At 38.9% G+C, this 52,652-nt stretch overlaps 4 protein-coding genes and 1 pseudogene across 6 annotated transcripts; 3 read left to right on the top strand and 2 right to left on the bottom strand.

Annotated features, from left to right (window-relative positions):
• The first annotated feature begins 1,378 nt into the window (after positions 1-1,378).
• LOC103456167 (UPF0481 protein At3g47200-like) lies at positions 1,379-8,748 on the top strand. 3 transcript variants are annotated; one of them, XM_070814849.1, is made up of 3 exons: positions 1,379-1,503; positions 2,402-2,503; positions 6,998-8,748. In XM_070814849.1, exons 2-3 carry the CDS (start codon positions 2,426-2,428, stop codon positions 8,333-8,335), a joined length of 1,416 nt encoding a protein of 471 aa, XP_070670950.1. In that variant the 5' UTR covers positions 1,379-1,503; positions 2,402-2,425; the 3' UTR covers positions 8,336-8,748. The 3 variants fall into 3 exon arrangements, with proteins under 3 accessions (XP_070670950.1, XP_070670949.1, XP_070670951.1); XM_070814848.1 differs by lacking the exon at positions 1,379-1,503 and adding an exon at positions 1,847-1,967; XM_070814850.1 differs by lacking the exons at positions 1,379-1,503; positions 2,402-2,503 and adding an exon at positions 4,192-4,274 and having other exon boundaries at positions 6,998-8,617.
• Positions 8,749-14,516: 5,768 nt separating this feature from the next.
• Positions 14,517-16,973, bottom strand: LOC103456166 (uncharacterized). The gene is made up of 3 exons (XM_008395820.4): positions 16,710-16,973; positions 15,238-15,360; positions 14,517-14,941 (listed from the first exon to the last, which is right to left on the bottom strand). Exons 1-3 carry the CDS (start codon positions 16,861-16,863, stop codon positions 14,730-14,732), a joined length of 489 nt encoding a protein of 162 aa, XP_008394042.1. The 5' UTR covers positions 16,864-16,973; the 3' UTR covers positions 14,517-14,729.
• A 1,157-nt stretch (positions 16,974-18,130) lies between these two features.
• Positions 18,131-19,939, top strand: LOC103456164 (uncharacterized). Its single transcript, XM_008395818.4, has 3 exons — positions 18,131-18,514; positions 18,657-18,961; positions 19,057-19,939. The coding sequence occupies exons 1-3, from the start codon at positions 18,269-18,271 to the stop codon at positions 19,766-19,768; spliced, it is 1,263 nt and encodes a 420-aa protein (XP_008394040.2). The 5' UTR covers positions 18,131-18,268; the 3' UTR covers positions 19,769-19,939.
• A 15-nt stretch (positions 19,940-19,954) lies between these two features.
• On the bottom strand, positions 19,955-21,826 carry LOC103456165 (V-type proton ATPase subunit c''2-like). The gene is made up of 4 exons (XM_008395819.4): positions 21,534-21,826; positions 21,358-21,435; positions 20,465-20,635; positions 19,955-20,371 (listed from the first exon to the last, which is right to left on the bottom strand). Exons 1-4 carry the CDS (start codon positions 21,662-21,664, stop codon positions 20,206-20,208), a joined length of 546 nt encoding a protein of 181 aa, XP_008394041.1. The 5' UTR covers positions 21,665-21,826; the 3' UTR covers positions 19,955-20,205.
• Positions 21,827-21,956: 130 nt separating this feature from the next.
• Positions 21,957-23,885, top strand: LOC103400240 (protein ECERIFERUM 26-like; annotated as a pseudogene).
• The last annotated feature ends 28,767 nt before the right edge of the window (positions 23,886-52,652 follow it).

The raw sequence follows: 52,652 nt of genomic DNA, 5'->3' as shown, positions 1-52,652 counted from the left end.
TGAATTTTCATGTTTACACCACAATATACTCAATTTAATTCATCGTTGTAAATTGGGAAAGGAAAAATCTAGAACGATCCTATTAGTCTGCCGTATTGGGTGACCGATATGATGGAAAGCAAAACCTCAAGTCTAGAGGATCTGACATGGGCAACAAGTTGGTTAGGCTTAAAAGAATGAAAGTGCGCTCTCCGATAAGAGGAGACCGATCGGCTCTATCGAGCTGCCGGTCGGATTCGTCTGCACGTATTTATGTTTATTCACATTCAAGTTCTGATATTCTATACAATATCAACATGACAAAAGTCTAGAAACTATTTAGTTTCTAAACATACGTGTATATATCTGTCTCTCTCTTTTTGTGTTTGGTTTAACTTTGATAGTTTCAGATTTTATTGTATCCAAAAAACTTATTTGCACTTGCACATTGTGCACAAATATGGGGCAAATAAAGTCTAAAAACAAATAGTTTCCATGTACGTTGAAGCATTCTTTCTTCCTCCTGAAGCATTTCAACTTTCGTACCTAAGCCAGTAAGCCTTAACCCACAAACTAAATATTCAACAACTCACTGATGGTGCAGTATACTGTATGCCTCTGTTCTACAATTATTGGCCTCATGGCCCCCAATTATTTATGTCCGTTAAATGAAAGTTCATCCATTTCCACGTGAAGAGACCATTATTACCGGATGACGTAACCTTGGTGATGTCACTCTGTTATTGATTGTAGTCACGACTCACCAGCCAAAGGTTAAGAAGGAAGGATTTTTCAGTGTGTCCGTCATACGAGATCGTACATCACGTGTTCCTATATAAATAGTGGAATATGTGTGTTAAAAGGTTAATAACTTAAAAATTAAAAAATTTCACCATTTAGATAAAAACACGTAATGTATCATCCGTATTCCTGTCACAACTGAAAATTTCTCGTTAAGAAGACTCATGTTTATAGATTGTTATACCCCAAACCAAAAATCTTCCAACACGTATAATTTTCCAGCCACTCAAAAAACTTCACGGATTGATTGCTTGAATGAATATCACATTCCATCAATTTGTGGACAACTTAGATATACTGATTTATTCAAACTGGTTGATTGTTTTTATTAAAATAATCTAACAGTGCTACGCTAAAAATTATTGGAAAATTAGCTATAAGAAAATTAATTTCTATGATTTAAATATTTTCAATTTATTCAATCTGACGATTATAAATTGAGAAGAACGTGTGATAGATAAAAAAATGTGTAAATAGCACCAGCGCTTCATTATTTAGTTGCTGAAATAGAAAGAAAGATATGAATGATTGAATGAAAGAGGCGGATGATATAAAATACCTAAAGTACCCTTGCTTAATTATATAGTTGTCTTTGCAAGTCAAATTGAGGTTGGTCATTCATTCCACTTCAAGCATTGTCTGGGGAAAATTCTTTCTGATTGGATTTTCTCTCATCGCCCAGGCCAGTAACCCACCTCACGGCAATTATTATTGCGCTTTTAAGTGAGTGAATTTTTTATTTTATTTTTTTTTATACTTTTAGTCGTTTAAACATTTCTCTCGTGAACATTATAAGTTATGAGGAAGTTAAAGTAATCAAGCACTGTGAGATAAATCTGACTAGAACAATATCGAGACTTTTCCAAATCCACGTTCTATGAGACTGTCACTGCTACATTAGTTTGAGAATTAGTATCAACCATTTATGTTTTTAGTCGAGGAAAGATAAAGGGTAGGTAGATACACGAGTGTCGACATTAATTTAATATGGCCAATTAAACACGTTCTGCAAAAGCATATTGAAGAAGAAATGGTTATATATATAGCCAGCCTATCATTGTGCTATTGTTAAAAAAATATTTATTTTTCATCTACCAGAGGAGAGCAAGTAATATGTATTGAGTTTTCTTAGTCATCTACAAGAGGCAACTTGACCGTACAAAATTGCTTGTTTTCCTGTACACAAAGTAGGTGCAAACTCACCTCAATTTTTTTTCTTCCCATTTTCGATGAAAAGTATTGTCATTGATACTTTAAAAAATTATCATGCACTCATTCTAAAAATAATAAATTTCACTTCAAAACGTGGTAGACGACTTATTTAACCAATAACAACTCACTTTTCAATTTATAATCTTAATTTCATCTGGCTTGTTTCTTCTTCATTGCTATGTTTGCACAGATCCACAGTTTTGAAGCTTTTCGTTTCATATTTACCAGTTAAGGGAATGTTGCAGCTTTCTTCTTAATGTCTTTTAGTTGAATAGTTTGGCTGTTTTAATATGTTTCAGTTTTATAAGTGTCCATTATTAAGTACAAGTACGCACCAATATTGTCTTCAGTTAAACACTTAGGCCTAATATATGGATGGTATGAAGCTTATGCTGTATTGTTGTTGCAGGCTTCGGACCCCGTGGAGGAGCCAATGGATATGGAACAAATAGTGATGCCAGCCAAAAGTGAGGCTGAACTTAAAAGTGAAGAAGATGGTGAAAAAGATGATGTAAGTGATTCTCCTCTCCTAGACGGTAAAAGTAGTTGGGTTTGGCATCACTTCAATTCAATCCCTATAAGGTTAAGATCCTAGCAAGCGTCATGAGAAAGAGAAATCTTTGTACACTATAAAATATGTAAATGCTGTGGGTTTTAAAATGGTATAAAATATGTAGAAATTTCTAGATATATATACGGTAGGAACTATTTGCATACATGTAGAAATTATTTACAACTCTATTTACAATAAAGAACAAAATAGCTGTCCAAGAGCGGGGTTCATAACGTTTTGCATAGGTGAGACGTTTCATGGATAGCCCTGTCTAGGCGAAAGCCTTGAGGCGTGAGGTAAAGCCTCACGGGACCTAAATTTTTTTAATATATGTAAAAAATACAAAAAAATTCATTTTAATCCTTGGCAAAGATGACTTTTAGATTAAAACCATGAGTAAGATCAAAATCTAATTTTAGTCCCTTGATACATTAATAACGTCATTTATTAATTATTTCTCTTTTTCTTCCTAATTTTTAATGTATTAATTTTATTTCATTATAATTTTCATTTTCATTTCATTTATTGTAATATATTTTGTTGTAAACATTTAGATAAACTAATTTTTGTTATACAATATATTTCGATGTACTTTGTCTTCTTCATTTAGGTACATTAAATTCATTATAATACATTTCGGTGCATACATTTAGGTACACACATTTCGGTATATACATTTCGATACAAACATTTGGGTACATTAATTCAATATAATACATTTCGGTACTAACATTTCGGTGCATACATTTCGGTACACACATTTAGGTACATTAATTTAATATAATACATTTTGGTGCATATATTTTGGTACATACATTTCGGTACTAACATTTAAATACATTAGTTCAATATAATAAATTTCGGTACACATATTTCGGTACTAACATTTAGGTACATTAATTGAGTTTTTCAAGTTTGAAGAATGTTAAATAAAATTAATAAATTAAAAAACTCTTTTTTGGTCAAAAGTTAAATTAAATTTGTATATTAATAAATTTAAATATTTAATGGGAGACATTAAATAAAATGCTCATTAATTATTTTGAATTAAGGACACATCAAGGGATTATAATCAATATGTAATATAACACCATAATTATTTTAAATTACAATCTTCTTGAAGGATTAAAGTTAAAAAAAAAAAACCCTAAAAATATATAATGCTTTGTAAAACAAATTAATCAGCAATAAAACAAGCAATCAAAATGACCAGACCAAATTGAGATTAGAGTACTAAAAAGCTTACATGATTCTGAAACAAATTATGGTGGTGGGAAAAATTTTGAAACAAATTGAGGTATGAGATTGAGATTGAGAATTTAAGGTTTGAGGAATTAGGGATTGGGTGAAATATAGCAGAGAGAATCATGTGTTGGGTACGGAAGAAGGAGGGGAACTGCTATGATTATAAATAAAATAAAATAAAAAATAAAAAGACTTGGCCAAAACGACATCGTCTTGGGTCAAGTCATTTAAAAAAAAAGAAAGATTTGGAGCTGTCATTTTGGGCCAAGTCTTTATAAATAAATAAATTAATTAAAAAACCCTTCTTTATCTTCGCGCGGTCGTCTTCTTGCGAAGACGCTTCTGCAAACAGAACCAGAGAAGACGTTTCCCAGAAAATTTCAAATTTCAAGCAAGATTTTGGATCACTGAAGGGTCCTGAGAACGCCCAGTCAAATGCCTCAAGCACTCCTCGGCCGCTTAGGCGTGCCCTAACGAAGCCTAGGTGAGTTTCCGCATACTCCCACAAAACAAAGGCAAAACTGTTGCCGCCCCGCCTCTAAGGCCGCCCAGGCATGCCTTGTGGGAATACAATTAATTTCTATCATTTAATCATTTTCAATTCATTAATTCAACGGTTAAAAATTCAGAAGAATGCGTGATAGATTAAAAAATATGTGTGAATAGCACCACCCTTTCATTATTTGGTTGCTAAAATAGAAAGAGAGATATGAACAATTGAATGATAGAGGCGGAGGATAGAAAATGTCTAAAATACCTTGCTTAATTATATAGTTGTCTTTGCAAGCCAAATTGCTCGTTCATCCCACCACAAACATTGTCTAGTGCAAATTCTTTTGACTGGATTTTCTCTCATCGCTCTCATCTCCACACGCCAGTAAGTGCATCTCATAGCAATTATTATTGCACTATAAGTGAGAGAAAATTTTCTCTTGTATAGTTTGGGTCGTTTAAACGTTTCTCTCATTAACATTATAAATAATCAAAAGCACAATAAGCGAGGTAAATCTTGCTAGCACAATATCTGAGCCTTTTCCAAATCCACCTTCTGTCAGATTGTCACTACATTAATTTGAGAATTAGATCATCTCTAATGTCAAATCTTAAGTGGAAAATCATGTAATCAAATTTGAAGTCAGGGGTAACCTTCAACAGATATGTCAATCCTATATGGATTGACATATGAGAAAATGTGATGTCAAATAATTTTTAATTTTTTATTGTATGGATCTCATTTATGCACCAATTATAGAACTTAAAAGTTTATTTTAATTGATTTATTTTTAAAATAGGTCCAACAAATATCATTTATAACAAAAAAAATATATCGATTGGAAAAAGAGAAAAACTGACATTGCCATGTTACCATCAAATTAACATTTGACATTTATTTTTTGACATCTCTATTGGAGATGCTCTTAGACCATCTCCAAAGAAGATGTCAAATATGCCAAATAGGATTAAAAGACATTAAAGTGTTCTCCAAGGGATATGTCATATATGATGTGGCATGTGAGTCATTTGACTTCTTAGAGCAGCTCCAAAGAAGATGTCAATTATGTCAAATAGGATTAAAATGCATTCAAGTGTTCTCCGAGAGATATGCCATATATGATGTGGCATGTGAGTCATTTGACTTCTTAGAGCATCTCCAAAGGAGATGTCAAATATAATATGTCAAAATTTTATTTTATGGCTAATGTGGCAAATTGAATACAAGTGCTAAATCCTCTTCTTCTTTTTTTCCAATGAATATGTCAAATATTTATTTTATTATTTTATTGGGCTTAGAGTTACATTAACTATTAAAAAATAATCAAAATTAGTTTTAGTTTTTATTCTATTAGTTGTTAATGAGACCCATGCATTAAAAAAAAAAATTAAATATATTTGACTTTTTCTTTGTTTGCTGTCAAAAAAGGCAGTTAGACCATCTCCAAAGGAGATGTCAAATCTTAGGTGGAATTCCATGTAATCAAATTTAAAGGTAGGAGTGAGTTCCAACCGATATATGTCAATCCTATGAGAAAAGGTGATGTCAATTTTTTATTTTATTTTATTGTGTGGGTTCTATTAATGCACAAATTATAGATATTGAAAAATATATTATAATTGATTTCTTTTTAAAATGGGTCATACAAATATCATTTATAACAAAAAAACATATCGATTGGAAAAAGAGAAAATCTAATATTGCCATATCAGCCATCAAATTAACATTTGACATTTATCTTTTAACATCTCATTTGGAGATGCTTTTATAAAGTAAGGAGTCAAATGACTCACATGTCACATCATATATGGCATATCCATTGGAAAACACTTGAATGTCTTTTTTTTTTATTTGACATATTTGACATCTCTTTTAGAGATGGTCTTACTTTCTAGCTGTTTTTTTTTAAAGCAAATAAAGGAGTTAAATAATTTAATATAATTTTTTTAATGCATGGGTTCCATTAACAACCAATAGAATAAAAACTAAAACTAATTTTGATTATTTTTTAATAGTTAATGTAACACTAGGCCTAATAAAATAATAAAATAAATATTTGACACATCTATTGGAAAAGAAGATGTTTTAGCACTTGTATTCAATTTGCCACATCAGTCATCAAATAAAATTTTGACATATTATATTTAGCATCTCCTTTAGATATGCTCTTGGTATCAACTAGTTATCTTGCATTTAAAGAAAGACGAGGGTAGGTAGCTACTTGAATCACGGCATTACTTTAATATGGCCCATTAAACACATTCTGCAAAAAAACATATTGAAGAAGAAATGCTTATATATAGCCAGCCTATCATTGTGATATTGTTAAAAAAAAAAAATTTAATTTTCATCTACCAAACGAGCAAGTAATATGTACTGAGTTTTCTTAGTCATCTACAAGAGGCAAATTCACCATACAAACTTGCTTGTTTCCGGTATAGAAAGCAAGTGCGAATTCACTTTATTTTATTTTTTTCATTTTTCGACGTGAAGTACCGTTATTGAACTTTAAAAAATTAACAGCACTCATTTTCCCTTTCCTACTTTTCCATGGCTCGTCAGGGTTCATATGAATATTTAGTGGCAACATCCAACAATAACTCCGAAGGCATCTGGCTGGTTTTATTTTTATTTTTATTTTTGGTTCCTTACAAAAGTTTGCTCCAAGTATCTTAGTGGAATGTGTGCCTAATGAAATATTTGAATCGATGCAGATGATGAACTCACGCCGTAAAACGGAAGGGATCGATGAAGCTCCAAATGACATAGAAAACCCCTACGATCCATTACTCGAGGACTTGCGTAACTTGTTTACCCTGTCCCCCTACGATCCATTACAGGAGGAGTTGGACTTGCTTACCCTGTCCCCTTACCTGTGTATCTACAGAGTTCCTGAGCGACTACGGCAGGGAAATGAGAAAGCATATACACCTCAAGTAGTCTCTATAGGCCCACTTCACCATGGCGAGGAACACTTAAAAGGCATGGAGGAGCACAAAAAAAGGTACCTGCTAGATTTTCTAAGTCGAACCAGGGTAAGCTTCTACGATTGTATAAAAATGATAAAGATGCAAGAGGGAAAGTTGCGAGGTTGTTATGCAGAACCCATTGAGCTTGGCAGTGATGAATTTGTAAGAATTGTTTTACTGGATGCCGCCTTCGTCATTGAGTTCTTATTGAGATACTATTCCGTAAATTTTCTTGGCCAAGCTGATGACACCGTGACCAAGCCAATGATGATGTGGGATGTGCGTCCAGACTTCTTGTTGCTTGAAAATCAGCTGCCATTCTTCATTCTTCAGGTTCTTTTCAACACACTTTTTTCTTCTGCAGATCAGCAGCCTTCGTTACTTGAAATTTCCTACTTTTCGTTACAAAGGGAAATCGATAGTAAGCGAAAAGAAGAGATTTTTGGCGAAATATGTTCTTCTGGAGAAGAAGTACAACATTTTGTTGATCTGATAAGAATTCTATACCGACCGTTGAAATCAAAAACTGGAGGGGAGCTTAAAGGCACAGCAGTACCCAACGTGACAGAGCTAGTCCAGGCTGGAGTCGAGTTTAAGGTAGGAAAAGGCAGCAGCTTATTTGACATAAACTTCTCGTGTGGGACCCTCAAAATTCCAAAGTTAACAGTATGCGATACCACAGATCTGAAACTCAAAAATCTCCTTGCTTTTGAACTATGCCGTCACAGAGAAACAAATTACCTAACTAATTATGTCTTCCTCATGAAGCGTCTCGCGAAAACCCCAAAGGATGTGGAATTGCTTGTTGAGTATGGAATTATTGATAATTGGCTAGGTGATGCCAAGAAGATATCTACTTTGCTTCTTGACTTTGACACTGGGGTCGTGGGTAATGACTACTATTATGCTAGTCTTTGTAAGGACCTGAACGACTACTGCAGATCTCGCAGGCACAAATGGATGACAAATTTGAGACGAAATTATTTTAACACGCCTTGGAGGATTATTTCTATTGTTGCAGCTGTTATTCTCCTCATACTCACTTCCATACAAACTGTGTGCTCTATTATATCTATTGCTTAAGCATCAACGACCACAAGTCTCTCCTTCTCCGGAGGATCCGCATGTCTCTCCTTCTCCAGAAGATCCGCATGTCTGCAAATCCTCCATTTCTGTAGAAGTCTAGCCTAGTCATTGAGACAGTAACTTGTAATGACTTTCATTAAGCGTGTGTAGTAAATAAAGGAAAGTGATTTCCGCAAACCCTTTTCTCCTCTGCACTTCAATATTTTCTAGCCTAAGATTCAATAAATTGTGCGGAAATCATTTTCCTAAATTAACACGTACGTAGCTTCTATTATGTCATACCAATTTGATGTTCACGGACCTATGCCCATGTCTTTGTATGTTTAAAGAACAAGAACAGTAATTGTATCATGTTTGTTGTTTTTTTGCCACAAGAAGTGAAGATTTCAATTAAAATGTTGTTTTAAGCATCACTTGCAAGGATATGGAATTGCTTGTTCAAAAATTTAATTGTTCAAACTCAAAGCTTTGACAGGGACGAGGTTAACAATCCTTATTAATCCGAGGAAGTAATTGTTCCGAAGAAATCTCTTCACTGATCTTAGTAAAGGCATCAATGCATAACGCAGAAGTGGAAAGCAATGTTGAAACAATACTCTTTCAATCTCCATGCTCTCTACTTTTTATTGTTGTGGTCGCTGCAGACCTCGTAATCACTTCCATTCATCTAATCTCTTTCTTTCGGTTAATGGATTGTACTTTGTTCATGACCAAGGAAACTGATGACCATGAAAGTGATAGCGGTTCTGTTCGGGCGAGATTTCGACCCTGGCACAGCTCCCCAGGTTGGCACTTTGGGTGAATGTGTTGGTGTCTACTGACTTGTTGTTGCTTGGTGTGCTACAAGAGAAATATAAAGTTAGCTTTGAGAGGTGCCTTTGTGGGGCCTTAGGTGTAGGCCTTAAGGCTCACAATCAAAACTAACAAAGAGCTCGGTGTGCCACTGTTATCTCAATATAACAGATATTGAAATAGATGTGTTTTGAGTTGATTACTTGCGCCCCAAGTTACTCAAATTTCTTGTTATCAAAGGATTGTCACAAATGGGTTAAGTCTGCATTAAGCTCTTTTTCTTGCCTTGTAAACAAGGACTTTCAATTCATAATCTTGTATGTTCGAATGAAGGGAGTTCAGAGCCCTTTAAACCATTCTCTTGATTCCATGTTGTTCTTAAGGAAAACATGTTTATTAAGTTAACCAGATTCGGATGCACATGGGACTCTTAAGTAGGAAATAACTAGAAATAACTTGAATACATGCTGAAAAGTACATTTAGATGACAAATCTACTAGCTTAAAGGACAAACAAAGAGATCTAGGCAAGATTTCACCTTGTCGGGCAAGGTTGAACTTCTTGCAGCCACTTTTCTTTGAGTTTACAGCGGTTGTATGCTGAAGAATGGATGAACGGTAAATGGGTTTTACAAGAGGGAATCAATATTACAACACTAGGGAATGTAGCAAAGTTTTTACACTAGACGAATGATGGCTTTTCTAAGGAAATTATTGTTAAAAAGACTTAATCTAGGTTGATTCCAGCTTGTCTAGGTACGAACTAACTTGAGAGCAGAGTTTGTATGTTTGTTTGTTTGATTGGTTGAGTGTCCTTATCTCAGATGCTTGCTTCCCCTTTTATAGGCAATTTGGCCCGACTTCTTTTAACTCTGCTCTTGCCTGAAAGCTTTTGAAGGGTAGTGAGTCATCATCTTTTTACTTGTAGTGCCACTAGAAAGTGTTTTTAGCTGATTATGAGTTGGTCTCCATCACTTGTCATCTCAGTCATAGTCAAGTGACCTATGCATTAATGGAGAGGCGGTACTTTTGCTTCAAGCCTCTCGACTGGACTTCGGGCAACTTTCTCTTTGCTTTGGTGCCTTTGGGCTCTTTTTTACATAAAGCTTGTTGATGCAAAACTGGAGGGGTCTTGGAACAACGTAAATCCGACCGTGAATCTGCAAGAAAGTAAATAACACAAGATGTATCGTGGTTCACCCCAATGTTTGGGCTATGTCCACACTGATATTGTATTTCTCTGAGAGGATTGTGAGGATGAGAGGGTGAGAGCCTCTGAGGGTGAGAGTGAGGCTTCTCATGGCCTCAGAATTGGCCTCATGAAAAATATTTAGGGAACTTAGACCATTATTTATATATTAAGAAGCGAGCCCTTATTCTATAAAAGGAACTCCCTCACTTTCATTAGAGAGCACCCATTATTCATGTATTAAGGAGCGAACCCTTATTTTATAAAAGGGACTCCTTCACCATCATTAGAGAGCATCGCCGCCTGTTGAGCAACTGCCTCGCCGCGAGCATCACTCCTAACCCATTATTCATGTACTGAGGAACGAGCCCTTATTTTATAAAAGGGACTCCCTCACCTTCATTAGAGAGCATTTCCGCCTGCTGAGCAACCGCCTCGCCGCGAGCATCACTCCTAACCCATCACTTATGTATTAAGGAGCGAACCCTTATTCTATAAAAGGGAGTCCCTCACCATCATTAGAGAACATCGCTGCCTGCTGAGCAACCACCTCGCCGCGAGCATCGACTCTAGCCCATCATTTATGTATTGAGGAGCGAGCCCTTATTCTATAAAAGGGACTCCCTCACCTTCAACGCCACAAGTCGAGCCAACCAAGGCAACATAAGCCACAAGCAGAGCAACCTCGCAACATGTGCTACTTCTAGTTGAGCATCATTTCAGATTGGGCACCGCCTCATATCGAGTATCAGTTCTAGACGACATCTAGTTACTTCGGCCCACACATGGACTGAATTTTAAGTCTCCAGCCAAAAGACTCTCTTGACTGAAGACTTGGGGGACTACTGTTTGTACCATACTTAGGGTCTCTGTATTTAGATCTCGTGTAAATACTCGGGGGACTCAAATGTAATTATGTAATAAATGAAGAGGCAAATATGTAATAAGTGAGGAGCCATTATTCTATAAAAGGACTCCTCACTCTCCTCATTAGGGGAGGCCAATTCTGAGGCCATGAGAAGCCTTTCTCTCACCCTCAGAGGCTCTCACCCTCTCATCCTCACAATCCTCTCAGATAAATACAATATCAGTGTGGACGTAGCCCAAACATTGGGGTGAACCACAATACATCTTGTGTTATTTACTTTCTTGCAGATTCACCGTCGGATTTACGTTGTTCCAACACCCCTCTGTTTTTGTGCATCAACAAAACCCAATGTTTAAATATCAACTCAAACAGGTTCATCATTTCAGCTATTTACAGCACTTGACATTCGCAGATGACCAATTTCACATATTCAAGAAATCATCAGTCTGTTGTCGAGTGATGTTAAGAACTCGTGGAACTTATTGAGTTAAACTCATCGTAGTTGCTGCAACAACTTCTCCAAATCTTGCTAGTTCTACTTATCCACACAGCAGCCCCGACTTGGATAAATTCTTCACTGATCAATGAATTACATAAATAGCCTCTGAGATTTGAGCTCACATTGTAAGACAATCGTTGCTTAAACATGAAACCCGTGTACAAAAAATGAGTTTCCTGTATATGTAACCACTCTGGCCTCAGCCCCTACACACCATATATGGGCTTGCAGTTGCAAAGCTCTTTTCACCCCTGCTGTTTCCCATACAAACTTGAAAAGCCCAAGAGCCCTGTCCAACTGCCTCATCCTACTCCAAACCACATCCTCCACGTCCGAAGTCACAATCCTTTCCATGCACAAGCAGGAATCATTCTCACTACCACAGCTATAAACCCCACCGCGTACATCCAATTCAATATATCTAACATGCCCATAGAGGTAATATAACAAAAGTGTGAACAATTGGGTTCTACCTTCTGACAATGCCGCCACATTATTCTTCAGCGCTCTGCGTACCAACGGAGCTCCAATAAAGACCCTGGAAGGTGACTTGAAAGTATGCATTCTGTGTTCAACACGGTTGTCAATGATAATCGAACCATCACTGATATTAACAAGCCTTCCATCAGTCAAATCGATATGTTTCAACAATTGGGTTAATTTCGTCAACTCAGGAATGCCTTCTGATGCCACTTTGACTCTGGTGGGAAAGGCTGTTCATGAAACTCCTCCGAGGAATGATACAGCTGCGCATTCAAATGCAAAGCTCCATTTCGCTTAGCCATTAGATGCTTTGCACCGTAGATAACCTTGCCCATATGTCTACAGGCCATTGTTCGCTGGAAAAACAAAAAAAAGAAAGAAAAAAAAAACCTCCAAATTACCCTTCAATTCGGCACTCCCAAACTAAAATTGCAACAGTAAGAGGACCGCAACCGGATTGAGACAATACATAAAACAGATGGCGTGCAAGTTTATTGTTTTCACGTAGGACTCGAACAATCAACCATTCGAGGTTGCTTAATCGGGAGTAACAAAGGTAAGAAACAATACAACACCATTAAAACCATTAAACATGGGGAAACGTTTTGTTGGTTTCTAAAGAAAACATGTTATTCTATAGAAGAATGACGTCCAAGTACAACATAAGCGATACTTCTTCCGGTTATATAACACGAAAAATACATCTAAGACTCCTCATGCAGCGGTGTCTTCAGCTGAATTTGAATAAGGCTCAACGTGGTGTCCTACCAGACTCGTTCCAATTTGTCCTCCCTGTTTTCCCTTCAAAACAAGTAAAAAATAAAAAATAAAGAATCATGAAACTGATGGCAAATGAAAAGAGTGTTATTCACCATGAACTAATGTTTTGGTGGTTCATGGACTTCCTTTTCACTGGTCTTGAAGAAGAAGAACACAGATATCAGAATCAAGAGAGATATTTGAGGAATTAGAGATGATTACAAGTAGAACAAGAGGATAGCGGGAGTAGTAAACTCAGGATCGATCCATGGCGAGTGATAATATACTCGCATATTCTGCAGAAATGAAGAATGAATCGAAGCATAGGTACAAGATCAGAGGAGAGAGAGAGAGAGAGAGAGAGAGAGAGAGAGAGAGAAGTTGTTTCTTGTGTCCCAAATGAGGGTTATATACTTACATATAGTGCAGCACTTACACTCTTTCACACGACGACTAGTTCACAGTATGGCGATGATTTACACCTAGCATGGGGTTGTGGCTACGGAGCAAGGGACATGCCAAACTTTACTCATCGCTTACGAAGTTTTCCCCTTCAACTAATTTCAATATAATATCGCATGCTAAAATATACTCATCACTTGACCTAAAGCAATAAATATTGATTGACATCACTTTTTCTAGTTTAAAATTTAAACTCTAGATCAACATTTACAAAATATAGTTTAAATATATAGTCCTTCCAACATTTCTCGCCGCATAAATGAGTTTATGAAAAATTATTGACGTGTTGGGATGGTTGAGTATTTAAGGTTTAGGGTGGGAGGGAGAGCCAGAACTTTTACCATATATAACAAAGGAAACTACACAGCTAATTAATTAAAGAGGGTGCATGGTCCATTTGGTTGATGCATATGGGAAGGTAGGAATGGGCGATGCTAGATGCATAGAAAGAAAAAGAAAAAAGTAATGTCCAAGCAACAAATTGGATTGGTTAATGCACCCACATGTCATGATTAGCTAGTCAAGGAATTAGGTACGTAGTGAGATCTTCTGAATATGATATGAAAGAACTCATAAGGAAAATATGTCAAAATAATAATATATGATGGTTTTTTAGCCAAGAAAAAAAAGAGAGTAGTAAGCATATGTGGTTTAAAGGAGTATTTAGTGGGATGTTGGGACGAGTTCACTGAGAATTTTAGGTTTAGGTTTTGAGAGGGAGGGAGGATTCAAACTTCACGTCTCGGCTGTAAGTGAAAATGCTCTTAACTGCAAACAAAACAATAGACCAAAAGCTAATTTGTGAAAGGTATGACAAACGTCATGGCTTGTTTTATTTTGGTGGTGCTCTTCACACACCAATTTTTACTTCTCGTACACCTTTCTCAATTGTCGGCCATCAGATAAAATAACGGACAAATATTAACAAGGGTGTGCGAATCGCACTACCTTTTTGTTACACTCTTTAAAGGTTTGTCGTGTTTTCACACAAGTCACATTAGTTTTCCTAGATTACAAGAATAATCTCTAAAGTTTCAAATTTATTTAATTAAATTGTCCACTTTTCCAAAATTCAACCATTTCTCCTCATTTTTGCTGAAGTGCCAAAAACCCTTGGTCCTGATAAATTAGAAAACTTTCAAATGATCATAAGCTAATCCGATCAACAAACGACAATCATTTCTCCAGAAATACAGCAGATGAACAGTCACATAACTTAGCTTCCGAACAAATTTTAGCAAGTTTATAACTCTAACAACCAGACAGCATCTAGCATAATTTAGAAATAAAAAATGTCAAAATTTAATGCAACAACTTCCCCATTTGATAGCTTTGACGTGTTATTTCTTTGACTGAGCAATATACTTGGTAAGAACGTAGCAGTCTGGAGGGGTGATGTTTGTGTAATAATTCTGGATGGTTTCCGTGATTTCGAACCCAAATTTCTTGTAGAAGTTTATGGCGTCCTCATTGTTTGTCTGAACATGCAAGTATATTTCTGAAATATTTTGCTTGGCGCACAGATCAAGAGAATGGTTCAACAGTTTTTTACCTGCAAAAATCCCAGAACTTAGATAAGAAAACTACGCGGTTGTAAATATCCAGGTTAAGCAAATATTTACCGTAAGACAGTACCACCAAAAAGTATGAGGACTTTTTCTTGACACCTTAATCTTAATTCTACCAGACATTTAAAGAACAATTCACTGTATATATAACAATAAGCATTAAGCATGACTTGGTGGTTTCAACCACGGTTGTAACCAATAAGCATGACTTGGTGGTTTCTCAAACAGAAACCCCCCGGGCCATACCGAAGTTATAATACGAAGAACATTGCTTGCTTACCAATGCCTAGCCCACGGTATGGTGCTAGAACTCCCAATGTCATGATGTACACGCGGACAGCTCCATTTTCCTTTTTCTCAAGCCGGCATGCAATTGCACCAACACATATATCACTGAAATATGCTGTACAAAAATAATAGCAGGAATCAAACTTTCATCTTTCATAATGTTTGTCAATTTGGCATGTAGTCAACTTCAACAGAGACATGAGAGACATGAGTGCTAAGGGAAATAAAAAATCCCAAGAATGATAAATTAAGGGTATACCTACACAGAAAAGGTTTGCAATTTTGTTTACATGTACCAGGTATAACTGTCAATCTAGCTTTCTAGACCATATATGCACCTTCAACGAGATACTGTAAGAAATGGACTCTCAGTGAACAAGCTTGTTAAACTTAGACAATAGTCTCACATTGGTCCTCACACAGTAGCATACGGCACATACAATTCATAACAGGTTACATTTGAAAATGCTCAAGCTACTGTCCGACCAACTTCTTCATTCTTAATGACCCTCTTTGCACGTCTAATAAGACATACAACATCAGTCCTCCCAAAATCATGCCCACATATTAAAAGAACTAGCACTACAAAATTTTACTGGGGAAGTAGATTATAAAAATAAACATAACTCATCAAAGAAGACATCTAATTTTGTTCAGGTAGTGCTATCCACACACCCATTTTTACCTCTCACACACCCTACTCAATTTCCGGCCATTCGATCATTACGAATTGAAGAAGATCAATGGACTAAAATTAACAAGGAGATGTGGGAGGTAAAAAGGGGTGTGTGAATAGCACTACCCTTTTGTTATTGAGGAACTGATAAAGATTCAGGGGATAGCTGATCACTCAACTACCTCACTAATGCTGCACCAGAACCTTGTCATTTATCTTCAAAAATATGTAGTTCCTCACGGTTTTTTTAGAACACCAACAAGCAGAAACAATTGACTTAAGACACATAACTATCAAACCAAGCATTACTACCATGACCAAAACTACCCAAATCCCTGACATAACAATAACTTTCCATCCCCAATTTACTTGAAGGTCCAATGAGCTAACATCCAATATTTCTAAGCGCAAGCCATAAACAAGTTCCATTTTCGGATAACCAGAAGCAAACAAACAACAACGAAGATTACGAAATACCCAGAACGAACAAAACCACAAAATATTCACAGAACAGTAATTAGAAGTAGAACATAATTACAAGCTCAAATGACTATAACCCATCAAATGTTTTACAAAATAACCAATAGCCAGATGAGATTTCAGGGCATTTGAATAAAGAACCTACATTTGCACAAAATAAGCAAACCCCACAAAACAATATGCATAATTAAGCAAAACCCAGAAAATATTAAGCAAAAATAAACAAAACCCAGAAATATTATGCAAAATTAAACAAAACCCAGAAAATATAATTAAAAAATAATAAAGACTCAGAATCGAAGCTCAACCTAGCTTGGTGAAATCGCCGGAAGCGAGGGCATCGGCGTAGTACTTGTCGTTGTAGCGGACTGGGAAGAGGGCAGTGTTGAGTTTCTTCAGCTGCATCACGTTCTTGTCCCGCAGTCCGTCCAGCGAGCTTTGGACCTCGCGCCCAGCCCCCATTTCTCCACGGAGAGTTTTGCTTGACAGAGAAGACGAGCAGAGAGAGAGAAGGGGAAGGGGGACGGTTTGGAATATTGTACGGACGCCGCATCTTTGGGTTTTTGTGGGAGTGGTCTATGGTCCGGGTCGGGTCATGGAGGTAATAGTTTGATGGTTCGGGTCACAATTGGTAAAACTTTAAAATATAGGCCCATTAATAAGAAATGTGGTTAATTAGACTATGAATGCTTGGCTCCTCGAAATGATTTTCTCACAACATTGGCTGATTTATTCATACCGTTAATATTATACTAGTCAATATGCGCAGACGTTATAAGTGTGTAATTTAAATTTGTCTATTATTTATTAAGAAAATATTTATTTCACTTCTTAAAAATTAAAAATAAAAAAAACTTGAAAAAAGAAATTTGAGCGTGGAATTTTGAAGAAGGGGTTAAGGGGGTTGTTTTGAAGTGGGAGACCTCGGTTTAAAGAAAAAACCTCCTCCATTATTTTTTTTTTATTTTTTAAATAGGATATATTACGTTTACTGGTTGTGAGGTTTATGTAAAATAGAAGGGATGTGCTATCCACACACCGTTTTTTTACTTCTCTTACACCTCTTGTTAATTTCTGTCATTTGATTTTTTTCAATTCTTCCTATCCGACAGCCGAAAATTAGAAGGGTGTTAAAGAAATAAAATGAGGTGTGTGAATATCACATCCCAAATAGAAAATTGGAGTGGTATGTAATTTTTTTTTTTAACAAACGATATTTTCTAAACTAAATGAGAGGGGTGGGCTTAGCCTCATAATGGGTTAGCAATAATTTGGCTCAAACTCACTTTTTGCGAGAATTGAACCTAAAACCTCCCACTTACAAATGAAGAGGAATTGAACTTAAGTTAAGACCTCACACTTACAAATGAAGAGGAATACCACTAAATCTGTATTATTAAGTGGCAAAAGACTTCACCCCATATCAGAGTGGTATGTAATTATTAAGTTGCAATGTTTTTAATTTTGTTTAGCTTTGATGAGAGGATTATAATAGTAATTTCATAGAATTTTAGTTGACAAATAGTGTTCCATTAATAGGTAATTTAGATATATTATTCTATAATTACTTTTAGTAAAACAAGAACTAAAAATAAAATTGTTTAGTCAATCAACTGTAACAAATAGATAGATAGTTTTTATCAATTCTGACAATTTTTTTACAGTTTAACGTCTGCCAAAAAAAAATCTATTATATTGGGTCGGAAAACATTGTTAGTATTTTAGAGAAACCATATGATTATCTTGTAGTGATCCTATTGTCTTTTAGTCACCGCCCAACTTTCTTCAATTCACCAAAAAAGAAGAAAAAGGAGAACTCTCCCGACCTCTGGAGAGAGATAGAGTGAGGAGAGGAGGAGAGAGAGAGATGAGTCTGAAGAAAAAACCCAAGGCAGTAATTGTGGGAGGGAGCATAGCAGGGGTATCATGCGCCCACACGCTCATATCAGCAGGGTGGGATGTTTTGTTGGTGGAGAAATCATATGCTCCCCCAACTGGAAGCCCAACTGGGGCTGGACTTGGCCTTGACCCTCTCTCTCTCAGACTCATCCAGTCATGGATTCAAGACCCTGACCTTCTCCACAAGGCCACTCTGCCGCTTACAATTGATCAGGTACAAATAACAGTTCTCTATTCTATCTCGTTGGATTGTAAATCGAATGCTAGTGAAGCATATGCAAAACGTTTATACATACGTATCAAACTGTGATTTCTTCGCTTTTTTTACGAGCGTGGATATTTTTGTTGGTGTGTAGAATGATGCAATTGATGGTGAGAATAAGGTGAAATGGACGCTAACTAGAGATGAGGATTTCAACTGCAGAGCAGCACATTGGGCTGACCTGCATGCCCTTCTGTACAATGCACTACCACCAAACCTGTTTCTTTGGGGTCACCATTTCCTATCTTTCTCCATTTCCAGTGACAAGTCTTCAGTTATAGTGAAGGCTTCATCCCATCAGACTAATGAAATCATCGAAATTGTCGGTGATTTGCTCGTTGCAGCGGATGGATGTCTCTCTTCCATCCGCCAAAGTTTTGTCCCTGACCATAAACTGAGGTTTGTTATGTCAAGTGTCAACTTTTTCATGAAAATTTTCATGTTTGGAGCTTGTAGTGTGTTGTGATATCATGATATTGTGTGTGTTTTGTTAGGTATTCGGGTTACTGCGCATGGAGAGGGATGCTTGATTTTACTGGAAATGAGAGTTCAGAAACCTTAACCGGCATCCGAAAGGAATACCCTGAGCTTGGGAAATGCTTGTACTTTGGCTTAGGTTCTGGGACGCACACCGTGCTATACGAGCTTCTGAACCGAAGGCTGAATTGGATTTGGTATGTCCACCAACCGGAGCCTGATCTGAAGCATAACTCGATGACCATGAAAGCGAGCAGCGACATGATCCAGAGTATGCACAAAGAAGCAGAGAAAATGTGGCTTCCAGAGTTTGTGAGAGTGATCAAAGAAACAAAAGAGCCTTTCATCAATGCCATATACGACAGTGATCCTTTAGAACAAATCTTCTGGGACAAAGTTGTACTAGTTGGGGATGCAGCTCACCCCACAACTCCTCATGCCCTAAGAAGCACAAACATGTCGGTCCTAGATGCTGCAGTGCTAGGGCAATGCTTGAAGAAGTGGGGAGCAGAAGATTTGCAATCAGCTCTTGAAGAATATCAGTCGATTCGGTTACCAGTCGTGTCCAAACAAGTCCTGCACGCAAGGCGAATGGGTCGGATTAAACAGGGCCTTGTTCTTCCTGATAGACAGCTTTTCAACCCCGAGACTGCTAATCCAGAGGAGTGCCAACAGCTGCAGCAGAAATTCATGCCCTTTTTCTGGGATGTTCCTTCCATACTACTTTAATTCAACCAGATAATCGTCCAGACGCATCGTCTTTCCGGATTTGTGGCCAATAAAGCATGATCTCTGTTTGAGTATTGTTGTTCGATCTTTGTATAAGCAAGATTAAAAGTTTGAACTCCGACTATTTGTACACAATAATGAGCATTCAAATCAAAGCTGTTTATAAACCGATGTCGACGACGCATATGAAAAAATGATTCTGTTATTCATTCAAAACTAAGATAATATTGTCTACCACCATGATTGAGGAAATGCTTAACTCATCCTTATACATCTCTCGCATAACTCATTCCCATCGGATTAAATACAACCTAAGATTGATACAATACGGAAAAATAATATTTCCACAGCAGCTATAACATTCCTAATGGTGAAAAGAAGAAATTACACGTAACACTGTCGTTATGTGATGCCAAGTTTTACCGAGCAACGCATCATCATTTCGAAGGCCATGTAGCTTGAGCTGACATTATGATTCCCACAATCACTCCAAACAATCCAAGTGCACTGCCAAAGATTTCGATCACAAGGATCTTCACGAAAAGCGAGGAGTTTTGGGCATCGGACAATGCGCAGCTGCTTCCAATAATTCCCACGCATAACCTGCCGCAGAAACAAAATCATTGTGTGGTAAGAGCCATAGGACTTTTTGGAAATTCTAAAAGAAATGTGAGAAAGAAGGCTAAAGATATCAACCCGCAGACAAGGTTTGCAAAGCCCACGATTATCCCCGAGGCAAAGATTGCATATCCAGCTCTAAGAGACTCAGGTGCATGCATCTTCGATGTTGGAACACTCTCCAACTTTGTTTGTAGAATAATTGCAACAATAACACCATATATAGCAACAGCTTCACAAAAAATAACACTGCAACAGAAAATGCATCCAATCCAAGTCAGTCCCACAACACATCATTGTAATGTCACACTCGAGCATTTACAACCAGCAGTGCTATGTTAAAGTTGGAAAATTCAAGGTGCATCGTTATCGATAAGCAAATTTCCTACAATGGTGTTAAGAAACAGTTTTCGGGAGTGCTTGAATAGATAGCACAATTCTCCATCCATCAATCAATTAACCAAGTTAGTTTTAAGTGTGATTGCCAATAGCAATATGATCCATTTATCGATTAAGAACTTTCGTTCACAAAATATAACACTGAGACAACCAATCCAGTCCAAGTCAGTCCCAAAACATCATCATCTTAATCACACACTTAAGAATCCATAATCAGCAGAGTTACGTTAAAGTTGAAAATTCAAGGTGCATCGTCAAAGATAAGAAAATCTCCCACATTGGTGTGAAGAAACAGTTTTCGGAAGTGTTTAAATAGATAACACAACTCTCCATATATCAATCAATCAATTAACCGAGCTAGTTATAAGTGTGATTCGTATTTTTCAATTAAGAAATTTAATCCGCTATTGAATTCAATTACTGGGATGCTACTTCAAATCATGAACATAATCCCAATTTCTAGTATTTACATTCACTACATGTTTGCGTTATGAATCCAAAACCAAAAGCAGATGCTAAAATTAAATGAAAATGTAATAAAAAAAGGGAGTAAATTTCAGAAATTTCATCACCTAATGAGATTCTTAGAAGTGATACGAGGGGCCTTGATTGCTGCACCGATCAAACTGCTCCCAGTAATATAAATCCCCCTAATTGCCACAACAACTTACACAATTTAGTAATTAATTAACCCAAAGATTATAACTTTAATCATCAAATGAAGGGGGAATAAGGAAAGGGGAAGAACCAGGCGGCGCCGAGGACGGAGACGCCGATGGCGACGGCGATACCGATAGCGGAGAATGTGTATGGAGAGATCTGGACGAGGGCGCGTGCCCAGGAGCTCGAGTAACCCACCGCTATTGCTGCACCTGACATTTTCAGAAACCCTAATCCTTGAGGTGTGAAATCGGGGATGAGGATTTGGGGAAGGGAGTAGAGAGAGGGAGGGTTTCTGATCTGATTCGTGATTGAGCGAGAAATTTTGTGAGATGTGGAGGATGGAGATTGTTGTTTAACACGCGCAGGATGCGCGCGTGTTTTTTCTTCTGATTACTTGTGTTGTCGACATTTGAGGCCTTCCGTTGGGCTGTGTTTTGGGTTTGGGTCTGCAGGCCCAATGGACTTACAATTGGGCTTCTAAACAACTAAGATATTATTAGTAAGTTTAATGCGTCAACTTACCAGCATCAATGTAATTCCTGAAAATCTTGATGTTCAAGGACGAATTGAAGGCTAACAAGTGGGAAGCAAGTGAAGAGAAATCGAAAACAATAATGTTGTTTAAACAAACAAAATTTGTACACTTGTCGAGACACTCTCTAATTAAAATGAACTTATCATTGCATGAACAACCCTCTTGTATTAGAGAATGTGTGGACTTTGTGTGTTTTAATAGTAGCATTCGAAAGAAAAACTCACATTAAGTTTAGGAATAATCAAGCTTGAAACCACGTCAAGTCGTCAATCCATCGCTAAGTTATATCCCTTCCTCTGTCTTGTATGGAGAAATAGAACTCATTTGCAAGCGAACCGTGGTGAGCACGAAGCCCGTCCAAGTCAGAAAAACCTACCCTCTATTGGTTGTACTATCCTTCAACCGGAGTGCCAACAGAGCCTGGTGAAATCACAACGAAGCTTAGAGAGTCCTTGGCAATAGCGCTCACAAATTATCAAATAATGACGAGCCGGTTGTAGAAGAATGACAAAGAGCAGTGGATGATAAAGTGCAGTGATGTGGGCGTGAGAATGATCGAAGCTAAGGCAAGAGGGAGTTTGGAGGAGTGGTTAACAAATGTGGGTAGGGAAAAGGAGCTTATGCTTGTTTACTGGGAGGAAATGTACCATAAGCCTTATTTTTGGTCCACATTTTATGTTCAGGTAATCATGTTAGTACTCCGCTGCATCACTATCTTCGTTTGTACATAATTACGTATATATCTTTTGCAAAATATAGATTAATCACGTGATGAGAGATAGATACATAGTTGTATACAACTGGTTACGTTTAAGATTTTCTCCTCGTAACATAGAAATATTCTCTTAGTAAACAATTTGACATACTATGTAGTACTCTAATTGAATATTAGTACGACCGGTTTCTTGCTAGGTACATCGTTGTTCAGATTGATAGTTGAGCAACATATCATTTTCTCATATTAACATTTTGTAACATTGTCCCTTTTTCTTTTGTATAGCTTACGGAGTTTGAGGATGGTGGATTAGCAATTGGGCTGAGTTGCAGATCAAACTTGTGCAACCATGTTCTTCAAAGCTTGGGCTGGCAGGACGTTCTTGGGCAAGACGATGCATCCTACATTTTTCCACCCATTGCCTCCGCGGGGGCCGGGAAACAGAAGGCCGAACCAAAAGCCCTAAGCTGCCTTGATCAACCACTACAAAACCTCCATCAACAAGTCATTTCACCTTGTAGGCACAAAACACAGAACTATTGCTCTTGTTTTATCGGACGATATGGTTCCGGCTTGTATGGCCATGGCCCAGCCAGCCCATTGGTGCAACTGGCAAATCAAGCCCAACACTGTTTGAGGTCCTTGCTGGGGTCTTTTAGATTCGTATTAGCAACGTGAAAGGAATGAGAGATGGGCTTGTTAACATGTCCATATGCATGGATATGAGAAAGGTTTTGGGGTCAGATAAAAGGCTCATTTGGAAATTGCATGGTTTATAACAAGGTTCATCTAGGCAGTTTCCAAAAAGAGAATTTTTCACAAGCTGCAAGTTCTATAGGTGAAGTGGTGGCAAAAATGGACACTGAGGGAATCATGGATTTGATCGAGTAGCTTGAATGTAACGGTGATCAATCTCCGTCCTTAGTGAACAGTTGCGATCTCATTTGTTCGAGCTTAGAGACCGTGGACCTATTTTCAGCCATTTTAAAAGATGCGATCGTACCTATTCATTTGTCGTGTTATATTGAGCCGGTGTTTGGATTAGGGCAAGTTTTTATCCTTCTGGAAAAACCAGGAGATGGTGTAGGGTGGTGATGGTTACGCTTCCACGTGATGAGGCCGTTAAAATGTATGAAGAGGATCTTATTTTACGCCTCTCTCCGACCATCTTGATGAATGTGAAATAACCCTAGCTAGGCTTAATACAAGGGTCCAACTATTCCCCAATAAACATTGACAACTGCTAGTCTTTAAGTACAATCCCAAAACATATTATAGCAAAAATTTTAGTCTTAATAGTAATACTACGAGACTGGGTTTCTGAGTACATCCAAATACTCCTCTACATATAAGGTGCTTATGATCATAAAGATTGGGACAAGCCGTATAAGTTTTTTTTTTTTTTTTTGAAGAACTAGAGCCGTATAAGTTAACCCATGAAAAATGGACACATTTTGATTTCGCTACTAAATTAGGAACTGTAATTAGGACATATATTATTTTAACTGCTCCTCGTAGAATGGAAAGCATACACTATTTTTTAAAAGTCGCCAGAGAAATATAATACACCACCGCACAATTCATTGTTTGTCTTCCATATTTCCAAAGATTGTGTTTTCCTTCATCCAATCTTTAGCAGAAGCTCCCAGACCATGACGTGTTATATTATATATCTAAACCACAGCAGCCTACATTCAGTGTATTTGTATATTAAACTAGGATTTATTTATATTTTTTGTTACAAAAATAAGGTTGCGAATGTTGGATTTCTAGTATATAATTTTTTTGGTTGCTTTGATTTCTGTCTTGCTTAATTTTTGTATGACTTAACTATATACCTTAAAATGGGGGTCAAACTGTGACCGCGATTATTCGGTTGATCTAAACAATCTAATAACATTTAGTTTCCGTTATATTAGATAATGTTTAAAGTTCAAATTTCATGAACTAATGTTGTTAAACAAAAAAGGTCAAAAGTATTGAGGCATTCGGTTTACCAATAGTCCGGCCATATACATACACTTTTAGGGCTAGAAAAGAATAGTATATAGAAAGCAAAAGTCCATACAAAAAATAAACTTAATTAATGAGTTAATGCCCCTAGTCCAAAAGGGTACTAGATTATATATGGAAAGAGATTCTCTTTGGATCTCCTTCATCAAATTCTTTCAATCATTTAATTCGAACTCTTGAAATTTGATCAAACAGCTAAAATTAATATAACTGTTAAATGAACTTCCTATTTATAGTCATTTGATCAAATTTCAAGGGCTCATATTAAATAATTAGAAGAATTAGGTGGAAGAGATCCAGAGATGATCTATTTCCATTATATATGACACATTATGACAAAGAGTGTTGTCAAATTACTAATATTTTTTTGACCAAAAAAGAAATTAGTAATATTTCGAATGAGAGATGTAGATAGCACCTGCACAACTGCAACTATGATGTGCCACTTCTCCAAACCATGATATAAAATATCGATGATATCGGAAATACCGGTAGTCCAAAAACATGAAAATTTCGATGGAAATATCGAGATATTATTAATATCGATAAAAATTAAATAAAAACCACGGAAATTGTAAGAAAAACTTAGAAATTTTTATTGAAACTTTGGAGAATGTTTATTTAGTCAATTATCTATTAGTTTATCAAAAAATATTAGAAGGAAATGCATTACATGATGAATTTAATTGATTTAAGTTGATTATATAGCAAGCTGGCAAACACTGTGAGTGTAGAAAATATGTAGTAATTAATGAAAAAAGATTAAACACACCATAATCATTTATATATAATGATTTACTACAATATTTTACACTTTATACATTGCATGGTAAGATACATAAGTGATTTAGTACCACATAAAGTTCCTATGAGGTTCAAAACTTTCACCATCTTCATCATCTCTATGTGTAGAGAAGTTTATTGTGTAGAGTATTCATCAAATGATAAATCCCCAAAATAGTTTTGCATGTAATTGTTAACATGTCACTCATATAAATATAAATATTTTAGCATATTATCACTAAAACATAAGTGATATATGGTGATTACGGTGTTAGAGAAGTAAAATATGAGGGGCTCAAATCCCCTTTGTGTTTTTTTTCCTCCCTTTTCCCTTTTTTTTTTCTTCTTTTTCTTTTTTTTTTCCCTTCCTTTACATCGATATTTTTGATATTTTAGAGATACTATATCGATATTTTGACAAAATATTGCTGAAGTGTGAGCGAAATTATTGACATCGATATTTTCCGATATTATCGTCGATATTGTCGATATTTGTACGATATGTTCCGAAATATCCGTGATTCGAAAAAACCGAAATATCCTCGATATTTCGTCGATATTATTGATATTTCAGACTATTCCTCTCTTTTTCCTTTTTTTTTCTTTTTTTTTTCTTTTTTTTTTCCTTCCTTTACATCGATATTTTTGATATTTTAGTGATATTATACCGATATTTTGACAAAATATTGCTGAAGTGTGAGCGAAATTATCGACATCGATATTTTCTGATATTATCGTCGATATTGTCGATATTTTGTACGATATGTACATGGATATGTTCCGAAATATCCGTGATTAGAAAAAACCGAAATATCCTCGATATTTCGTCGATATTATCGATATTTCAGACTATGCTCCAAACACAGCATAATTAATCTTGTTGGTGTTGCAGTTGATGGAGCATCTAATTGTTTCGAAATTTGGAATTTTTGAATATGCCCTCTTCTCTCCATATTTCTGAACTTAATTTACACCTAGATTCAAAGACAAAGGAATAAGACATGAGCCAAAGTGTTAAATAGACTGACCTATATAGATTAATTGACCTAATTTTTTTTTAAAGGCTGATCTTATAATATGGCTTAAGGTGTTAAGACAAAAAAATATAAATATAGCTAGGGGTGGAAAAACTTTAACCGCAGACTTGAAGAGCAATATCATGAGTACTAGCTAGGTTTGAGTTTTTATTGACAAACTGATATTTTAAACTATTTTAATCTATAAAGAGAGTAAGGGGTGGTTTGGGAGTGAGGTGCTTAAAAAAAAAGCACCTATGAAAAAAAGCTGTGAGGGTTTTAGGTGTTTGGTAAATTGAAAAAAATGGCTTATTTTGGAAGCTGCTGTGTGATGTATACATTTTGTGTGCATTTATATCATCCTTATTTGGCAGTTTTGTGATGTTTTTGGATCAAGCTAGTTGTGTTTTTTACATTATTTGGTGTTAGTGTGCAGCCAAGTGTGTTTTAGGATCAATTGGATTGCAAGTGAAGTAAAATCAACCCTTTTGGTAGCTGATCATCATCCCTAGCGTGAATAAGGTTTTTGAGGAGTAATTTGAAATCCCAAATGAGGAATATAGAACTACTTTGGCTGCTGGAATTTCAGGAACACATGTGGAAGTGTAAGGTGGAGCATTCGGCCATAATGGGTGATTCTAGGCAAGACAAAAACATTGAATTCAAATTATGTGGTTTTAAACACCAAAACATGCAATCACATGCATGTTTTCAATCTTGCCGTGCATTCCATTCCCTTTTTGCACCAAGAACATGCACTTCCATTACTTAATGCCACATCCACACCTCCAAAACATGCAGCCACATGCAGGTTCACAATCTTGCCGTGCATCTCCTTACATTTCCAGCCCTCTTTTGCAGCAACACATGTGCTTCTATTAAACTAATCCATTCAGCCACTTGTACACCTCAAAGCAAAGCCATGCCGTGCACATTCATTCCATTTTCCAGATTTGTTCAACCAATTCCAGGTTGTCCATTTCAGCTTTGCAGCAAACACACATGCATGTTCAATTAAAATAGCTATATGTATGCATCTACACCTTGTGCCGTGCATCCACCACCTCAGAAATCACTTCATTCCATCATCATTCAGATTGGCAGCTTCATTCTTTGGCTAGACAGCCGCATGTTCTCCCAAGAGACTTCAATTTAAAGTCCATGCAATCTCACTTCTAAAAAAACTCTCGACCATACCACCATTCACACACCTAGCAACTCCATTTTTCTGTCCATTCTCTCTCCCATCCGCAACAACCATTCATCCACAGCAGCTCATCCTTCATGTTACAACACATCTGGAGAACCAAGACCGAAGGCCATTCTTGAAGGATTTCAACATCAGTTTTGCTTCAAGGGTTTCTTCTTCTCAATTCTATGTTCACTCATGTTATATATTTTTATGTTAAATCATTTGTAAACATGAAGTGTAACTAATCTCATTCTAGGGATTCGATGTAGCCTAGCAAGATTGCCATGTAGTTAATTCGGAATGCTCAGTTTATCCTTCTATTTCTTGTTTCATTTTCTGATTTAATTGTGACTTTGTGTGTTGGTTTTAATGCTTGATCACCATTTGAATTAACCATAAGTTGTCTAGCCAATCTTAAAGCACACATCATGCATAACTTTGGCAGATATGGGAATGATTGAAGGAAACGTTTTGCAAACATCCTGCCAAGTGTTTCTTTGGTTTTATGAAAGTTTCTTATGCATAACACATTCTTGATTAGGAGCCGAAGTTGAACATCACAATTAGGTTCATGACTAGGAATATTTGATCAAATCCACATATCATATGGTTGATCATATCTAAGTGAAACAAACTCAAGAAATAGATAGATGACTGAGCATAAACTGACTTAACAAACATGGAATCAATTTAGCAATGGTGAAACCGAATCCCTAGCCTCATCTCCATTGATACTATCTCATTTCATTATTTGTAGATTCATTTACTTGTGTTCATTTCATTTCCGTGTGTTTCAAGTTACAACATCAAATCTATCTAAAGTGATTAGTTTTATTTTCTAATCTTGCAAAACAAGTGGTTATATAGGTCTAATTAGTCCCTGTGGATTCGACACCCTTACTTATGCTATTATACTCAACATGTTTTGTGATGTTTTTGGATCAAGCTAGTTGTGTTTTTTACATTATTTGGTGTTAGTGTGCAGCCAAGTGTGTTTTAGGATCAATTGGATTGCAAGTGAAGTAAAATCAACCCTTTTGGTAGCTGATCATCATCCCTAGCGTGAATAAGGTTTTTGAGGAGTAATTTGAAATCCCAAATGAGGAATATAGAACTACTTTGGCTGCTGGAATTTCAGGAACACATGTGGAAGTGTAAGGTGGAGCATTCGGCCATAATGGGTGATTCTAGGCAAGACAAAAACATTGAATTCAGATTATGTGGTTTTAAATACCAAAACATGCAATCACATGCATGTTTTCAATCTTGCCGTGCATTCCATTCCCTTTTTGCACCAAGAACATGCACTTCCATTACTTAATGCCACATCCACACCTCCAAAACATGCAGCCACATGCAGGTTCACAATCTTGCCGTGCATCTCCTTACATTTCCAGCCCTCTTTTGCAGCAACACATGTGCTTCTATTAAACTAATCCATTCAGCCACTTGTACACCTCAAAGCAAAGCCATGCCGTGCACATTCATTCCCTTTTCCAGATTTGTTCAACCAATTCCAGGTTGTCCATTTCAGCTTTGCAGCAAACACACATGCATGTTCAATTAAAATAGCTATATGTATGCATCTACACCTTGTGCCGTGCATCCACCACCTCAGAAATCACTTCATTCCATCATCATTCAGATTGGCAGCTTCATTCTTTGGCTAGACAGCCGCATGTTCTCCCAAGAGACTTCAATTTAAAGTCCATGCAATCTCACTTCTAAAAAAACTCTCGACCATACCACCATTCACACACCTAGCAACTCCATTTTTCTGTCCATTCTCTCTCCCATCCGCAACAACCATTCATCCACAGCAGCTCATCCTTCATGTTACAACACATCTGGAGAACCAAGACCGAAGGCCATTCTTGAAGGATTTCAACATCAGTTTTGCTTCAAGGGTTTCTTCTTCTCAATTCTATGTTCATTCATGTTATGTATTTCTATGTTAAAACGTTTGTAAACATGAAATGTAACTAATCTCTTCTTAGGGATTCGATGTAGCCTAGCAAGAAACCCATGTAGTTAATTCATAATGCTCATTTGATCCTTTTATTTCTTGTTTCATTCTCTGATTTCATTGTGACTTTGTGTGTTAATTCTAATGCTTGATCACCACTTGAATTAATCACAGGTTGTATAGCCAAAATTAGAAGCACACATCATGCATAATTTTGGTAGATATGGGAATGATTGAGGGAGATGTTTGGCAAACATCCTGCCGTGTGTCCCCTTTGGTTTTGTGAAAGTTTCTTATGTATAAAACATCCTTGGTTGAGAACCAAAGTTGCACATCACAATTTGGTTCTTGACTAGGGTGATTTGATCAAATCCACACATCATATGGTTGATCATATCTAAGTGAAACAAACTCAAGAAATAGGTAAATGAATGAGCATAAACTGATTTAACAAACATGGGATTGATTTAGCTATGGTGAAACCGAATCCCTAGTTTCATCTCCATTGGTGTTATTCCATTTTATTACTTGTTGATTCATTCACTTGTGTTCACTACATTTTTGTGAGTTTTCAAGTTACACAACAACAAATCTGTCTAAGTTGCTTAGTTTAAGTCATTTAATATGGTTCTTGCAAAGCAAGTGATTGTATAGGTCCAATTAGTCCCTGTGGATTCGACACCCTTACTTGTGCTATTATACTCAATATGTTTTAGCATTAGGAAGGAGTAAAACATATCAACAACACTGTGAGAATAAGCTGAAATCAAAAGAAAAAGCTGAAGCTGCTATTTGCAGCTTTGGAAAACTGGTTTTTTTTAAAAGCACACGGAGCTACAGTGCTCCTTTAATGAAAAGACTCACTATCAGACTGTTTTTTTTTTCTTTCCAAAAGCACTTTTACAAAAAAGTTTACCAAACACTCTGCTGATTTATTTCACAGCCGCTTATTCTCACAGCACAGCCGCTTATTCTCACAACAACTTTTTTTCAAAGCACAGCAATACCAAACCAGCCCTAATTATCATATTTATGTGGAGAGAGAAGCGGACAATCTCATTTGACCTAGCTATAACACACATTTGCAGACATTATTCTTTTTATTTATCTTACATCTTACATAATCTCTTGTTTTGTCAAAACATCTTGCTAAATCTAATACAAAAACTTTAACTATATATATGAACCAGAAAGGTATAGTCATTAGTCAGCAGCTCAATAAGATTGTTTATTTGCTATTTTGTTATATTTTCTGTGTTCCAGCTCTATATATATAAATGACCTGCCAAAGAGTAAGCAATTCAAAAGTAAATGCCCAAAAAAAAATAAAAGGTCATAGTAGGACTATCAAAGAGCATTTCCAAAGGAGTTTACTTATCAAATTTTTTCTTCAAAAAGTGTTTTTTAAAACTCTTTATTAAACAATATTTGAATAATTATATGGGGGGACCCAATTTTCAACCATCAATTGATAACTCTTTCGTTTCTAATTGGCTACGGCCTAGTTTGGGAGTGAGGTGCTTAAAAAAAAGCACCCATGAAAAAAAGCTGTGAGGGTTTTAGGTGTTTGGTAAACTGAAAAAAAAAGGGCTTATTTTGGAAGCTGCTGTGAGAATAAGCTGAAATCAAAGGAAAAAGCCAAAGCTGCTATTTGCAGCTTTGGAAAACTAGCTTTTTTTCAAAGCACACGGAGCTACAGTGCTCCTTTAATGAAAAGACCCACTATCAGACTTTTTTTTTTTCCAAAAGCACTTTTACAAAAAAGTTTACCAAACGCTCTGCTGATTTATTTCACAGCTGCTTATTCTCACAGCACAGCCGCTTATTCTCACAGCAGTTTTTTTTCAAAGCACAGCAATACCAAACCAGCCCTACCTCTATTGTACATTACATAGCAAATTTAACTTTGCAATTATCTCTTTTGAAGATGCTATGTACTCATCATTGTCATTGTTATGGTGGCCAATTTTGTTTAGAAGCGACGTCATGTTGATGTTGAGTAGTCTATTTCTAGGGCTGAGAGCCTTAATAAAACTTAATTAAACACTTAAACGTACCGACTCATATTAGATGGCAGTTAGCACTTAGCATGGAATATACTGATTCATTGAATCAATCAAATTCTGTTTATAAAACAAACACCCAACTGGCTAAGTATTCCAGTTAGTAAGGCCTGTAGCAAGAATAAATGAACTCTAAATTAGTCGAAAACTTACTTAATGAGGCTAATTGAACCTTACACAATGTCTCTAATCACGAACAAAACCATCACGTCAACGACAACAATGATAAATTATCGTCCGGCTAATGACCAACGAATTCAATATCTATATTAAAGTCTTGATTTCGGTACTGTTGTGCCATGCATGATAACTCATGAGCATAATGCAGGTTTTGTAAAATAACTAACATTTTCAAGAGAGGAAGATTCCATGGTTTGTCGTGTATATTAATTTTCAGAAGTATATAGTATTAATCACATAAGTTGTAGTTAATGATCATTTTGCTAGCACTAGAAGGCCTTTGTATCAAACACGACCCTTGAGCACTTTACCTTCATCAGTCAGTCACTCCCGAAGGAAATCTCAACTTATAAAGAATTAAGATTAAACACCAGTTAGCAAATTGTTTTTAAAGAAAAGTACTTAGTTTAAAGAACGGGAAACTTTTGATGCGGTTCCTAACCATTAATACTTTTTAACCGAAACCTTATTGATTTTTAATTTTTTATCAAAATCTTTTGTCTTTGTACACGTTACTATATAAATATTATTGTATTTCCATGTCAGCAATTAGGACAATGATTATCTGCCCTCCTTGTTTCCGTGCCCTCCCGTGCCCTTCTGTTTGTGTGGTCACGGTTAAGTCACGTCAACATTTTATATTACTATTCATTTTTGTCTTATCATCTCTATAAAAAAAAATAGGGACACTTTGGATGCGGTCCTTAGCTATCAATATTCTTTGATTGAAACCTTGTTAGTTTTTAGTTTTTTATTGAGGTCCCTGACATTAATGTAATAATGTAAGTGTGAACACGGAAAATTCCTGAAACGAAAGAGACAAGAACAACGTGCACAAACAAATATTTGTATTTAGATGATTTTGGGTTACAATCTCTCTATATTTTGATCCTCTGATTCGATCTCCGTAAGGTGTTGATTTATGGATGTTTCGTTGATCCAAGGGCCGTCGGGGCTTGATCTTGGATGAACTGTTTGGAAGTTTCTTCAAAGGGTCGTGGGCTTGATCTTTGAAGGTGGATTTGAGCGGATCTTCAAGGAGCCGTTGGGGCTTGATCTTGAGGATGAATGTTTCTTCAAGGGCCGTTTGAGGCTTGATCTTGAATAACGGTGATGAGCGGATCTTCAAGGGCTTTTGGGCTTGATCTTGAAGAAACAGTGATGAACAGATCTTCAAGGGCTTTTGGGCTTAATCTTGAAGAACGGTTGGATGTGTGTGGATTTGTCGACGTTGTTGATCCAAAGGGCCGTTGGGGCTTGATCTTGGATGAACGGATGATGAACGATGGTGCTTTCTTCAAGGACCGTCGGGGCTTGATCTTGAATTGGTGGATGATTGTTGATCCAAAGGGCCGTTGGGGCTTGATCTTGGATGAACGATGAACGAAGAACGAAGAGAGCTTTCTTGATTCTTCGGGAACCTGGATGCTTGAGAGCTTCGGAGTTTCAGAGCTTCAGAGCTTCAAGGTGTAATATGAATTCGTCCCCTCAAATGAATGAAATGGGCTTGTATTTATAGAATTTTCCAAGGCCTAATTTTGAATATAATATCCCAGATGAAATAAGTCGTTTCTGCCAGGTCAATTTTCCAACTCATTTCAATTTTCGTTTAGTCACACGTTACGTGTAAAATTTATGTAATACATGAGCGTTGACACTTTGATTTATCGGTCAACATTTATTTACCGAAATTTCGATGTCTACAAATGCCCCCACTTCAAGGCACGTCGTATACATGTGCTTGTCACGTGTAGGAGATGCATTTTGAAGTCCCTTACTGTAGATGTCGATCCAAGGGCCGTCGATGCTTGATCTTGAATTGGGCTGGAGATTTCTTCAAGGGCCGTTGAGGCTTGATCTTGAATTGGGCTTGAGATTTCTTCAAGGGCCGTTAAGGCTTGTTCTTGAACTTTCGTTTGAAATTTCTTCAAGGGCCGTTGAGGCTTGTTCTTGAACTTTTATTTGAAATTTCTTCAAGGACCGTCGAGGCTTGATCTTGAAGGTTGAAATTGGACCACAAGGAGCTTCATGTGGTAGATGATCTTTGACTTTGGTAGTGGGTGAATCGGCACGTATTTTGTTGCGCTTGTTGACTTTCCACAGCTTTGATCTTGAACTGGGTTGAAGGATTTTCTGGATTCCTCCAATTGTTGATTTTCCACAGCTTATTCTTGAACTAGGTTTTGATTCAAGGGTGGTAGACACTTAATCTTGAATCGGACTTGTGATTTCTTCCAGTGCCGTCGAGGCTTGATTTTGAATTTGGCTGGAAGCTTCTTCAAGGGCCGTTGGGGCTTGATTCTTGAAGGCTGACTCGAACATATTGTAAGCAGGCACGAGGTGAAGGTGACGACTTGTTGCTTTGTTCAATCTTTCTAATTCATACCTGAGCAGTTTGGTCAGCGGTATGATCTTCAAGATTGATGGGCTCTTCTTCCAGTTGGTGACTTGATCTTTAAGGATTTGATTCAAGGGTGGTGAATCGACACATGCAGCTCATAACGCCTAGTAAGCCGACCCAAGAATTTGAGGGTCAAAACGAATTCACCGTCCAGAATGATTGCAACCCTGATGATATGAGATACTTTTGATTTTGAAGAATTAACGGATGACTCAGCACGTGCTTTGTTGCACTTGTCTCCACATGCTTCAAGGTATCATTTTCATTTCCTTTATCTGTTCCTCAGGCAGATGTGGCATCTTCTCGAGTTCTTCATCTCAGACTCCTTCTGCTGAGTTGACTGTGCATGCTGCATTCTTCTCTGCTTGTTTCTTCAGGCAGATGTGGCAGCTTCTCGAGTTCCTCAGTTCGGACTCTTTCTGCTGAGTTGACTGTGCAGACCGCATTCTTCTCTGCTTGTTCCTTCTGCACGTTGTCTCCACATGCTGCAAGGTATCATTTTCACTTGCCTTATCTGTTCTTCAGGCAGATGTGGTAGCTTCTTTGGAAGTACAGCAGCAGTGGGAGACGAGTACGCGAGAGCAGTGCTAGGTAGACAATCAGGGAAGGGTTCCAAGCAATCGGTTCCTTACCCGAGTTTGAGTGGAAGTTCCGGCATATTGTTTTCTTTATCCTTGTCTTTGTAGGTAGGAACAAGGACAAAGGAAAGGACAGGGAGAACGCATGATATGAGATACTCTTGCTTTCTACCCTGGTGATATGAGATACTTTTGCTTTGGAGTCATTAGCTTGCAGAGGTACCCCAAGGAATAAGGAACACTGAATGACTCGAGAGGTTTCGTTGGGAAAGCATTTTTTTTGGAGATGAAGAAAGGCTCTGTATGTCTGCCTTGCTATGGAAGGTGAAGGTGGACAGTTATAGGAGGTCCCTTAATACTTGTAGAGGTAGTATTCTTTCACTTGTGTCGGCAACTAACGCGTGATTGAACAGTAAACTTTCACGTGCTTTCTCCTTCACCGAAAATCTTCGACAAATTCCCCGTGATTTGCACAAAGTTGAGTGTGCATATGACAGGTGATGACGCGGTTGAAAAAGACTGGTGCCTCTTCGATATCTGGGATCGGCGCTTCGACAAATTACCCGTGATTTCCGCAAAGCTGAGTTTGCGTGTGATGGGTGCCGACGCGTCTGGAAAAGCAAGATGCTTCTCCGATTTCCGAGCTTGCCTCTTCGATTTTTGAATGGCCTCTTCGAATTCTGAGCTCGCCTCTTCGATCTCTGAAATCCCGTCGAGTGCTAATTTTTTTATAGAGGCATGCAATTCGTTTCAAAGCACACTTGAATTTTTTGCTTGTGAAAACTCCCTTCTTGCACTTCTAAGATCTTGATTTGTCCGTTTTCTTCTTCCTTCAATACTTTGAAAATGTCTGGACCCTCCGACCGTCGTTTTGACTTGAATCTTGGTGAAGAGGCAGTCCCTTCTTCTCCAGACAACATATGGCGCCAATCCTTCATATCCCCTACTGGTCCTCTTACCGTTGGGGATTCAGTGGTGAAGAATGATATGACCGCTGCGGTGGTGGCCCGAAACCTTGTCATTCCCAGAGATAACAGACTACTTTCCAAACGGTCTGATGAGTTGGCTGTTAAGGATTCTCTGGCTCTCAGTGTGCAGTGTGCGGGTTCTGTGTCTAATATGGCCCAACGCCTATTTGCTCGAACCCGTCAAGTTGAATCATTGGCGGCGGAAGTGATGAGTCTCAAACAGGAGATTAGAAGGCTCAAGCAGGAGAATAAACAGTTGCATAAGCTCGCACATAGCTATGCGACAAACATGAAGAGGAAGATTGACCAGATGCAAGAATCTGATGGTCAGATTTTACTTGATCATCAGAGGTTTGTGGGTTTGTTCCAGCAGCATTTGCCTTCGTCTTCTGGGGCTGTACCGCGTAATGAAGCTCCAGATGATCAACCTCCGGCTCCTCTTCTTCCTGGAGTTTCGCCGAGTGATAAGGCGCCACCCGAGCCACCTTTGTGAAAGCTCCCTCCTGTTTTTTTTTTTTAATTTTTTTTATTTTTTTTATTTTTTTTTAACTGATGTAAAATGTACGTTTATGTAACTTTTTTTTTTCTTTTTTTTTTAGAGAAATCAATAAACGAGCTTTATTTCATTCAAGATGTACATATATACATATTTTTTTTTTTTTTTACATAGTGCTTCCGGTGCCATGTACATATATATAATATATACCCACACAATGTACATACACACACACACCCACCCACCTTTTTCTTTTGCTTTTCGGTGGTGTTCACATCCACCATCATAACTTAAATGATGGCCACTAATGCTTGCAATGTCTGACACAACTCCACAAATCATATTTTATATATAACAAATATATACACACATGTCACCACACCTCTTTGCCGTCCACTATCCCCAAATTTTCCTTTATGTTTTTATATATATATATATTTTTCTTTTTCAGGATGGTGCCTGATGCACCACCTTTGCTTTTCCCTTTCTTTTTTTATATTGTAATTTTATATGCACACATACATACATACGTACATATATATATATATATATATATATATATATATATATATATATATATATATATATATAGGGTGCAGGATAGGAGTTTGGAGGAGGAAGAAGGAGGAGCACGGAGGAGGAAGAAGGAGGAGCACAGAGGAACTTGCAAGGAAGGATGAAATCGAGGGGGCCAGGCGCTGCGGTGGAAAGCTGAGGGCATAGGCGAAAAAGAATATCTCTTCTTTGTTATAATCAAAGCTCTCCAGGAGCTTCCACGAGCATGAACTCCCCAGACGGACATCAAAGCTCTCGACCTGTTTCCCGGATGCAACATATATCATATTTTCATTTCCCGGCCTGAAACGTAAGGATAAAATGGGTTCCTCTCCTACCTCCATGATATCAACCGCATCTTTGCATCGCCTATCGAACCAGCAAACGCAGCCATCCTCGCCGGAGGTGGCGATGAGGCCGGGTGTAGCGGCTGAGGCGATGCAGCACGTGGCGGTGGCAAATAGACCCTGGTCTCGTCGACGTGTGGCTGGTTTGGAGACCCACTTGCTCCGGGTGTGCACACCATGTGTAGAGGTGGGGTTTGGGTGATCTTGTACGCTCGATCGTTGAAGGTCTTGTCGGTGTCAACAAAGAAGAAGCCGAACCTGGTGCAGTTTTGGGGACTTGAGCTTACGAGTGAAGACCTGAGATGAGTGGGCTTGAGGGGTGTACGGACTGAGAGAGAACCGGGCCTGGTTGCTGGGCTTAAAGAGTGAGGGATCGAAGACTGGACCTGCAGGCATTAGATTGAGGAGATGAGGACGACGAAGCGGCTTGGAGCATATTGAAGGTACCCTGCACGGCGGGCAACACCAGCTCGGCCTGGGGGTCAGTGAAGATGGCGGTGCTGAGACCCACGTAGCCCTTCAGAATCCCTGAAACGGGTCCCCTGTTTCGCCCGAAGTTTCGGATGCAGGTGACAAGTATCGCCGTGTTCATCCACATCGTGCTGTTGCCGCCCATGCAGAGAAATATACACATCTGCCAGTAGGAGAGGGGTTTGATCCTTTCACTGACGACGAGCCACTGGGCGCCGTAGCCGACCAGGCCCTCGACGGAGCCGATGATGAGGATAACCCAGGTGGGTAGTTTGTCAGAGGCGAGGCCGGCGAGGAGGCCGAAGGCTTTGCCGACGTCTTTGGCGACGGAGAGGTTGTTGAGTTCGAGCTGGGTGAGGCTCACGAGGGTTTTGAGGGAGGAAAGATTCACGAGGGCGGTAGTGCTGTTGCGCCGTCATCGAGGTTGCACAGGCGTGAGGTTAGGTCGGAGTCTCCTCGCTGGGCAGAAAGAAATGGAGAGCTGCATATAGGAGTTGGTTCCAGGTATCAGGCAACCTGGGCAGGCACCAGTGGCTGCAGTTATTGCCCGAATGATCGCCACTATAAGTTGAGGGATGAGCATCATTTCTCAACTGCGAGAGCGTTGTAATGTCGAGCAAGTAAACCGGGTTCTTAATCGTGCTTAGCACCTTGTAGACAACAACAGCAGATGGAGGTGCCCCTGCTGGGTAGGTTGATCCTGACAACGGTCCAAGTTCTCCTGAGCAAGTCTTCTTTGGCGAATTACATTCTTTTCCCTGATAATGTGTTGGAGAAATGCCCTGGAAGAAGACTTTGGTTCTTGAAGTATCAACATTTGAATCAACCCATCTAGCCCATGTGGAAAGCCCCTTGTAATATGCTGTCAAACGATCCATGTCTTTGTACGGTTTTGTCCCATCACGAAAATAATCAAATGGCTGAGACTTGCCGGTGTGGGTCCACCAATGCCAAGAGTTGAAGATCAGGACGTCCATCCCTTTCCATGCATTTCCGGTGTTGATGGAGTTTAGGTTTAGCAGCAGAGCACCAACCGTCGAACCCTAGACCATGATGTTTCATGCAAACGCACTCAACCATCAGGCTGGGAAGAGGGTCGGTGAAGTCATGGGCAAGGGAGATGACGGATTGGGCTTGGAGGCTGCCACTTGGGCCTGGATGGCCTCCTTTTGAGAGGCTTGCTGCTGATGGATATACATACATATATATATATATATATATATTTTTTTTTTTGTACAAAGAAATTGTAATAGCATCAAAACTTTTGATAAAATCTTTATTCCTTATTTTGGTGTGACTGAACTTGAAATTGAATATTCAAGCTGCCTACGTACCCTTCCAAAGAAAGAGATCAAGTCAAAACGTAGTTCAAATACATACATATTTTTTTGGAATTTTCTTTTTGTGCCGTTTGCAGTTTTAACTCATGCAGGCAATGAGTGTTGGTGTCGTTTGCAGTTTCAACTCGTGCAGACAATGAGCATTGGTGTTGCCTTTTATGCTCGTGCAGACCAGGAGCGTTGTGCCATGCAGTTTAGGCTCGTGCGGACAAAGAGCTTCGGTTCGTGCAGTTTAGGCTCGTGCGAACAAGGAGCATTGGTTCGTCAAGCAATCTGAGATAGTCGTTCCTCGCAATCTTCATAGCAAGGAGCCTTGACTGAGTAGTTGAAGAAGTCTTCTGGGAAGATGTCACGCATCGTGATGGGGATGGATGATCTTCGTGTCAAAGTTTCATTATCTCCAACACTTTCACATTGTTCTGGAGGTGAACAAGAGCTGTTTTGCCCCCTTTCCCATTGGTGAGCTTGTGGAGAAGACATATGCTTCTTGTGCAATTTCTTCGGAGTGACATAAGTCCATCCTTCAACTTCACTCGGCTTGACTGGCATGTTTTTTGAGCATGCCCCCAGCGATTGAGGTGAAAATTTTGAGTTGACAGAGCCGGAAGTGACGTCTTCTTCCAGGATTTCGTCTTCTTTGTCTTCTTGGGCCTTCTCTTCAGTGCGGTCCTCTTGGGTTTGTTGCCGTGAAGATTGGCCGGTGTAGATGATGGTGCGCCTCCTTACCTTAAGTGGTCCTTTTATGTCGACTTCCAAAGTTGCTTGGCGCTTCATCCTTGAAAGAATCAAGCTTTGAACATCGTCTTTTCCTGCTAGACTGTCGAGCTTCTCTCCCTTTGGCGTTGTCTTCCTGTTTCTAGAAGGCTTCTTAGTTTCTTCAAATCTGTCCAAAGCCGACCGTTGCGGAGGAGATCTAGCTGTGCCGCTTTGTTTCTTGGGTTTTGATAACCTTTCAAAGACTGATCTTTGCGGTGTTGGCGTCTCAAGCCTTTTGAAGACGGAAGTTTGGTCTCGACCACTGATGCGATCAAGTGCTGCAATTCTAGGTTTTGAATAATTCAGCCTTTCGAAGACTGAAGTTCGAGGGGTGGGTTTAGGCTCCTCTTTTGGCCTTATGGCTTGTGGTCTTGGCTTCCTCGTTTTTTTGTAGGTCACCGATGTCCACCATTTCTTATCACTAGTAGATGCATCTTGGTTGCTTGCCCCCGGTGATGGTTGTGTAGGAGGTGCCATGTGACTTGAACATTGACGGGAATGGTCATGCATGCTTCGGAGAGGCACAAGATCGAGTGATTCAAACACGATAGTAGTAGTGTGTGCCGCAACCGTGTCTTCGAGGTCAAGCTCGATTTCCCCTTGCTGTGCTAGCTTCAGGATGAGATCTTTCAGTACGAAGCACTTTTCCGTTGGATGACTGATGAAGCGGTGGAATTTACAGTATCTTGGGTTGTCGGTACGATTCATCTCTTCCGACCGTCTGCACTTAGGCAAACTGATCACCTTCTTGTCCAACAGGTCATCCAGCATGGCAACTACATCAGAGTCGGGGAATGGATAAATCTTCTCCTCAAGCTCCTTCAAAGTGCGTCTACGCATCTCTTGATCACGAAAAGCTTCGGTTTGAATCGCCTTGCCTCGTGTGGAGATTTTGACGGGAGCTGTGTTAACCGTCATCGCTTCCTTGATGGGTTTCCATGCAGCCTTTTCCACCTTTGTCCCAAGAACTTTATCGTTCTTGTAGTTGGCGATCGGTTCTTTCTTCCCATAATGGGCGATGCTCAACTCCATGTCATGGGCGCGAGTGGCCAATTCCTCGAAGGTCCGTGGTTTAATGCCTTGAAGGATGTATTGCAAACCCATTGCATGCCTTGGATGCACATCTCGATTGAAGAGGTTTCTGAGAGCCTGTCTTTACAGTCGAGGCTTAGAGTGCGCCATCTGTTGATGTAGTCAATGACTGGCTCGTCCTTCCACTGTTTTGTGCTCGTTAGTTCTAGCATGCTCACAGTGCGGCGGGTGCTGTAGAAGCGGTTGAGGAATTCCCGCTCTAATTGTTCCCAGCTGTTGATGGACTCAGGCTCTAGGTCTGTGTACCACTCAAAGGCGTTTCCTTTCAGCGAGCGCACAAACTGCTTGGCGAGGTAATCCCCTTCGGTTCCTGCGTTGTTGCAAGTTTCAACGAAGTGGGCAACGTGCTGTTTCGGGTTTCCCTTTCCATCAAATTGCATGAACTTTGGTGGTTGATAACCCCTCGGCATCCTTAAGGCGTCGATCTTCTTTGAATACGACTTTGAGTACAACCCGAAGGTATTTGAGCTCCCTTCGTACTATGCCTTGATGGTGTTGGTGATCATCTCTTGCAGCTGCTGGATAGAAAGAGATCCCATGAGTGCCGCTGCTTGGTCTGGCTCCGGCTTCGCATCGTTTTTCTCCACCTGAGGCTCATCTTCTTCGTCATCTCTTCTCTTTAGTGGATCATTCTCTGGGTCGGGTTTATCGCCGTCCTGCGCCTCTAGTCGATTGACGAGTGCTGCAATTTGCAAGTCTTTTTCTTCCACAGTTCGGGTTAGCCTTGCGATTGCTTCATTCATTTGAGCCAGTTGTTCTTCAACGGAGGTAACGCCGATAGTCATGACTTGTGCGACCAATAGACGTGACTTTCCTTTAGACATACAGGATGCTGATGAAGAACGTCGTTGGCTGCTTTGGGATGTCATCTTGTGTGCCCCAACATCGTGCTTCGGTGCCCCCAGCGAGGTCAGGTTGATGACATACTACTCACACCTTGAATGCTCCCCTTGCTCTTTTAGCGGCACCAATTTTGAAGTGGCATGTTGAGGAGCGGTTGTGGCGCCAATGGATTGTCCGTTTGCGGCAGAAGTGCTTAGGATCCTTCCCTCAGTGGTTGCAAGAACGACTTGTCCCTTGCTTGATGCCATTGACTTTGAGGTGTGCTTGGATTCCTTGAACGGAGAAAGAGATGAGAGGTAGAGATTGTCCCACTGGGCGTGCCAATTTGTGAACACGGAAAATTCCTGAAACTAAAGAGACAAGAACAACGTGCACAAACAAATATTTGTATTTAGATAATTTTGGGTTACAATCTCTCTCTATTTTGATCCTCTGATTCGATCTCCGTAAGGTGTTGATTTATGGATGTTTCGTTGATCCAAGGGCCGTCGGGGCTTGATCTTGGATGAACTGTTTGGAAGTTTCTTCAAAGGGCCGTGGGCTTGATCTTTGAAGGTGGATTTGAGCGGATCTTCAAGGAGCCGTTGGGGCTTGATCTTGAGGATGAATGTTTCTTCAAGGGCCGTTTGAGGCTTGATCTTGAATAACGGTGATGAGCGGATCTTCAAGGGCTTTTGGGCTTGATCTTGAAGAAACAGTGATGAACAGATCTTCAAGGGCTTTTGGGCTTAATCTTGAAGAACGGTTGGATGTGTGTGGATTTGTCGACGTTGTTGATCCAAAGGGCCGTTGGGGCTTGATCTTGGATGAACGGATGATGAACGATGGTGCTTTCTTCAAGGGCCGTCGGGGCTTGATCTTGAATTGGTGGATGATTGTTGATCCAAAGGGCCGTTGGGGCTTGATCTTGGATGAACGATGAACGAAGAACGAAGAGAGCTTTCTTGATTCTTCGGGAACCTGGATGCTTGAGAGCTTCGGAGTTTCAGAGCTTCAGAGCTTCAAGGTGTAATATGAATTCGTCCCCTCAAATGAATGAAATGGGCTTGTATTTATAGAATTTTTCAAGGCCTAATTTTGAATATAATATCCCAGATGAAATAAGTCGTTTCTGCCAGGTGTTGACACGTGTCCTATTTGATGACTTTTCCAACTCATTTCAATTTTCGTTTAGTCACACGCTACGTGTAAAATTTATGTAATACATGAGCGTTGACACTTTGATTTATCGGTCAACATTTATTTACCGAAATTTCGATGTCTACAGTAAGTTACTATATTTTTTAAATTAAAAATTAAAAATTGAAATTTGTAATTGTTTATATTAATGAGATTGTAAATAAAACCCCTAATTTATGGGATTAAAATAATAAAATATAAATTATACTCTCTATTATATTGTGTGTTTGTTATATATATATATACATATATGTATGGGTACATTAACCAAAATTAACAAAAAAAGTTATTGTAGCAAAACATGGATACATTCTCAAATCAACGAAAAAGAATGTATCCATATAAGTTTAAACATGAATTAAAAATTTTGAATGAATTTTATATTAAAAAAAAAAGGTACATTTTACATATAACAAATTGATATATTTGAGAATGGGTACATTTAAGATTAAAAAAATTGAAAAATTATATGAATGGGTACATTTAAGATTAAAAAATTGAGAATCTTTTTATGTATAAAAAAAAACTAATAGGTACAAACTTAATTTAATTTAATTTTTTATTATTTTGAAAATGTTTGAATTGAAATTTAATTAGAAGTTTAATAGAGGTGTGAGTATTAAACCCTAAATTAATTACTAATTTTTATATTAAAAAAATTATATAATAAACATGTAAATTCATTATCACATTATTGCTAGGGACTTGAATCAAAATTTAAGAACTAATAAGGTCTTAGTCAATGAACAATAAGAACTAAGGACCGGATACTAATTTTTCCTATTAAGATTGGGTAATATGGATTAAAGGGTGAGGTAGAGTGACAAAGTTGACATCTTTCTAGAAGTACTAGCTACTTAATTTTTATGTCAAGGTAGCATATAATAGATTAGCAAATAGCACCATATATAGTAAATTCGCATATAATACATGTATTATATATATATATATATATGTACATGTTTTTAAAGAATACTTATGTTTTTAGTACACATCTTAATAATTCGTTAAATTGCACGTTTTTTAAAACTCCAACATGTGACACACGTACTTACGTACTTTTCACGTTTAATACATGTTATGTGACAGCCCGTCCCTGATTTTAAGAGTTTTTAAAGTTTTAATAAAGGATTTTACAAAAATTCCCTTTGAGGCATGCGCATTATTCGAGGTTAATTGTCGTGTCGTGCCATCTAAGATTTGTTTTCTTGACATATCCTTGTAGTACTCGTCGCTACGGAAGCGTGGGCGCAAACGGTTCGTTATTTGGAGTTACAACGAAAAAGATTTTAAAGTTTGAAGTTTGGGCATTTTATGAATTTTATTATTAAAATTTGGATGGCCCAGATTAAAGGAAATCTGAAATGGATGGCTTGGATGTAAGGGAAAAAAACGAAAAATAAAAAGATGTTGAAAGGTTTTTGTGTGTGTGTATGTGAAGAAAAAGAAGAAGAAAAGAAAGAAAGAGGAAGGCATCGGGGAAAAGAAAAGAAAAAGAGAAACAGAAAGGAGGAGAGAAGGGCAAAGCTGCCCAATTGGAACAAGAGAGAGGGAGGAGTTGGACCAACCAGAAAGAAGAGAAAGTGGAGGACCAATCAGAGGGAGAAGAAATGAAGGAAATGAGGGAGAGTGATGAACGGGGGAAAATGAGGAAACGGGTCATCCTTGACCCGTGCGACCCATGCCTTCAAACCAGCGGTTTCTCGCCGTTCTCGTTCAATTTTCCGATGAATTGGATCAAGTTACCACTCCCAATCAACACCTAGGCCTTCCCTCTTCATGTTTCACCCCAAAAATCATGAAATTTGATGGTGGTTTGGTGAAGAACGCACATGTGGGTGCCGCGACTTTCTTGTTCAAATTCCCTTAGGACCTAGAACAAAGCCCAAGCATTGGTTGGGACGGTGGAGTTGATTTGAAGGTCGAATTGAAAACACCAAATTCTAGGGTTCTTCACGGTTTTGGCAAAATTGGAGCTCTTCTAGGCCAAATTGGCCTTGGCCTCAAGTATAAAGTTTACTCTACTCGTTGACATCTCCAAATCTGCAAATTTTGGTAATTTTTGGAAATAGTTAGATTTTCCGGCGAGCCGGGGCGGCCCGTGAGGCGGCGCGTGACCAATGGCCCGCCAATGTCATTCTTAGCATGTGTTTAAGGTTCTAGGTTCAGTTTTGATAATTGATTGACGTAAATTGAGTAATTGAACCTAAGCTCGTTACAATTCATGGTTAAGCCAAAAGGTGAATCGACAATCCAACCGTTGGATCGTCACCAAACTTTGATACGTTGTAATACGTAATATTTGAGGATTATAGGAACTTACGGATTAGGAATTCGATTTACGGATCTTCCGGAATTGGAGTTGTAAGTTCATAAAATAGAATGTTAACCGTTACTTGGTTTTGACAATTGACGGAGATCTGACCGTTGGATGGTAAGGAAATTTTAGGATGTTGTTCTAGAGATATATTGTGGACCTCTGGAAGTTATGGATTGGAAATCTGTGTTGCAGATCCTTCGGATCGAACTGCATAGTGACATGTTTTATATAAGTTATATATTCTATCAATATGATTTCTGAGGTTTGATTTAATGATTGTTCTAGGCACCGATCGTCATAATGCCTTGATGTGTTGTGCTAGGGAGTTGTAGGGCGAACTCCAGGTGAGTGGGCAGTTATTTTCTGTTATTACCTATATACTACTGAATTTCCCAGAAATTGAATTTAAATGAAAGTATGTTTTTAAAATGCCATGCATGCATATTATGAATTATATGAATTAGTAATTGATGCATATATATGTGAATTGGTGATGTGGACGCACATGTGAGTTTTATGTTATTCATGTGAATCATTGATGATGTGAATTGTGTTGAGAGCTCATAACCTGCACCCTGGTGTTAGTGCTTATATTATTCACCACGCACCAAACGCTCACCTTGGATCCAAGTAGGTGCATGTCGTACAGACCATGAGAAGGTTCCGATATGTCGTACAGACCATAGAGTGGTTCCGACTGTAGGTGATTTTAGATTATTATACAGCTGTTGATGAGAGAAGCACTAGAGTGTATTCTTACACCATTCTTATCGTACAGACTACTTTAGGCAGTTCCAATTTATGTGCAGAGTAGTGCCGTACAGGTCACTGCAGTGACTCCGGTTGGATTGGATATTGAGCTTTATAATTAACCGTACAGGACCAACTGCAGGGTCTCCGGTTGATTCCTTATTTCACCTGTTATATTGATGCATTCTTAATCTGTTATTGACATTTATAGCATGGCACACTTTCTGGTTTTGGATAAAGATTTGTGATTTGAGATATAGGAAGGTTTATATGTATATTATGTTATTTTCTGGGAAAGTATACAGGTTTTACAGCGAGGGGTTAGAAATGTTGTTCAAGGAAATGTTTTCGAAAAACTTTGTTTAACTGACCCACTCAACTTTGTTTTGCGCCCCTCCAGGTTCAAGATAGCAGAGCTTTGGTGGCCACGAGGAATCCAACGGTGTTCTGACAGAATTCACAAAAATATGACTCACCCTCGGGTGTTACATCTTCATAATTGTATCTTTAAAGCTTCCGAACTGTGTAAATGGGTACGTCACTCTCACGTGATGGCCAGCATGCCCTTCTTCGGGACAGGGTGTGTCATGTTATGTATTTAGACGTATTTATCAATAATACACATAAATTTCACGTATTTAGTAGGCATTTTTAACATATTATTTAAAAAAAACAAAAATAAATAAATATCTTTAATAAAAGTTTTAAAATTTAGGGTAAAAGACTGTTTAATACACTCAAGTTTAGTGGTTTTCAACATTTAGTACATCAAGTTTTTTTTGTCTCAAAGTCATACCTAAAGTGTAAATTTTGGGACAGTCTCATACATCCGTTAGTCAAACTGTTAAGTCTCCAGTTAACTGTGACGCGGCGCCCATGTGGCCAATGATTGGGCGCCACATGGGTCGCCACGTGTTTCCACGTGTTTTTTTAAGAGAGGGTTTCAGTGAAAAAAAAAATTCAAAATTCAAAAATAAAAAATCACTTTTCACTTCCCCAGAAAATCGTGACCTCTCATCTTACCCAGAAAAGTGAAAAGGTGAAAAGTGAAATCACTTTTCACTTCCCCAGAAAATCGCGACCCCCCATCTCCGTCTGAAACCCTACCCACGGGCCATCACTCGACCTCGTCGTCACTTCACCTCGCCGTCCGCTCGACCTCGCACGCCGTCACTCCACCTCAAAATTCAAAAATCGCGACCCCCCATCTCACCCAGAAAAAGTGAAAAAGTAAAAAGTGAAACCACTATTCACTCCCCAAAAAATCGCGACCTCCCATCTCGGTCCGAAACCCTACCCACGGGTTGTCAGTTGACCTCGCTGTCGCTTCACGTCGCCTTCGCTCCACGTCGTCGTCGCTCCACCTCGCACGCCGTCATACGTTGTGCACACGTTTCTGGGAAAGATTATCGTGAAGCCATCGATGCCGATGGGGTGGGATAAAAGGAGGATCGAAGTGGGTGAAACATCACTTTATCGTAAGTAACCTACCTTTTTCGATTTTTCGATTTTGAATTTTAGGGATTAGGGATCTGTGAGTTCCATTGGTTTTGTCTTCAATCGTGGTCCCCGTGGTGGTTTTGTTTTCAATTTTTCAATTGTTTGTCTTCAATCGTGGTCCCCATTGGTTTTGTTTTCACCTTTTTTTCTATGGTTTCAGGAAAAAAAGGTGAAACTGTATTCATGGTTTTGTTTTCACCTTTTTTCCTCATGGTCTTACTAGTGTTTTCACCTTTTCCCCCATGTGCCTCCAGGATTTTATGTTGTTTTCACCTTTCTCCTTGACTTTGTAGGGATGCCCGAATTATTTAGCCTTAAAATTAACCACGGTGGGAAGTGGTCTGAAAGTGCATATACGGGAGGGTTTGAGGCTTGGTTTGATTACGTAGACAAAGACTTCATGTCTTTTTTCGAGATTGATGAAATGGTTAAGGAGTTAGGATATGATGGGTTTATGTTGTATCACTATAGGATTCCTGGGATGTCTTATTGTGAGGGATTAAGGCTTATTGAACGGGACCAAGATGTGGGTGAAATGTGCAAGTATGTTCCAGGGGTTAGGGAAATAGAAATGTTCCTAGAACATCTAAGTCCGAAAGAAGCTGCCTTGAAACATAAGCTTTTGATGAATCTAGATGAGAGTGCCATATTAAAAAAAGGTGTCATTATAGAAGATATTGAGGAATCGAGGGTGGCAATTGATGTGAAAATTACTTGACACACAAATTAAACCCTCTTTTTGACAATTGTAGTAAAGTATGTAAGTAGGGTATCGTTCTAGGCCGGGGATTAGGAGGGATTGCTAATCTATTCTAACTTAATTTAAAAATATTAAACAAGACTCAAGGACACAAAACTAGGCTAAAAACTCTAATAACTCGAAACACACTTAGAATGACTCAAGAGAATGAAGTGAATTAACTCAAAACTCTAATAATATAATTTAATAATGGGGGGGTTTGGTTTTGACGAGAAGTAAATTAACTTAAATAAATTACAGAATTGACAAAAACATGGAATTAAGGTGAAAGGATAGGTGACGGACTAGCTAGAGGGTTCTTCTCCACACATGACACATATGCAACCTAAATTGATTTTCAGTTGTTCTTTCAATAAATTGTAAATCTCAACGCCCCAAATTAACCGTGAATTGCACTAATTAACCCTCAGTTTTTCCACAAGTTATTGGGTTGGATGATTGCATACGACAACCCAAAACATTCCCTACAAGTTCCCTACATGAATTGCATAATAGAGATACAAGCAAGAATCATTAAGTTCTATGAAAAACATAAGCATTGACGAGGCACTCGTTACTATGATTTGCATGAAACTTATGCCAAGAATTTACTTAACGTGATTGTGACTAGCAACCTTCACTACTTGTGAATATAAGTTCATAACAACAACAACAACAACAACAAAGCCTTTTCCCACTAAGTGGGGTCGGCTATATGAATCCTAGAACGCCATTGCGCTCGGTTTTGTGTCATGTCATCCGTTAGATCCAAGTACTCTAAGTCTTTTCTTAGAGTCTCTTCCAAAGTTTTCCTAGGTCTTCCTCTACCCCTTCGGCACTGAACCTCTGTCCCGTAGTCACATCTTCGAACCGGAGCGTCAGTCGGCCTTCTTTGCACATGTCCAAATCACCGGAGCCGATTTTCTCTCATCTTTCCTACAATTTCGGCTATTCCTACTTTACCTCGGATATCCTCATTCCCAATCTTATCCTTTCTCGTGTGCTCACACATCCCACGAAGCATCCTCATCTCCGCTACACCCATTTTGTGTACGTGTTGATGCTTCACCGCCCAACATTCTGTGCCATACAACATTGCTGGCCTTATTGCCGTCCTATAAAATTTTCCCTTGAGCTTCAGTGGCCTATGACGGTCACACAACACGCCGGATGCACTCTTACACTTCATCCATCCAGCTCGTATTCCATGGTTGAGATCTCCATCTAATTCTCCGTTCTCTTGCAAGATAGATCCTAGGTAGCGAAAACGGTCGCTTTTTGTGATCTTCGCTAGATTGCTCCGGTCATTAGTGTGGATAAGTATATAAATGGATAGAGATAGGAAAGCAAACACAAGATGTACGTGGTTCACCCAGATTGGCTACGTCCACGGAATAGAAGAGTTCTCATTAATTGTGAAGGGTTTACACAAGTACATAGGTTCAAGCTCTCCTTTAGTGAGTACAAGTGAATGATTTAGTACAAATGACATTAGGAAATATTGTGGGAGAATGATCTCGTAATCACGAAACTTCTAAGTATCGGAGTGTGGTGTCGTCTTGACTTGCCTTATCTGTCTCATAGGTAGATGTGGCATCTTCTCTGGAAGTACTCTTCCTCCATCCAGGGGTGGTATCTTCAACTGGTGGAGATGCACAAGGTAATGTATCAATTTCACTTGAAGCTTACTTGTAGTTTCAGGCTTGGTCAAGCGCGATACAAACCATGTAGTAGGAGTCCCCCAAGTCGCCGAGCTAGGGGGTCTGCTGAAAGAGGTGACAGACAAGGTAAGCAATCAGAGCTCCGACTGATTGTTCACCTTCTCCCCATCTTGCAGCAGCATGAAGGATAAAGAGAAGAAAAATGAGAAGAGATGATATGAGATACTTTTGCTTTTGAAGAAGTAACTTTCCACAGGCTTATTCTTGAACTGAGCTGGAGGGTTTTCTGGTTTCCTCCAGAGTATAAGGCCGACTGAAGAATTTGAGGGTCAAAACAAGTCCATCAAATCTAGAGTACGTTCCACCCTGCTGATATGGGATACTTTTGCTTTTGACAGAGTAATGGATGTATCGGCACGTGTGCTGTTACGCTTGTCTCCACATGCTTCCTTGTATCCTTCGCACTTGCCCTATCTGTTCCTCAAGCAGATGCGGAATCTTCTCTGGAAACATAAGATGTTGAAGATGAGTACTCGAGAGCAATGCCAGGTAAGTAATCAGGTAAGGGGTTCCAGGTAATCAGTTCCTGGCTGGAAGCTTGATTCCAAGTGCTGACTGATTGCTCTCTTTCTCCTTGTCTTGCAGGTAAAAACAAGGCCAAAGGAAAAGACAGGGAAAAAGCATGATATGGGATACTCTTGCTTTTAACCCTGATGATATGAGATATTCTTGCTCTAGTATAGCTTGTTTGCAGAGGTATTATCGGGGGGAAAGAAAGCTGAATATTTCGAAAGGCTTCGTTGGGAGTGCCCTCTCAGATATGATGAAGGGTTGAGCATTTTTGCAGGTCTGCCTGTCCGTTGGGGATGGAGGTCGACATATATAGGAGTCTCCCTAACAACAAGTAGTAATGTTATTCCTTTACCCTGCTTGGTCATAGCACGGTAGTGGGAGCTGCCAGTTTCACATGTTTTAACTCTGTCAGAGCACTTTGAAAAAGTGGTCTGTGGTATCTGGCTCTCGAGATTCGGAGAACGATGCCTCTTCGATTTTTGAGAAAGCAATCATGCTGGGGGTCTGGCTCTCGAGATTCGGAGAGCAGTGTCTCTTCGATTTTTTAGGAAGTAATCATGTTAGGAGTCTGGCTCTCGAGATTTGGAGGGCGGTGCCTCTTCGATTTTGGAGCAAGCAATCCTGTTGGGAGTGTTGTCTCGAATGTGAGTAAAGGTTGGGCATGTTTGCTAGTCTACCTTGCCACGAAGCACAAAGGTTGACACACAGGGACTTTCCAATTATCCAGCAATGGTACTGTTCCTTTACCCTCTCTTCGCTTTTGAGAAAGTAGTCATGTTGGGAGTTTGGCTCTCGAGATTCGGAGGACGGTGCCTCTTCGATTTTGGAGCAAGCAATCTTGTTGGGAGTGTTTTCTCGAATGTGAGTAAAGGTTGGGCATGTTTGCTAGTCTACCTTGCCACGAAGCACAGAGGTTGACACACAGGGACTTTCCAATTATCCAGCAGTGGTACTGTTCCTTTACCCTTGTGGGTAATAATATGGTAGCTAGACCTTCCAAATTTGTGTCTAAACTTTGTTAGTGCTGTTTCTTTGCTATTCTTTTACCTTTCTTGGTCAGAGCGATGTAGTGGGAGCTGCAAGCTTCACGTGCTCAACTTTGGCAGAGAACTTTGGCAAAGTTATCTGTGGTACCCATGAGCTATTGTTGTGTGTGGGAAGTGGGTGATTGAACAGTAAGATTCATGTGCTTTCTACTTCACCAGAAGTCTTCGACAGAATGCCCATAATTTCTGCAAAGCTGAGTGTGCGTGTGACAGGTGCTGACAAGGCTAGAAAAGTAGGTGGCTCTTCGATTTCTGAGATCGGCCCTCTTGGTCTCTGAGCAGCCCAGCTTTTGAGAAAGCGAGCGCCTCTTCGATTGATTCGGAGAACGATGCCTCATCGATTTTTGAGAAAGCAATCATGCTGGGGGTCTGGCTCTCGAAGATTCGGGGAGTAGTGTCTCTTCGATTTTTGAGAAAGTAATCATGTTGGGAGTCTGGCTCTCGAGATTCGGAGAGCGGTGCCTCTTCGATTTTGGAGCAAGCAATCTTGTTGGGAGTGTTTTCTCGAATGTGAGTAAAGGTTGGGCATGTTTGCTAGTCTACCTTGCCACGAAGCACAGAGGTTGACACACAGGGACTTTCCAATTATCCAGCAATGGTACTGTTCCTTTACCCTCTCTTCGATTTTTAAGAAAGTAGTCATGTTGGGAGTCTGGCTCTCGAGATTCGGAGGACGGTGCCTCTTCGATTTTGGAGCAAGCAATCTTATTGGGAGTGTTTTCTCGAATGTGAGTAAAGGTTGGGCATGTTTGCTAGTCTACCTTGCCACGAAGCACAGAGGTTGACACACAGGGACTTTCCAATTATCCAGCAGTGGTACTGTTCCTTTACCCTTGTGGGTAATAATATGGTAGCCAGACCTTCAAAATTTATGGGTCTAAACTTTGTTAATGCTGTTTCTTTGCTATTCTTTTACCCTTCTTGGTCAGAGCGATGTAGTGGGAGCTGCAAGCTTCACGTGCTCAACTTTGGCAGAGAACTTTGGCAAAATTATCTGTGGTACCCATGAGCTATTGTTGCGTGTGGGAAGTGGGTGATTGAACAGTAAGATTCATGTGTTTTCTACTTCCCCAGAAGTCTTCGACAGAATGCCCATAATTTCCGCAAAGCTGAGTGTGCGTGTGAC

This window comes from Malus domestica, chromosome 15, assembly GCF_042453785.1.
Source record: "Malus domestica chromosome 15, GDT2T_hap1".
NCBI lineage: Eukaryota > Viridiplantae > Streptophyta > Magnoliopsida > Rosales > Rosaceae > Malus > Malus domestica.
The sequence above is the reverse complement of the archived record's forward strand: the minus strand, read 5'-3'. Positions and strand labels throughout refer to the sequence as shown.

Bases quoted from the DNA above. Each gene is read 5' to 3' on its own strand.
- LOC103456164 (XM_008395818.4), top strand. From the start codon at position 18,269: ATGAGTCTGAAGAAAAAACCCAAGGCAGTAATTGTGGGAGGGAGCATA. The intron at 18,515-18,656 runs GTACAAATAACA...GTTGGTGTGTAG, and splicing joins TGCCGCTTACAATTGATCAG to AATGATGCAATTGATGGTGA. The intron at 18,962-19,056 runs GTTTGTTATGTC...GTGTTTTGTTAG, and splicing joins GTCCCTGACCATAAACTGAG to GTATTCGGGTTACTGCGCAT.
- LOC103456167 (XM_070814849.1), top strand. From the start codon at position 2,426: ATGGATATGGAACAAATAGTGATGCCAGCCAAAAGTGAGGCTGAACTT. The intron at 2,504-6,997 runs GTAAGTGATTCT...GAATCGATGCAG, and splicing joins AAGATGGTGAAAAAGATGAT to ATGATGAACTCACGCCGTAA.
- LOC103456165 (XM_008395819.4), bottom strand. From the start codon at position 21,664: ATGTCAGGTGCAGCAATAGCGGTGGGTTACTCGAGCTCCTGGGCACGC. The intron at 21,436-21,533 runs GTTCTTCCCCTT...TGTGGCAATTAG, and splicing joins TCCGTCCTCGGCGCCGCCTG to GGGGATTTATATTACTGGGA. The intron at 20,372-20,464 runs GTTGATATCTTT...TTTCTGCGGCAG, and splicing joins TTTGCAAACCTTGTCTGCGG to GTTATGCGTGGGAATTATTG.
- LOC103456166 (XM_008395820.4), bottom strand. From the start codon at position 16,863: ATGGGGGCTGGGCGCGAGGTCCAAAGCTCGCTGGACGGACTGCGGGAC. The intron at 15,361-16,709 runs GTTGAGCTTCGA...ATTTTTGTACAG, and splicing joins CGGCGATTTCACCAAGCTAG to CATATTTCAGTGATATATGT. The intron at 14,942-15,237 runs GTAAGCAAGCAA...GGATTTTTGCAG, and splicing joins ATACCGTGGGCTAGGCATTG to GTAAAAAACTGTTGAACCAT.